Raw genomic sequence first — 72,089 nt, 5'->3', positions numbered from 1 at the left:
GAAAGAGGAGAGTGAAAAATCTGGCTTAAAACTCAACATTCAAAACACAAAGATCATGGCATCTTAGTCATAGTCTTGGATCTTGGATCATAGTCATGATGTCACAGTTAGTCATAACTTAGTTATAGTTATGATCATGGCATCTTAGTCAGAGTCCCACCACTTTATGGCAAATAACAGATGGGGAAACAATGGAAACAGTGAGAGACTTTATTTTCTTGGGGTCCAAAATCACTGGCTGTGGTCTTTTCAGTAGTCACATATGATTGTGAGAGCTGGACCTTAAAGAAGGCAGAGCGCTCTAGAATTGATGCTTTCAAACTGCGCTGTTGGAGAAGACTCTTGAGAGTCCCTTGGAAAGCAAGACCAAACCAGTCAATGTTAAAGGAAATCAACCTTGAATACTCATTAGAAGGACTGATGCTGAAGCTGAAACTCCAGTACTTTGGCCACCTGATGTGAACATCTGACTCATTTGAAAAGACCCTGATGCTGGGAAAGATTGAAGGCAAAAGGAGAAGAGGGTGACAGAGAATGAAGATGGTTGGATGGCATCACTGATGCAATGGACATGAACTTGGGCAAACTCCAGGACACAGTGAGGAACAGGGAGGCCTAGCATGCTGCAGTTTATGGAGTCCCGAAGAGTCAAACACAGCTGGCAACTGAACAACATTAGTGTCAATATTCATGCGAATAGGAGGAAAGACAATATTATTTTTCTTGATATATTTTTCTACTTACAAAAAGTATATGTAAAATACTGTGAGAACACACAAATAGCATATTTCCCCCAAAATAGGGATTTTTTTTTTCGGTCATTCAGTGGTCAGGACTCCCCTCTTCCACTGCACAGGGCATGGGTTCCATCTGTGGTGAGGGAACTAAGATTCTACATCCCACATGGTATGGCAAAAAAATAAAATAAATAGAGTTTAAAATATGTATATGTATATATTTAAATAAACAAATGTATGATTTATAAATACATTACGCAGTATAAATTGTATATTGCAAGCATGTGTCATGTGTGTGGAGTAATTTATAAGTGCATTTATAATTTATATCTGCCTATAAAATCGAATAAAATCAGGACACCTGAACATTCTGCTTTGCAGTCTGCAATCTATTGTGAATATTTCCCCTGTAAGTCAATACTCTTAATCAATCATATTGTCACACCTTGATCATGTAGCTTGCTCCCAGGGCTGGATGTTTAGGTGCATAGACTGGCAGTTAGTTGAGTTTGGGGATTTCCCTCCCCTATCTTTGAGGCAAAGAGTTGGTCTGGGGTGGCTGAATGAAGATGAGGACCCAGAGGAAGGCAAAAATCTCTGTGGCTTGTGCCTTCCTCCTCAAACCTTCTTCTCCCTCGAGTACTCACAGGGGCCCATGCTCTTGTGATTGTGGAAGATTATATCTCTCAAGGCTCCATGGAACATGAGGTTGCATGGGATTGTACCTTGTCTCTAGGCACACAATTCAGCATTTCCACAGTCTGTGCTGTGGGATTAATTAGAACATGGAGACTAATATTTGTATGCTATTCAAGGAAAATTATAAATGCAAGTTTATGCTTGAGGCTGATTGGCAATTAGAGGCTATATGACAATTTTTTAAACAATAAGAGTGAGAGTCCTCATTCTTTCTCTTTTAGAAAAATTCCAGGAAGAAGGAACATCAGGCTTTTTGTACAATTTGCCTGTATCTCTGCTTGGCATCATTCATATGGCCAATATTTTGTGTGTCTTACCCCAGATGCTCTGAAGAATGAATCGCACTTTCTAGCTATGACTTTAAGACTTCTTAGTACACCTGGAGCTCACTTTTGCTCATTGTGTCAGAGGAAAATACATTTTTAAACTGCTTGCCGTTTGGGCAACAACTCAAATTCAGAAAACTAAGCACACTGTGCAGGGTGAGATCTATTTTGTTTAACTAGGTGTCTTGATAGGTGAAGTTGGTAGAGAGGGTAAAGATCCCTGAGGGCACAACTTAAGTGAGAGAGGTGAGGATAAAGAATAGCTAAATCACTCTACATAATAATTTTAAGAGTTGCATACTGGGGTCTGAGGGAAAAAATGAATGGAGATTGTGAGAGGGTGGGGTCAGTACTGCAACCAATCCCAGAGAAAGAGGGACCTGTGGAGGAAATTCATAAGGTACTCAGTTCCCCGGAGGTCACAGGCATAGTGAGTGACTGACCAGAAGACAGGGAGCAGCATCTTAGGCGGGTCCTTCAGAAGCTGATACTGAAACAAGAATCTGAGTGCAAGCAAATAAACTAGATTTACCACTGTGATAATTCTGTAATATATACAAATAGTTATTCTATGTTGTACTCCTAAAACTAATACGCCAATTACAATTCAATTTTTTTTTATAAAAGAAAATCTTTGGGCATAAAGGCACAAGAACTTGCAGCAGAATGCAGTCAGCATGTCTTGGGACGGTGAGTGCCAAGTAGGGCTGGTCACTGATGGTGTCTGCTACAAGCAGCTGAGCCTGGGACTCACCAAAGGAATTCAGTTATTAATTACCCTGATAATACAGTCTCGCTGAAGACTGGTCACATGAAAACAAAAATGGAAAGAGAAGAAAAAAACATTAAGATTTAGGAGATTAGGATTTAAAAGCCCCAGATCATCTAGTTCAAAAACCACTATTTTATAGGAAACCACAACCCAGAGGCTTTCATGACATCTTTTGTCCATATAGCCAGATTATTATGCGTACAATAAGAGACTGGAAGGGAAAATCAAAATAGTTAACCTTCCGTGCACCAGGAAATCCATAAGGGAAGTAATTTCAGTGACCATTTGGGATGATTGCTGATAAATTCATAGAATGAGCCCCACTGGGTTCCCATTCTTCATATTTAATCTGTAGTTTCAGGGCTCTTTTTATGGCCCAGGCACTGCTCTAGGTGACGAGGACACAACAGTGAGCAAAGCAGGCAAAACCCTTGCTCTCAGCAATCTTAGCTTCCACAGGGAGAGATGGACAATAAACAAAGAGTTAAGTGAAATTTGTAGTGTGTTAGACAGTGACAAGAACTAAGGAAGAATTTAATCAGGTGCGCATACTGTTGGATGGGCAGCTTGATGAAACACTGTCAGCAGACATCTGAATAAAGACCGAAAGGAGGTGAGAGTGAGTTATGTGGATACAGGGGTAAGGGCAATCCAAGCAGAGGGAACAGCAAACGCAGACCTTGAGGTGGGATGTGCCCAGCGTAGCATGCTATTCCAGGGGCCAGCATAGTGGGCACATGGTGAATGAAGGGAATGTGAAAAAGAAATGCAGCCAGGTCACACAAGCGTTATCAGGACTCTGGCACTTACTGAGTGAAAAGAGAGTCCCTGCAGAGCTCTGAGAAGAGAGACAGGATCTGAAGGAGCTGGGTCACTGGCAGCTATGTCAATAATAGAGTGAAGACAGGGACAGAGAAGGGACACCAGTTAGGAGAGTGGCTAATCTGGATATGAGACAAGAGGAGCATGTTCCAAAGTAATACCAAGAGACAAGAAGAGATCAGATGAAAAATGCATCATTTTTAAGAGAAAGTGTAAGTAAAGTGTGCATTTGTGCCAGAAGTGATATTTTAGACGTGTGAAAGTCTCTCAGTCATGCCTGACTCTTTGCAACCCCATGGACTGTAGCCTGCCAGGGTCCTCTGTCCACAGAATTCTCCAGGACAGAATACTGGAGTGGGTAGCTGTTCCCTTCTCCAGGGGATCTTCCCAACCCAGAGATGGAACCCATGTCTCTCACATTGCAGGCGGATTCTTTACTGTCTGAGCCACCAGGGAAGCTGGGTATTCTAGATATTCATACCATAATAATGTAATTGGCAAAAAGAGAGCCAGCCATGGACACTGCCTGTGTGTGAGGGAGGAAAGGAACAGGCAGAGCTGACTCCATCTTGAAAAAGAAAGAAACTCGATCTTGCACTTTCAGTGACCTTTGACTATGTGCCTGGTAGCAACGGGCATAACATACCTACGGCCAAATTGGCCTGCTGGACTGATAAATACCAGATTCCATACCAAGATTCCCCATCGCCAAAAAGAATGTAATAATCCCCTATGTAGTCAGTCACCTTTGTAATCTTTATGGCACCCACTGGTGTAGGCTAAAATGTATAACCAGCTGACCCTTCTGATTATGAATCATGGCTGTAACCTGATTGTATCTCCCTTTAACAGTCTCCAGGCTAGGTTTAAGGAATTTGGGGATGTGGGCTTGAGCAATACACTTAAGGTATACAGTTAGTTCAGTTCAGTCGCTCAGTCGTGTCCGACTCTTTGTGACCCCATGAATTGCAGCACGCCAGGCCTCCCTGTCCATCACCATCTCCCGGAGTTCACTCAAACTCACGTCCACTGAGTCGGTGATGCCATCCAGCCATCTCATCCTCTGTCGTCCCCTTCTCCTCCTGCCCCCAATCCCTCCCAGAATCAGAGTCTTTTCCAATGAGTCAAGCCTTCGCATGAGGTGGCCAAAGTACTGGAGTTTCAGCTTTAGCATCAGTCCTTCCAAAGAACAGCCAGGACTGATCTCCATTAGAATGGACGGGTTGATCTCCTTGCAGTCAAAAGGACTCTCAAGAGTCTTCTCCAACACCACAGTTCAAAAGCATCAGTTCTTCGGCACTCAGCTTTCTTCACAGTCCAACTCTCACATCCATACATGACCACAGGAAAAACCATAGCCTTGACTAGACGGACTTTTGTTGGCAAAGTAATGTCTCTGCTTTTCAATATGCTGTCTAGGTTTGGTCATAACTTTTCTTCCAAGGAGTAAGTGTCTTTTAGTTTCATGGCTACAATCACCATCTGCAGTGATTTTGGAGCCCCCCCAAATAGTCTGACACTGTTTCCACTGTTTCCCCATCTATTTCCCATGAAGTGATGGGACCAGATGCCATGATCTTCGTTTTCTGAATGTTGAGCTTTAAGCCAACATTTTCACTCTCCTCTTTCACCTGCATCAAGAGGCTTTTTAGTTCCTCTTCACTTTCTGCCATAAGGGTGGTGTCATCTGCATATCTGAGATTATTGATATTTCTCCTGGCAATCTTGATTCCAGCTTGTGCTTCTTCCAGTCCAGCATTTCTCATGATGTACTCTGCACAGAAGTTAAATAAACAGGGTGACAATAGACAGCCTTGACGTACTCCTTTTCCTATTTGGAACCAGTCTGTTTTTCCATGTCCAGTTCTAACTGTTGCTTCCTGACCTGCATACAGGTTTCTCAAGAGGCAGGTCAGGTGGTCTGGTATTCCCATCTCTTTCAGAATTTTCCACAGTTTATTTTGATCCACCCAAAGGCTTTGGCATAGTCAATAAAGCAGAAGTACATGTTTTTCTGGAACTCTCTTGCTTTTTCAATGATCCAGCAGATGTTGGCAATTTGATCTCTGGTTCCTCTGCCTTTTCTAAAACCAGCTTGAACATCTGGAATTTCACGGTTCAGGTATTGCTGAAGCCTGGCTTGGAGAATTTTGAGCATTACTCTACTAGCATGTGAGATGAGTGCAATTGTGCAGTAGTTTGAGCATTCTCTGGCATTGCCTTTCTTTGGGTTTGAAATGAAAACTGACTTTTTCCATCCTGTGGCCACTGCTGAGTTTTCCAAATTTGCTGGCATATTGAGTGCAGCACTTTCACAGCATCATCTTTCAGGATTTGAAACAGCTCAACTGGTATTCCATTACTTCCACTAGCTTTGTTCATAGTGATGTTTTCTAAGGTTTCCACAAAAGTCGGTTGGGGTCCTTGGCTGAGAGGAAATTCTGCTTTGGGCTCGCTGGTATAATAAACTGCACTCCACTATCTGCATTGTCCTTCTGAGTGAGTTTGTTTCCCGGAACGCGTGGCTACAACATGTGAAGTATGGGTTTGGAGAGACGAGGAGTAGTGTCAATTCTTTCCTACTAGTTCCTTTTCTCACTGTAAAGACCCTAATGGATTTTCACTATTTTCTCCATGAAGGGTCCATTCCTTTAAGGTGCCCAAATTTGGAGTTCAGATTGCAACTTTCCTATTGCACTATTTCAGGCGACCAATTCATTCACGTCACAGGATATTGAATTGCAAGGGGCTTGGTGTTAGCATGATCTTAATGCTTTCACACACCTTCTGAAGCTGGACAGATTTTCTAAAAGGCTCCTGTGTTTCCTTCTGCTTTTATTTGTAGAATGGGGTGACTGGTTATTTAGTACCTGATATTATGTGTTGAAGTAGAAGGTATTCTTTAAGGCAACTGACATGACTTTCCACTTACTCCCTCCCAAGTTAACAGCTAAATATTCTCAAAAAGGTCAGGATGTATTTGGACTGATACGGGAAGAAATATGGCAGCTCCTAGAACTAATTATGACTCAGCTTCATGTCCACACTGAACACTAATGCTATGTCTTTATTATTCAATATATGCAACAGTTGCCCTAAAGACATACCATGGTTGTAAGTGATTGCTTTCTAAACTCACTTTTCCTATTCGGTGCTTTTGAAGGAGGAAACAGACCGAGCTGGACTCTATCTTAGGCCTGTTCATGCTGATCATGCTCGGCCACCTCTCCAATGGACTCTGAACTCTGTGCTTAGTGCCTACGGAAATTACAACAGAAGGATAAGATTCCTCCTCTGGGACTCTTGAAGATCACATCCAGGTTCTTCATCGCCTAAGAGAAAACATACTCTAATCACCCCTGCCTCCAGACAGGTCATAAATTCTTTCTGTATCTATCGGAATGTAACCACAGGCTTATTGATTATTAACTGCTTGAACACATAACACATGAATGATGGGGTTATTGTGATTGTATTTACCCTTCCTTTGTTTAATGTAAGTCTCAAGGAAATTGGGGTGGTGGGTTCAGACACGTACACATGGGGTATAAAAGATTTTCACAAATACTGGTCAGGGTCCTTGGCTAAGAGGAGACTCTGCCTTGGGCCCGCCAGGAGACTCTTGCCTTGGGCCCGCCAGTGTAATAAACTGCACTCCACTATCTGCATTGTCCTTCTGAGTGAGTCTGTTTCCTGGAACGCGTGGCTATAACACTTTTGAACGCGTGGCTATAACACTTCCATTAACTGATATGGCAACTTGATGCAAATTAGGAAAAGATACATCCTTCAGACTGGCTATAGACCCCTTGCAACCAGATGTACCCAGATTGGCTACATCTCCTTGCTGAATGTAGGACAAGGTGCTTCAAGCTGTTCTGCATGTTGGGCCCCATCACCCTGCAGTCCCTGTGATGTTGACTGGAGAAAGAAACACACACAACCTAAAAGTTGAGAATTATGTTTTATTTGGCAGACAAAACTGAGGATTTAAGCCTGGGTCACAGCCTCTTAGCTCTGAAAGACTGCTTCAAAGAGGTAAAGGAGGAGCCTTTATATATCCTATAATAGATATACAGGAGTTTTTGCAACAAAAGCCAGGCAGTCGGAATTTGAAAAGAGTACTGTTAAAGAAAATCAGATATCTCAAGTTAAGGAATTTAGCACTTTTCTATGCATGGGAAGATGCAAGTCTGGGCTCATTGAAATCATCCCTTTGATATGCATCTTGACTATATGGGGCCAGGATACTACTTCTCTCCACCCTGAATTCCCTTGGGGTGCACAGTTGGGGGTGACTGCAGTGGCTGAGAGCTTGGCAGTGGGCAGCCCCTGTCTCCATCCTGAGTTTCCTCCAGAGCTCACTGTCTGGGATGGCTGTAGTGACTTGAGAGTTACAATACCCTTTGTTCACTGATAGGACAGGCAACATTTTTCATTTCACAGTAGTTTGCAATCTGCTCCATACCCAGCAAACCGAGCCCAAATGAGCAGGTATTGGAACTGTGTCCCACAGGATTAACAGAAGCTGGTGACTAATAGAAACCTTTGAGTTTATCTCACAGGAAAGCAGATAAAGGAACAGCTTGTTTTTTAATAAAAAACAAAAACAAAAACAAAAGCCTCTGCTTGTAACCTGTCTTTACCGATTAAGCTGACTTTAGGTTTTCTAGGCAGGGTATGGGTTTGGGGGTGTTTTGTTTTTGTTTTTTTTTTTCCCTTTAACTAAATAACTGCTTACACTCCAAGCTTCACATAGTTTAGGTGATATATCACAAAACTCCTCAGCCACCCATAAAGATAATACCTTTGATGTATGGGTTACTTTAGTAACAAAGGGCGTAAGTTGTTTCCCAGAGCTTGGAGTCAGTTCCTAATCAGCTCAAGCCAGCTAAGACTGGTTGGGCCCATTGACCCTAAAACTGGGCCTGCCCAGGTATCCAATGAATGACCTTTCAATATCAGAGGGCCAAAAACTCCAACCTTAGATCATGTTAAGTGCCTCAATTATTGAATATGCGTCCCATGAAGAAGCATGTAGCCCAGATAAGCCTGTGTAGAGCACAGATTATCTCACCTCTTCTCTACCTTCAACCACCTTTTCCCACCAAGACCACCCTGCTTATCCCATGAATGCTCCAACTCTCTCACTATCAAAGAGGTGAAGCTGAGACTTCTCCAGGCTTGGCTGCCTTACTCTGCTGCAGATCTCAGGATCTAAGTGTTTGCCTTGCTGCGCATCATGAAAAACAATCTGGTTCAGCAACAGTATCAATAAATTAAAGCCAGTCAATTATCCTGAGAACTTATACAATGAACTCCTGGAAAAGACCTGCCACCCTCAGCCCATATCTTCTGCAGATCTTGCATGGGCTAGGTACAAACTGACCATTTAAAAGGACAGAATAGTTGGATGAAATGTCAGGAATTAATGGAATATTTTGGAGATGGAATTATCATGGAAATTATTTTGCTAGTTTATAAGTTGTTGTGTGGATCTCAAACCATGAAACTACCACAGGTGATAGTGACATCCTTCGTGTCACGCTCGGAAATCTCATCTGCATGCCCTCCCATGCCTTGGGTCCAGCAACCCATTATCTTTCCTAAAAGCTATTGTAGCAGGTGATGTCTTTTCACTACCCATCTCTCCCTGGCCCTCACCATTCCTATGCATACAATGGCTTTCCCGAGTAATTGTGACTCCTTGCCTGAGAGCTACCTCTGGCTTCAGGAATGTTCACAGCCCACTAACACAGCTGGTAGGATGTGATGGAAGATTTGTGCTCTCAGAAGCTCTCCTCAGCCAGTGACAAAGCAGGTTGGAGGAACTCCCTCACCTCTTAGTAGTAACAACTCTGATGAATATGCTTTCCATAATCTCCTAAATTTCTGCAGCGGGATTAAACACTAGTAGCCCCCAGCAGCAATCTGCTCATTAATACACACTTTTCTGTCTCACTTCACTATGCCACTAGAGGTTTGTCCTGAGCTCACTTCCAAAAAACTCGTCTCAGGGTCTGCTTCTGGAGAAAACCCAACCTAAAGCAGCAGCTTAATGGATTGGTTTAATTGATTCTTCCTTTAAGTCTTCAAGTCTAGTTCTTCAGACTCCAAGGCAGACAGGAAGTAATTTTCACAAAAGAACTTAACATCCACAAATGACATTCATATCAATCCCACTCAGTGGGCGGAATAAGTAGTAGTTATTTCGGCAAAACTAATTATGTTGACACCCACCTAATGCCAGAAAAAGAGATGCGGTCAAAACAAAGGTAACAGAAACAAATGCCGCAAAGCAATCAGTCCTGGCTAGTGTAAGCAACTTCCAGAGGAGTAAGAGGAGTTCTGGTTTCCAAAGTGGGGAGAGGGAAAGCGAGAACTGTTTCAGATGTCTGCACTCTGAAACATCCTCCACCACCTTCACCCAGTTATGGTCTCACTCCCTCAAATTTCTCTCCATCTCCATAACAACCTCTGTCCTAAACTAAATAGTGAGATCCTTACAGAGAAATGATGACACCCTGACCACCTATTATTGGGTCTCACAGCTAAGACTCATTCCTTATTCCTCTTTCCCTCACCATCTTGCATCCAACTTGTCAGCAAACCCCACTAGTCCTACCTTGAAAATCTATAGCAAGGGTCCCATGCCTCTCACTATCCAGCCCTACCACCCAAGTCCAGGTTGCCATCTGCACTCCCACTTGGATTACTGCATTAGCCTCTTACCTGGCCGTGTCTGCCTCAGGAGTCAGTTTTGGTATTTTTTGTCTTTCTAGGAATTTTTCCATTTTATTTATTTAATTTGCTAGCATAAAGTTATTTATAATTTCCTCTTATAGTCCTTTTTATTTCTATAAAGTTGATAGTTATATTTGCTCTTCATTCCTGATTTTAGTAATCTGGGTCTTCTTTTTCTTGGTCAGTCAAGATAAAAATTTGTTAATTTTGTTAATTTGAGTTTATTTTCTCCATTGTTCTTTTATTCTGTTTCACTCATTTCCTCTCTAATCTTTATTATTTCCTTCCTTTTATCTGTTTTAGCTTTAGTTTGCTCTTCTTTTTCTAGTATCTTAAGGTGGAATCCTTTTTAAATGTATGCATTTACAATTATAAATTTTCCTCTTTGTTGTTGTTCTAGTTGGCAAGTCATATCCAATTCTTTGCAACCCCATGGACTGCAGCATGCCAGGTTTCCCTGTCCCTCACCATTTCCTGAAGTCTGCCTAAGTTCATGTCCATTGAATTGGTGATGCCATCCTGTCCTAGTTCACTCTGCTTACCACAAGATAAGTCAGTGAATTCAAGATGAGGCATTGGGATCAGGAAGGGACTTTATTCGGGAGCCAGCTGACCAAGAAGATGGCAGGCTAGTGCCTCAAAATAACCATTTTGTTGGGGCCTGGATGTCAGATTCTTTCACAGATCAGAGATGGGGGGAGGTAAGGAAACAAAGTAAAAAAGACCATTTAATTCCTGCAAATATCTCCTAGAATGGCAAGCCTCAGGTAGGGGAAAGTGTTAGTTTCACAGCTTTACAGTCATTTCGTGGGTGGTGAGAAATGGAATGCTGCTGCTGCTTAGTTGCTTCAGTCGTGTTCAACCGTATGGACTGTAGCCTGCCAGGCTCCTCTGTTCATGGGCTTCTCCAGGCAAGAGTACTAGAGTGGATTGCCATGCCCTCCTCCAAGGGATATTCCTGACTCAGGGATTGAACCTGGGTCTCCTGCATTGCAGGTGGCTTCTCTACCACTGGGCCACCAGGGAAGCCTATGAAATGCAATCTCTCCTGTCATATCAACAAACAAAGATGTCACATCTCTCTGTGATTCCAGCCTCCCCAAATGTGAATTTCTGGGCCACCTGGTAGAACTAGGGTGCTGGGTGCTGTGGCATTTGCCACAGAAAGAATTACAATCCTTCACAGGTGGTCAGGGTCAAGTTACCTCCCTGAAGCAGGCCAATGTGTGTGTTTATAACAACAAAAAGTGTTAAGGTCACAGAAGCAGACCCAGTGTAAATTTAAATTTAACCCTTTCCAGTTACAATCCAACCATCTCATCCTCTGTCATCCCTTTCTTCTTCTGCCTTCAATCTTTCCCAGCATCAGGGTCATTTCCAAAGAGTCCATTGTTTGCATCAGGTGGCCGAAGTATTGGAGCTTCAGCATCAGTCCTTCCATGAGAATTCAGAGTTGATTTCCTTTAGGATTGACCGGTTTGATCTCCTTGCTGTCCAGGGGACTCTCAAGTCTTTTCCAGCACCACAGTTCAAAAGCATCAACTCTGGCACTCTGCCTTCTTCATGGTCCAGCTCTCACAACCATATGTGACTGCCGAAAAGACCATAGCCTGATTATATGGACCTTTGTTGGCAAAGTGATGCCTTTGCTTTTTAACACACTGTCTAGGCTTGTCATAGCTTTTCTTCCAAGGAGCAAGTGTCTTCTAATTTCATGGCTACCGTCACCATCCACAGTGATTTTAGAGCCCAAGAAGAGGAAATCTGTCACTGCTTCTACCTTTTTCCCTTTTATTTGCCAAGAAGTGATGGGACCAGATACCATGGTCTTAGTTTTTTTAATATTGAGTTTTAAGCTGGCTTCTTCTCTCTCCTCTTTCATCCTCATCTAGAGGCTCTTTAGCTCTAAGTACTGCTTTGCTGCTGCTGCTGCTAAGTCACTTCAGTCATGTCCTACTCTGTGCGACCCCATAGATGGCAGCCCACCAGGCTCCCTCGTCCCTGGGATTCTCCAGGCAAGAACGCTGGAGTGGGTTGCCATTTCCTTCTCCAATGCATGAAAGTGAAAAGTGAAAGTGAAGTCGCTCAGTAGTGTCCAACTAGTTGCGACCCCATGGACTGCAGCCTACCAGGCTCCTCTGTCCATGGGATTTTCCAGGCAAGAGTACTGGAGTGGGCTGCCATTGCCTAGCTTCCCTCAGTACATTTTGATATGCTATGTTTTCATTTTCATTCATCTCAAACTATTTCTTAGTTTCCTTTGTGATTTCATTTCTAAATAATGCACTGGTTATTTAGGAGTGGTTGTTTAATTTCCACATATTTGTGAACTTCCTAAATTTCCACTATATTGTAGTAGTGAAACTGAGCAGGACCTTGTGGGTCTCATGAGCACAAAAGCCTTTCTGTGTCCTCCATTTATTGTTTGCAGGAAATAGGCATCAGCCTCCATGACCTTCCCTGAGTTTCAAAAGGCTGATTCAAACATTTCCTAATTAGGGAAATGAGAGGATGTGAAGAAAGGAGCAGTCAAAAAACAGCAGTGCAGACTTGGGGTAGGGTCCTGGGTCCTGCTCAAGGGATATACATAACAATATCTTTGAGCTGTTTTCCAAATACTAAAATCCCTACTAGAAGGAAGAAGTTTAACTCTATGATGCCCACAAGCACATGGACCCCAGACTGGTTGGAACCAGAAGGTTGATGGTGCTGTCTCCCGATTATTACCAACCAGTCAGAAGAATGTCCACAAGTTGATCATGCCCTCCTCTTTGATAAAACTTCTTACTACCCTCTTCAGGTTGGGACAGACAGTTTGAGGGAATTAATTTATTGTGGCCCCCTTTGCCTGGCAAAGCAATACATCTTTTCTTTTCCACTTCACCCAAAGCTGTCTCTAAGAATCAGTTCAGTACTGGTGTGTAAGAGGATGAATTTCAACTACAGTTGGATAACATACTTTGTATGATTTCAGTTGTTTTACATCTATTGAGGCTTGTTTTATCCCTAGTATATAGTCTGTCCTGGAGCATGTTCCATATGTGCTTGAAAGGAGTGTGTATTCTGCTATTGCTGGGTGGATTACAGATGTCTGTTCAGTCTAGTTGGTTTACAGTGTTGCTCGTCTTCAATTTCTTTCTTGATCTTCTGTCTAGTTATATCTGTTGCAGAGAAGCCAGTTCTTACCCTGCTGCAGAGAAGTCAATTCTGACTCCATATTAGAAACTGTTTTTCTAATGCATTGGTTATTTAGGAGTGGTTGTTTAATTTCCACATATTTGTGAACTTCCTAAATTTCTACTGTATTGAAGTTGTGAAACTGAGCAGGACCTTGTGGGTCTCATGAGCATCATACATAATGGCTTGCCTCAAAGGACCCTGCCCCTCTGCCTGACTGTAAACTAAAGTGACTTTGTTCAGCTCATAGAAAGACGATCTGACCCTGCCTACCTTTAATAGATGAGATTATGGAGAAGGCAATGGCACCCCACTCCAGTACTCCTGCCTGGAAAATCCCATGGGTGGCTGAATCTGGTAGGCTGCAGTCCATGGGGTCGCTAAGAGTCGGACACGGCTGAGCAACTTCACTTTCACTTTTCACTTTCATGCATTGGAGAAGGAAATGGCAACCCACTCCAGTACTCTTGCCTGGAGAATCCCAAGGATGGGGGAGACTGGTTGGCTTCCATCTATGGGATCACATAGAGTTGGACTCAACTGAAGCGACAGCAGCAGCAGCAGGAAGGAAGCCAGAGGTCTGAATAAATTGACATTTCTTTCCCAGGCAAGCCAAGATAATGGATCCGGGAGGAGGCCCTCAGTAGCTTCTAATCTTCTAGGCTGATACCTGTCTTAAGCTGCAGGAGTAAATGTTAATAAGTGCGCTCTATACTCATATACCCATTCTACAATGTAGTTTGAACTGAGCACTCACCTTTCTGCAGAAGTTTTTTAAGACTACCAGCTGCCTGTTTCAGTCAGCATTTAATTTTGCAGTTCTTACCATTCTTTCAAGCCCTTTCATGATACACTCAGAAATTCAAGTTCTGTCTGAATGTGTTTTTTTCCAACTTCCTGTTCTAATGGAAGCCTGGTTGTTCCCTAACAGCAGTGCTTCCTCTGCAGTTCCTCAATTGCTAGTTTTTGTCTCCCACAACCCATTTACCTCTCTGTACACCATTTCTTCTCTATTCTGTCAAAACCCCAACTCTCTTGAAATGTGTCACTAAACTACTGTGTATTGTCCATCTCTGTTTCTGTCATCTGCTGGTTTCCTGTGCACTCACATTTATTCACTTGTTTTTAGTACTCTCAATATTCCCAAGGAATATGAAAAGTCAGTATTTTTTGACCACAGATACCCTGTATGTAGAACTGCTTTGGTGTGGACTAGAAATATATACATCTCTTTTAAGGTATGAGAAAAAGTGTGAAATTAAAATGTTATGTAGCCTTGATTAAAGGGAAATCTGAAAGACAAAGAGTCTTGCATAGATTGGTGAAAGTCTCCCTAGATTTAGAGATATTTTTCATTGATGGTGTGTACTATATTAAATGTTATTAGGAACTCGGAAGAAAATTTAAACCAAAAAGAGCTTTAAATAGTAACTGAGCATTTTCATGACCATGAATCCCATAAGACTATATTTCATTTTCAGCTCTGTGTCCTGAGTGAGAGAATTACTTTTTAAATTTTTTTCCATTCAATTTAAACAAAATAGTATGTTCATATTGTTAGGTTGTTTTTAGAAACTAGACTGTCTGTCTGCACCTCTGATGTTATAAAACTCAAGTCATAAAACTTTTGCTAAAAATGGTTATAATTCCTCCAATAAATATCTGTTGTTATTTCCTTATTATAAAAAAAAAAAAAAAATAGATGAGATTAACACCTCCCTTCCAAAGGCTGGCCATTCCCTTGGAGATGTTTTGTGACACTGAAGACGCTTTCACTTTACTTCCCCATTGCCTCTACCACTCTGTTCTGCCTTTTGACTTTAGTTTCTCATTGCTTCTTTTTCTCTGACTACACAAAGAACCTGGCATCCAGATCCTGACAAGATGGTTACTCTGAAACACTAGTCTGCCATCTTTTGGGTAGCCAGCTTTCCAAATAAAGTTGTATCCCTTGCTTCAACATCTCGTTTCTTGGATTCACTGGCCTGTCATGCATGAGGAGAGTGGGCTTGGACTTGGTCAGTCAGTCAGTTCAGTCACTCAGTCGTATCTCACTCTGAGACCCCATGGATTGCAGCACGCCAGGCTTCCCTGTCCATCACCAACTCTCAAGGCTTGCTCAAACTCATGTCCATCGAGTCAGTGGATGCCATCCAGCCATCTCATCCTCTGTCATCCCCTTCTCCCGCTTTCAATCTTTCCCAGTATCAGGGTCTTTTCCAATGAGTCAGTTCTTCACATAAAGTGGCCAAAGTATTGAAGCTTCAGTTTCAACATCAGTCCTTCCAATGAATATTCAGGACTGATTTCCTTTAGGGTGGACTGGTTGGATCTCCTTGCTGTCCAAGGAACTCTCAAGAATCTTCTCCAACATCACAGTTCAAAAGCATCAATTCTTTGGCATTCAGCTTTCTTTATGGTCCAACCCTCACATCCATACTTGACCACTGGAAAAACCATAACTTTGACTATATGGACCTTTGTTGGCAAAGAAATGTCTCTGCTTTTTAACATGCTATCTAGGTTTCTCATAGATTTTCTTCGAAGGAGCAAGCAACTTGTCATTTCATGGCTGCAGTTACCATCAGTAGCGATTTTAGAGCCCAAGAAAATGAAGTCTCTCACTGTTTCCACTGTTTCCCCATCTATTTGCCATGAAATGATGGGACAAAGGCCATGATCTTCTCTTTGAATGCTGAGTTTTAAGCCAGCTTTTTCATGCTTCTCTTTCACTTTTATCAATAGGCTCATTAGTTCCTCTTCACTTTCTGCCATCAGGGTGGTGTTATCTGCATATTTGAGGTTATAGATATTTCTCCCTGCAATCTTGATTCCAGCTTGTGCTTCATCCAACCTGGCATTTCTCATGATGTACTCTGCACAGAAATGAGCAAGGTGACAATATACAGCCTTGATGTACTACTCCTTTCACAATTTGGAACCAGTCTATTGTTCCATGTCCAGTTCTAACTGTTGCTTCTAGACCTGTATACAGATTTCTCAGGAGGCAGGTAAGGTGGTCTGGTATTTCCATCTCTTTCAGAATTTTCCACAATTTGTGGTGATCCACATAGTCAAAGGCTTTATCATAGTCAATAAAGCAGATGTTTTTCTGGAATTCTCTTGCTTTTTCTATGATCCAATGGATGTCCGCAATTTGATCTCTGGTTCCTCTGCCTTTTCTAAATACAGCTTGAACATCTGGAAGTTCTCGGTTCATATACTATTGAAGCCTAGCTTGGAGAATTTGCAGCATTACTTTGCTAGTGTGTAAGATGAGTGCAGTTGTCCAGTAGCTTGAACATTCTTTGGCATTGCCTTTCTTTGGGACTAGAATGAACACTGACCTCTTCCAGTCCTGTGGCCACTGCTGTTTTCCAAATTTGCTGGCATATTGAGTGCAGCACTTTAACAGCATCATCTTTTAGGATTTGAAATAGCTCAACTGGAATTCCATCACCTCCACTAACTTTGTTCGTAGTGATGCTTCCTAAGGCCCACTTGACTTCACACCCCAGGATGTGTGGCTCTAGGTGAGTGATCACACTATTGTGGTTATCTAGGTCATGAAGATCTTCTTTGTATAGTTCTTATGTATTCCTATATGCAGGTCAGGAAGAAACAGTTAGAAGTGGACATGGAACAACAGACTGGTTCCAAATAGGAAAAGGGGTACATCAAGGCTGTATATTGTCACTCTGCTTATTTAACTTCTATGCAGAGTACATCATGAGAAACACTGGGCTGGAAGAAGTAAAAGCTGGAATCAAGACTGCCAGGAGAAATATCAATAACCCCAGATATGCAGATGACACCACCCTTATGGCAGAAGTGAAGAGGAACTAAAAAGCCTCTTGATGCAAGTGAAAGAGGAAAGTGAAAAAGATGGCATAAAGCTAAACATTCAGAAAACGAAGATCATGGCATCCGGTCCCATCACTTCATGGCAAATAGATGGGGAAACAGTGGAAACAGTGTCAGACTTTATTTTTTTGGGCTCCAAAATCACTGCAGATGGTGACTGCAGCCATGAAATTAAAAGACGCTTACTCCTTGGAAGAAAAGTTATGACCAACCTAGATAGCATATTAAAAAGCAGAGACATGAATCTGCCACGGGTGTACATGAGCTCCCAAACATGAACCCCTCTCCCACCTCCCACCCCACATCATCCCTCTGGATATAGTAAAGTAAAATAAAGTAAAAATTTAAAAAAAAAAAAAAAAAGCAGAGACATTACTTTGCCAACAAAGTAGCCTTGTCTAGTCAAGGCTATGGTTTTCCAGTGGTCATGTATGGATGTGAGAGTTGGACCATAAAGAAAGCTGAGCACCAAAGAATTGATCCTTTTGAACTGTGATGTTGGAGAATCTCTCCTGTTGTACTGCAAGAAGGTCAAACCAGTAAATCCTAAAGGAAATCAGTCCTGAATACTCATTGGAAGGACTGATGATGAAGCTGAAACTCCAATACTCTGGCCACATGATGCAAAGAACTGGCTCATTGGAAGAGACTCTGATGCTGGGAAAGATCGAAGGCAGGAGGTGAAGAGGATGACAGAGAATGAGATGGTTGGATGGCATCACCAACTCAATGGACATGAGTTTGAGCAAGCTCCGGCAGTTGGTGATGGACAGGAAAGTCTGGCATGCTACAGTCCATGAGGTTGCAGAGTCAGACATGACTGAGCGACTGAACTGAACTGATAGAGAGGAGCAGGCTGAGTGGTTGAGTGCTTTGTTCAAGGTCACAGTCAGTGACACCTGAGCCAGGATTCCACCCAAATGTGTCTTACTCCAAAGCCTTGTGCCTCTTGTGACCCACTGCTGCCCTCTGCTTGGCCTGGGACAGCACTGCCCTGCTGGGCTGGGTACCAAGTTTTAACTACAGCACACAGCATGCTGAGCAGGTTCCATCTAATGAAGGGCACACTGGCGGTGGCGAGGGGGGAAGCAGCCACTACAGAGCCCCTCAAATTGCATCAGCCAAAACTGTATGTATTATTTTGATACGAAGAACACTATTAGGATAACTGGTAAAATTTGAATAAGGTATGTGTTCTTATTCATTCAGTCATGTCTGACTCTTTGTGACCCCATGGACTGTAATCTGCCAGACTCTTTTGTTCATGGGATTCTCTAGGCAAGAATACTGAAATGAGTAGCCATTCCCTTCTTCAAGGGATCTTCCCAACCCAGGAATCAAACCCAGTCTCCTGCATTGCAGGAGAATTTTTTTACTGTTTGAGCCACCAGAAAGCCCTTGAATAAGGCTGAAGTGAAGTGAAGTCGCTCAGTCGTGTCCGACTCTTTGCGACCCCATGGACTGTAGCCTACCAGGCTCCTCTGTCCATGGGATTTTCCAGGCAACAGTACTGGAGTGGATTGCTATAAGGTTACATAATAGTAAAGGCACATGTCTGCAACTTTTGATTTTTAAAAGTGCCTGCATGTGTGTGCATGAAGAGAGAAAAGAGACTAATTAAGCAGACATAGTAAAATGTTAATATTTGGCAAATTTGGGGGAAATATATATGGATTTCTTTATACTGTCTTATAACATTTCTGTGTATGAAATTACTTCAAATAAAAAGATAAATAATTGTACCTTCAGGAAGCCACCCACCATAGCACCCTAGGTTCCTAGAACTTTCTCTTATAACTGATATAGTCCATGAAAGTGAAGGTCGCTCAGTCATGTCTTGTGATCCCATGGACTATACAGTCCATGAAATTCTCCAGGCCAGAATACTAGAGTGGGTAGCCTTTCCCTTCTCCAGGGGATCTTCCCAACCCAGGGATCGAACCTAGGTCTCCCGCACTGCAGGTGGATTCTTTACCAGCTGCGCCACAAGGGAAACCCTATAGTCCACAGGAGATTGCAAATTTATTATCCACGGGGCTCCCTCCCTGGTTCCTCTGCAGGATGACAATCATGACCTTGGTAGGTAGGGGAAACTAGAGACAGAAGCCCACACATCAGCCCACAATCATTCTCTGGGGCTTTCCACCCAACTGCCTATCCCCTGAATAACCAAATACAGAAGTCACTCTTGCTTTCCCACCCTCAACCTCCCCTGCAAGAAATCAAAAAGATAATGATATACTTCCTCCTCTACAACTGCAGCCTCCTTCCCCAGGAGGCTGCAGGTCTGCTGTCAGATGGGATTGGAGCCACCTGAAGACAAGTTCCACCCAGGTCCATATCCTGGCCTGAGAGCTGGATTGGAGTTTCTGAGGAAAGAAAATCTCTGTAAAGAGACGGAGGGAGTGGCCCTAGCTGTAAAGAATTGGATCCTCAAGTTAAGAAAAGGTGGCAGGGGGTTGGGGGCTCAGCTGTGGACCTCAACTCTTCGATGATTTCATCCAGTATCCCGGCTCTTACAGAATAATATCCACAGTGACCACGCCCCTGGCCTGGACATCCTCAAGTGGGTATTTCACTACTGCATCCAAAACCAAAATACTGATCTTCCCTCTGGTCCACCTCACACCCCAATTCTGTCTTCCCACCACAGCCTTCTTCAGCTCAGAAAAACAGTAATTCTATTCCTTAAGTTGCCAGGGTCAACAATGTCACAGCCATCCTTGACTCCCCCTCTACTCTCCCCAGCCACACAGAATCCTTCAGCACATTGTGAGGATCTGACAATTTCGCACAGCATCACCGGAGCTCGGCACCATCCTCTCTTGCCCGGACTGCTGCTGCTCCCTCCTCCCGCCCTTGCCCCTCTGAAATCCAGTCTGAGCATGGTAGCCAAGTGACCCTTCGAAAACAAACATCAGATCAAGTCATTCCTTGGCTCTAACTCTCCAACAGCTTTTCATGTTGCTCAGAGTACAAGCCAGTGGCCTTGGCCCCGCGTAATTACGCACACTCATTCCTTGCCACCACTCTCTCCCCACTCACCCTGTTTCATCCACCACTGCTGCTCCTGAGGGCAAACGTGTCTGCATTTGTTCTGCGCCTGCCTGGGATACCCTCCCCCCACCCCCTCAGGCGTGTGTCCATTTGCCCAAACATCACCGTGGTACAGCAAGGCCCTTCCTGAGGGCCCTGTTTACAACTGCGGCCTCTTCTCAGCAGCATTTCCTGGTCCCTTCTCCCAGCTAGTTTCTCCATCTACACGCCTTTTTCACATGCTTACCACCTTCTCCACAATGAGCCCGATGAGAACAGTGATTGTGTCAGCTTTATTTTTTGCTGCTTCCCCAAGATCCAGCCAGGGTCTAGCACAGGGAAGGCACCCCACCAATGTTTGCTGAATGCGTGGAGGGCATCAAGATCTGGCTGTGAGGGCCCTCGGGAGGCAGGGTACCAGATGCAGACAGTTACAAAGGTGCCCTGGGAGGTGGAGGCTGATAGCACTGACTCAGGACTGAGTAGGCAGACCTCACAGGCCTGGGCGAGCCGAACCTTCAGTCAATGGACTGAAGACCAGGGACCTCCTTGGCTCCAGCACCACAGGAGCCCATGAGAGCAAGGTAATAAAGGAAGACTGCTAACGCCGGGGATCTCATCACGGAAACTGGTGGCTTGGAGTCAGCTTTAGTTGGATTTAGGAAAGTAAACGCAGTATCTTTTAACCCTTGAGTGTTGGGAAGCAATTCACTGCAGAAATCCCACCATTTAGGGTCCCTATAGGTGAGAAAGATAGAGGTCCCTATCCAAAAGGGAAGCAACCCTGTCCTACTGGCCCAAGGCATTAAGTCCCAGGACTAAAGACCCAGGGCAGCCCTTACCCTCCCACCAGGGCTAGCGTCACCAGGAAAGTTGTCCTGGGGCGGGGAACACATAGACCTCCCAGGCCAGGTGCTGCTGCTGATGGGACAGTAAGATGAGCAGGAGTCAGGCAGCCAAGGGGAGCCAGGGAGGGAGAGACGAGGAATCAGGCAGGGGAATCATCCTGTGCAAAGGCTAGGAGACAGAGCAACCGGGACAAAGAGGGGACAGCAGGAGCATGGCTGTGAGAGGTGAGACCTGAGCATGGGTTCAGATGGGGTGGGGGCGGACTCAGCAGCAAGCCTCCGCTAAGGTCACAGGAAGGCACCAAACAGATAAATCTCACCCTGCTGTTGTGTAAGGATGGAGCAATGTCTTTCTCACCTATAGGGACCCTAAATGGTGGGATTTCTGCCATGAATTTCTTCCTAACACTCAAGGTTTAAAGGAGCAAAGGCGACTAGGCAGTAGGGAGCCAGCTGGCAGTCAGGATGAATCTGAAGAATACTTAGAAGGCAGAATGGGCAGGCCTTGGTCACTGACAAGATCACTCCCAGAACAGAACTGATGGTGGTCAAGCAATACTGGACTGGGGCAGGTCCTAGGTTTGGCCATGCAAAGTCCACATGAAGAGACCTCACAGGCCCATGAGGTTAGGGGTGTAGACTTGGGAACCACAAGACTGTGATGACTAGAGCCCTGAGAGTGGGCAAGAACACTCAGGAGAGCATTCAGTGGGGGCGGGGAGAGAGTCTCTGGCAGAATCTACCATCTCAGGGCAGGACTGGTGGGAGGAGAGATGCCCAGAAAAGCAACTGAGGAGGAACAGCCAAGGCAGGAGGAGGAAAGGCGGAAAGCTGGAGTGCAAGTGGTGAAGGTCAAGGGCAGAGGATGTCTCTAGAAGCAGGGATTGGTTGGCAGCATTCTGGAAAGTGACACTGGTTCCATACAAACCCCCATATCTCACAGCAAGTCAGCACTCCCCCCATCAGATACCACAAACGATCTAGAATTTAACAGGTGTTTATTTGTGTAATAGGAAGATCCAGATGTATAAATACAAATACTTTCCAAGGTACAGTTTATCATGATCTGACACTGCACTGAAAGAGAATCAGTTCAATACTGATCAGACAGTGCACAGAGAAAGGTCAGCTGTGGCGAAAAACACACAGATTTAGTGAAATGCCAGAGGCAGGGCCAGGACAAAAAAAAAGTGAAAGTGTTCGTCACTTAGTCGGATCCAACTCTACGCGACCCCGTGGACTATAGCCCACAGGTTCCTCTGTCCATGGAATTCTCCAGGCAAGAATACTGGAGTGGGTAACCATTCCCTTCTCCTGGGGATCTTCTTGACCCAGGGATTGAACCCAGGTCTCATAGACTGCAGGTGGATTCTTTACTGTCTGAGACACTGCAGTGGGCTTCACTTGACTACAAGGCACTTCCCAGCAGGGCCAGAGAGATCATTTCTATGTTTGGGGAAACCTCATTAAACAGACCTTCAGGGTGAACAGAACTAAGAAAGTGCCTGACTCACCCAACACCACTAGGCTTCCCAACAATCTTCAATAGAGGGGCCTCTTCTCTCTAACACTTCTGTCTTCCCCTCCTGTTTTGAGAAAGTATTAAACATCAATAAAAATTAAAACTTGGTATCATCATCAACTCCAGAAGAGAATCCACAATCCATGAGCACTGAGTCTCCATGGATGGCCTTCTGAGCTCAGTTGCTGGTCCCCATACCCCCAAGACACATAGGGCTAGCCTCTCTGCTACCCACGCTTTTCTTGCCACCACCCCTGGGGCTTCTCAACAGTGCTCTGGCTGGACTACAAACCACTGTACCCTGCCCCTGCCTTTTTTTCTCTTGGCTCCAAGTCCCTTGATTATACTGGCCCTGATGCCTGCTCAGCTCTTTCCCTTTGTAATCAGCTCCCACATACCCAGCCATTGTGACATAAGGCAGCCACACAGAACTGTGTCTGTGGATTTAAATTTAATAGCACACAAAGGACATCCTTGTAAGATATATGTACATTCTCAACCCCCTTCCTATTCTGGCATTCCCTGGCACAAAGCCAGCAAAACCAGCACATGAACTTAATGGAGGTAAGAAATGGGTACTCCAGCAGCTGAGGACAGGGATTGCGCTATGGGTGATGTCAGCAAACAATTTCACCAGCTGCTAAACCAACTACAGCCTCTGAGCACTACATAAGGGAAGTGCTCAGAAAGTTTCAAAGAGCTCGGCCCTGCCCGATACCTGGGAGACCACAGCAGAAGCTACTTTAGCCCAAGGCTCAGAGGGTCCCTGCCCCCAGTTTGGAGCCATTTTTTTCTCTACAGATAAAAAGCTGCCTGGGTCTACTAGGTTTAATAACGAGTGAGGAAGTGCCAGTGCCAGGCCTTGCAAGCACACATCCAGAAGAGTGGGAGGGCAGGCCCAGAATAAGTCCATCACAGCAGCTGCTTACCATCCCTCCACAACCATGTTCCTGCTTCCTGTCATAATCATTACTTCATCAATTAACTGAAAGGGAGAGACTATCACTTAAACACAATGGGCCCTTGGGACTGGTCTTCATTCCACACTAACAACTCAGGAAACAGCCCAGTCAAGCCAGTGGGTCTAGGTCATTATTATTCTATCGGCTCAAAGAACTTCATGGATCCCTCCTGTCAATGCCATTTCTTCAATGAAGAATGGTCTTCAGTTCAGTTCAGTTGCTCAGTCGTGTCCAACTCTTTGCGACCCCATGAATCGCAGCATGCCAGGCCTACTTCACACATATCCTCCCCCACTCCTGTCTGCGTGCAGAAAACTAAAAAGAAATAGTTTTCGTTCAATATAGTGCATAGTCTCCATTCATGAATCACCCCTGCGATCCTTTGCTAACCTAGAATCCAAGAGAAACAACCTCCATCATTTATCCCCAAGTGGCCACCTGCCATCTACTCTGTTATCACTCTAAAGAAAACAAGAAACACAAAGCCCCTGACTTGTTACATGTAAGGACCTAAGTGAAAACCTTCAGGCCTTCCCTCTGTACTGTCATCTGCTACAGAGGTTCTCTCCCACTCCTCTTGGCCCCCAGCACATCCACTTGCCCAGAGGAGTACTGCAGGTTCCTGAGCTGTGTGCAGAGCCAAGGGGAACACTGAGTCAAGTCACAGGGAGGGCGGCACCACTGGCCAAGAGGAAAGGGCCTCCTTCCCCACGGAAATCAGACCAGGGGCAGCAGGAGGTGAGCAAGAGCTCAGGCAAACCATTCCTACGAGGAAGGGAGAATTCAGGAACATGTCTACATCCTCGTTTCATCAGGCTGGCTTTCTAAATGAAGTGGGAAGCACTCAGCTGCTGTAGGCAGGTGTTAAGGTTGGACTGCTTCTCTCTGAAGGAGAATGTGGTCACTGTCTAGACTTTGAACAGTCAGGCTATGTACAGGGTAGGGGTAGTGTAATGCCTGAGAACCAGTCTCCAGAGTTACACAATAGGATTCAATAAAGTTACCAGCAGGATTCAATAAAACCTATGTGCCAGGCACTGTGCTAAATGCTTACATGCATTATCTCAAAATCCTCACAACAATCCCGAAAGGGAGGTGCTATGATCAGAGCCAAGTGAGTTGGAACTGTACCTAGTAACCTGCCCAAACCCAGGGCTATTTGAGCCCAAAGTCCATCTTCATAACCACTGCACTTAGCCTGTCATGATGCCTCATTTTCCTCTTGTATAAAATGGAGATAATACCTGATTCAAGGTGTTTTCTGGATTAAAAGAGAATGTATCGTTAGCACTGTGCCTGGGACTTTTAAGCACTATTACTGCAATTATTAATAAACACACTGCCAGTAACTTAATGACTCAAGTAAAAAGGAGCTTCAACAGATAGACATTTGGTAAGAGGGGAAGCAGAGGCAGGGTTTTCAAGAGCCAATGGATGTAAAAGCCACTGGCCACAGAATTCTAGACTTCACCTATTCTGGCATTCTATTCTCATAAATTATCTACATGTCCTAAAACACCAACACTTCAGCACCCAAAGTAGACCTTCCAAGCCACCCTCCCAGCTAACATCTCTTTGCCTTGAAAATGTGCTGACACATGTGGACAAGGTGAAAGCCTCACTCTGCCCAGAGGCAGTCACAGGCAAGAAGAGGAGCCTGTAGCCCAGCTGAGCGGCCAGGTGAGTAAGGCCACTGCTGGTCAGCCTGAAACGGTTAAGGGACAGTGCTGGGAGGAACAGAAAGATGGAACCACCTTCAGATAGAAATAGGCAGAAAGCAGCTGGGACTACACTCCTTGCTGAGAATGGGCCCATCTTCTGCAGGGAATGTGGGTAAGCAGGGTCCAGGACCAAGAGGAGGTAGGCCTGAATGAGCCCTTAAATTAGGCTCATTATCCCCACTTGGTCCAAGTTCAGCACCCTGTGTAGGCTGTGCCACAAGGCCCCCATCCAACAAGGGGAAACAAGTCAGGAGGTGGGAGTGGGTAATCTCTTTAATAAGCAAAAGCTGGGTAACTGCATGGAGAGTGATCAAGGGAAAAGGAAGTTTGTTTTGACAAGGCAGAATAGTGTCCAAGAGTCAAACTCTCTCTTCAGAGCTGATGGTTTTTTCCAGACACTCTTTCAGAGGCCCCGCTGCAGAGAAGCAGAGTAGGTTGGCCCATGGTTTGTTGTCTTGTGATGTGTGTACAAGTCACCTAGACATCCTCCTCGTAGCCTTTTCTTCCCACCTTGACTGTGGAAGAATAGGAACCCTGGGCCTAAAGGAAACTATCCCCTCCACACTCCCCTCTTTCCTCAGCACACAATCACAATGCACAAGAAAGGTGGGCACAACTTGAGTAGCTCCCAAAACAAAAGGCAATGGTGCCTAAGGCATCAGTGACCCAGAAAGAAGTTTCAGCTGTGCCACATCTATTAGAATGATGCAAATCGACTTCCCTGGAAATCAACCTTGGGCAGGCTTCTTAGGGAGCAAGGCCACTGCTTTCCAGTTTTCTAACAATGACGTTCTTTGCCCTGAGACAGTCACACAGCCCTGACCCCCGGCAATGTCAGGGATGCTCCTGAGCCTGGTAGGGTCTCTCTGACAGTCTGACGATCTGAACTTACGGATGTATTCGAATCGGTCTCCAGCTAACTCAGCAACTAGTTCACTCAAATCAAAGGGTCTGTTTAGTCTCTATTCAAGTGTATTTTTAGAATCTCCTGATACAATGTAAGTTACAGGATAAAAAGCCCAGTGGGGGAAAAATAAAAGACCATAAATTGTTTCAACGTCTACCTGTGTAAGGTTAAAAATTACATTTTGCCCCTTCTGAAAAAGACATTAGATTTCAAACCTACTGATTTCAAGTTCCCCCCAAGCCTTCAGCTTCCTCATCGGCAAAGGTCTCATGCCTTTCACCAGAGATAACACAGAAAGCTATTGTGAGAATGCATTGAATTCAAATTGGAAAACAAAACAAAAATCTCTAAATAAGGGCTGCACAAAATCAAGTGGGAAACATAAAACCATACAGGGAAGAAACTGAATTCATGACAAGAGAGGGCATACAATTTGTCACATTTTATTTCTCACACACACAAAAAAATGGATCTAGAGCAAGTTATGCCACTCATTAAGATGTGCACAGCTGTGTGTTACAACAGTCTCTGGAAGCTTGTCTGTTCAGTGAAAGATTTTCAATAAACGGGAGAAAGAAAATCAGTGTGCTATATAGACACAAGGTGGTGTCTGTCTCCTGGCTACTTCCTACGAAATTCCCCTATTTCACCAGAAAGCATGTGGGAAACCAGAAGGAAACAAAACCCTAGCTGACCCTCAGGCTCTCTGGATGGCAGCTCTGTTGAGCTTCCAGCTGCCATTTCCTGGAACCCTCATCAGCAGCCATGTCCACAGGTATGTGCCAGGCTCCCTGATCCCAAAGGTGGCTCTCTGCTGCCAGGTCCCAGCTGAGATTTCCTGTCCCCAAGGACCCACCTATCTGCCCACAGGGGGACACCATGAGACAAATGAAGTGCCATTCTATCTTTGGTTTGGGGAACCAAGTTCATTCTTCATTCAGAAAACTAGATTCATTGCTCCACTCTAAGATTTATTGCTGAGGACAAGCATTTTAAGGAAAAGTATTTAGAAAAGGCGTGTAAGCACTTAATTTTTGCGTGCCCAGGACATGACTCAACACCTGCAAGCAGCCTCTGCAAGTACGTATACTTGCTCAGCCAGAATCATGGAATATGAGAACTAGAAGACAGCTCAGAAAACGAGAACCCACAGTGATGTGTCCTGCCCAGTGCCACATGGCCAGCACTGAACACACATTCTGTTTTTAAGGGGGCCTTAGACTTAGAAAAGCCATTTACTGAAACAGAAATAAAAGTTCAGAAGAAAGAAGCTACTGCACGTAGACGGTCACACAGTGACTGTGAACACAGACATCAAAAGGGGTCTGGCCTGTGCTGGACACCTCAGTGATTTGGGCTGGCTGCGAGCGTCCACAGATACAGTAAGGTTGAGATAAACACAAAGAAAGAAAAGCAGCACCAGCCCAAGGTGCTGAAACAAGCTGTTATACCCCCGTTTGGCAATGAGAACCACCATGGCACAGAATAATGAAACACATTTGGGCACCAATCTCTCTCCCCTCTACCCCCTTGCTTATTATCCTGACAAAGAATGTATATTCCAAAAGTCAACCTCACTCTTCTAATTAAAAGAAAAAAATAAATAAATCACAATTTAAAAAGAAAAAGGTCCCGCTGTAAAATACAAACTACATTTAAACTGGTCATATTATACAAGTGTGCATTTAATCTTCAGAAGCTTCAAACCTCTGGGTTGGGTTATGCAGAGTTGTAAGCAGGACTTTGTGGTTTCAGTGAAGAAGTCATGGTAATTGAAATCACTGTAAGAAATAAGTGATTTTTAAAGCACACACACAGATATACACTTGCCTTAAGAGTAATATATATATATATATATATATTAATATATACAACACAGCAGCTACATGGGTGGTCAGCCAGGTCAAGGGCATGGGTGTGTGAACAAGAAGCCCTCTGCTCCCTGCCTAATGAGGAAGCCCCCAGAAAGGATTCAGCAGCAACAAGTCTATAGCACAAATGTGAATAGCATCATCCCTGAAAAGACCCAGTTAGCCAACTGCCCTATAGGAGCCACTTGAGCCTAAACCCTGTGGGAAAAGACCTAGTTACAGCATCCTACTGCATACACTTGAAATAGAACAGTGTGGCTTTTTTCCAGACTATTATAATTTTTCATGCCTTTTGAAAAAAATTAAAACTGAAACCTTCTTCAGTCTGTGATGAAGTGAGGTGAATCCATATCAAAAAGCAAAGCTCACAGTCCACAGGATTTCATGAACAGAATGCCTATCTGATTAATAAGCCTTCATCCTTCTTCCCTCAGAAGGCAACCCTCCTGTAGCTCCAAGGCAGGGATTATTGAGAAGCCCAGGAAAAGCACTCCAGTAGTAAAGACATCCAAGCTGTGTAACTCTTCCCTGCTGGGGGTCAGCTACAAAGACAGTCGGTGGTGGGGGGCCTAAACTAGACAAACACAGATGAATGAGTGTCCACTCTGATCAGGCCCAGAAATGGAAGCTCCAGCTTAGGAGCTAGAAGCACCAAGCAGGCACTCCAGAGCTGGGCAACACTGTCTTCCAGAATGTTAAAAGCTTTGGTTTTAAAAACAAAAATTGACTTCTTTCCAACTCAAAGCTATAGGTTACTCACAACCCAAATCATAAGCATATGGACTGTATACACTGTAGATTTTTTTTTTCAATCCACAAATAGAAACACTGGTTTAAAAAAAAAAAAAAGTGAGTTGAAGCTTGTCTTTGTCCAGCTAGGCTTGCCTGGGAGCCCTGCCCCTCACTCAGCCCTGTTTCGGCTCTCCTGGCCCTGGGTGGCCCCTACTTGTCCTCTGTGGCAGCTGTCAGCATCCCCTTGTCGGTCAGGTGAGACTTGAGCGTGTTGAAGATATGGAGTTGCTGATCTGGCCTCAAGGTCAGGAACTGCTGAACCAGCTTACTTGGGTTTGGGCCCCTGCAAGAGGATGAACAAACAACACTGAGCAAAGCAGGAGCCAAGCACTTCAAGGGCCTGATTATTTTAGTGGCTGTTCCCTTCCTGGATCCTCTACTAATGGAGGGTAGGAGGGGACCTCAGAGAATCCATAACTAATAGCAACTGAAAACTTCATTCATATTTGGGATTTTTTCACTCAAACTGAGAAGTAGATGAAATTCTAAAATCCGCCAACTTGGTTCAGACAGAAAGGTACTATACCTGATAAAACTAGCAATATACACATTGACAAAGGTGGCCATCAGATACTGGCAGTCAAAGCGATCCATGATGCCTCCATGGCCAGGAATGGTATTGGCAAAGTCCTGTTAGAGGAAGGAAAGGATTGGTGAGCCTGGCTTCATCCAAGTCAAAGCCTTGTCTATGGTCACACCTCAGTGTCCACCTACTGTACTCTACAGCTGAGGGCAACAGAAAGTGAAAAGTATTGATTCAGGTGCTGAAGCTATAGTATACAATCCTATTAAATTATAAAACATCTCTTTTGAAGAAAGATTAACATAAAAAATTATCATAAAACTGAAATCCAACCACAGAATTTTCTTAGAAACAAGGTATCTTCCTTTATCCTACTTAAATTCCATGCATGGGTGAAGAGTACATATTAACAGTCAGGGTTCACAGTCTGGTATTCTGAAGGGGGTGGTAGTTGATGAGGTGAGACAGGAGGAGGAAGGCAGAGACGGTGAAAAGGGGCCTGGCTGGGAGACAATGAGAGGAACAAAAAGGGTTTTCCTACTTTGATCTTAAAGGCTCGTTTGAATCCACTAGCGAAGAACCCTCCGAAGGGGCCGATGAGCGAGGCAAAAGTAGAGAGGGCAATGCTGTGAATCTGGAAGGGGTACATCCGCACTGTTTTCTGAAAAGAACAAATGAAATCAGTTCAGATGCCTGCAAGCCCAGGCTTATTACTTGTTACCATTAAAAAAAAAAAAAAAGACAAAAAACCACATCTTTATGAAACTATATCTCCCCCCAAAATTAGAAAAAAAGACTGGTTTAGGAGTTCTCTTTCTGCTAAATCTCTAATATACTGCTTAACAGAGGACATTAACATATTATGCGTTCAGTCTACAGCAATATGTTTTGTTTGAAGTATATGAAGAAAATCCAGTCCTACAAGGATACATCATTGAAAAAAGAAGATTATTTTAGCACTGTCTTTTCAGATAATTACAGGGATTCTTTTCTGATACTACACCAAAACTTGACAACTGATAGGTTTCTAAAAAGTTGGTGCAAATCTGAAATCCTATCAATAATTTTTTTGTACTCTCACATTAAAATCCATTGGTCTATACTGCACTTTGAATAGATCATTTTATCCATGTATGACTGTAACACCATGCACTGGCCATTTCAAAAATACTGGTTTAATAAGTTACATAAATCTGCCACATGTAAACACATTTTGCCATACAATGTCAAAATGTCATATGTTAAAATCACCACAGATTCCATCAGAAAAGTAAGTATTTAAGAAGTTATCAGGAGGTGGGAGGGGGGTTCATGTTTGGGAATGCATGTAAGAATTAAAGATTGTAAAATTTAAAAAATAAAAACTAAAAAAAAAAAATAAATAAAATAAAATTTTAGCTTAAAGGGGAAAAAAAAAAAAAAAAAGAAGTTATCAAACTTCCATGGCAGGTATATACTTTCCAAAATTCTAATTTTTACTTGAAAACCAAATTTTATCATTGGTAACAATTATTGTCAGTTGTTTTCTGGAAGTGACAAATCTCACTTCATTTCTTTTTTAAGAAAAATGCCTGCCAAAAACCTATATGAAAACCTATAGTTTCTCATTTCTTTTCAATTAAAATTTATGTCCCCATAAAAAAGCCGCCAGTACAGCTCAGAATTCAAACAGGGGCACACAAACTCTTCCTTTAGGTTAAGCACTGTCCTGCAGCAGTCAGCAGAAACATTTTATGTATACTTTCCATTTTGGCACCAGAGTATTAGGAGGTGTATAGTCAAGGATCAAGATTTAATAAAATTAATAATTTTACTATTTCATCAAAGACACTGTTAAGATAAGCTGGATAGGTCTTCTTGTGAGTGTGTGGCACAGTGAATCCGATGACAGTCCAGTTTGGTGCCACTGCCTCCACTCATGCTAAGGTGTCAGCAGGCTTACCCACCACTGCTTTTGCACCACCATGGCAAATGATGACAAAATGAAAAAGCAAATGATGTCATTATGTTATGAAGAACACAACTGTGATCTCATAGATACCCTCAAAGCATCTCAGGGTGCCCCAGGACCCAAAAGCACACTTTCAGAACTCTGGTCTTAATAGTTTGAGGTAGGAAGAAACATCTCCTGTCCTCTCCCTGAATTGACTTAAGCAATTCTCTTTCATCTTGGGGTTTACAGCTTTGGGGAGGGAAGAAGCTAGGTTTTTTGAGGGAAGGCAGTGGTGGAGAGGGGGCTCTCTCTCTTTGTAGTCACTAACCAGCCAAGGATCATTTGTCCCATGTGAGTGGCACATACCCAGCCAATGATCGATTGGATCACCCCAGGAATATTGTACTCCTGCAGCCGAAACAGGCCCGAGGGCTCACAGTCCACAGTGAAGCTGTTGGTATCATTGTTGTACTCCACAGGGCAGACAAAACATCTGTACCCAGACATCACATAGGACAGCTGAGGATGAGAACAGACAGACAAAGGAGACAAGTTCCAGCCATCTTGCCTGGGCAGTAGCCACCTGGTTAGGCCATGCTCCTCACAGTACCTAGCACCCTAATTGCAAGCTATGCACTAAATCAGAGGTTCATGTTTCACCATAGGTGTTATTTTACCTGAACTCTGGAAAAAAATGAAAAAGAGACTTACAGCTTACTGAGGCCTCACATGCACTTGCTCAAACAACCAGGTCCTGAATAAATCCAGGAAAGACCTAAAGGAATCTGGGCAAGAACTATAAGAAGTTTTGTCCTATTTGAAGAACCTATGGTTCATTTTTCTCAGGATCTCTTAATTCGAAATGACAAGTGGTAAGGGGAGCAGTATAGTGAGAGGGCGACAACCAGGAGGAAAGAAGTAGACACCCTCTAGAAAGGGGTGGTAAGTCACTCCCCTCCAGGCAAGGCACACGCCGGAGAAAATCTGGGTTAGAATGGCATGTCCCACCTCACCTCTCACTCTCAGGGAAAGTGACAAAAGCCTGACTGTGAACACCATCTCCTGAGTGCCACCAGGCCTCGCCAGCGTGAGAGGAGTACAAGCTGTGCATGGCCTCCGCTCCTCTACCACCAAGACGTGGCCTGAAGCCTGGCAGACAAAGGGCAGACGCTGCTGCCCTGCCATGTTCATGCCCTGCTACAGGGCAAGGCTGCCATTCAGCAGGACACAGTCCTTGGCCTTGGGAGATGGGCTCTGAAGGTGGGTGGGAGGCCTCTACCCAACCCTCACCCAGCTGGGAGCCACTACCTACCAGAAGGCCAAAGACCACAGTAGCAAAGAAGCCCCCAATGAAGCCTTCCCAGGTCTTCTTCGGGGACAGCTGTGGACAGAGAGCAAGTTCTTAACAAAATGCATTTCGATAACCCTGGCTTTGGGAACAATGACTGTTTAAAGTCTTTCTACTATTAAAAAACCTCATTCAATTAACCACTTCACTGTCTAAAATACCCCATACTTGGTTTCCTTGTATAGCCTGAGAGCCCTCAGTGTCCTTTCTGTTTCAATTGGTCAAATAATTTAATTATGAAACAGTAAACTAATTAAATGACAACATTCTAATTCAGATCAAAGCCCCAAAAGTGTACCTACACAGTCTAAAATATTTTCTCTATCAGCTCTTTATTTTTTTCCACAGAAGTAATTGTTAAGTCTTCCTTTGGCTTTTCTCTTGAATCTAATTTATTACTAGCCTTTCTCCAGGATGACATGAAGATGTACACGCCATGCAGATCTCTTCTGTCTCCCAAGCTGATCTACTTGAAAGCACTACCCTCACCTCACGGTAATGGTCCATGTTAGGGTGATCCGTTTACCTTGATAAGTGGGGTCCGACCAAAGAAGAAGCCAAACATATAGGCCATGATGTCATTACAGATCACACAAGAAATGGGGACAATGAACCTGGGAAATTAAACCAAAGTAAGAATCAACTCTACCAAAATGATACCTCCAAAGTCCACAAAACAATGCTACTCATAAATTTCAGCACCAAAATAACCACATAGTACTTATTACCCATTAAGGAATAAGTTTAAAAGAAAAAAAAAAACAAAAACGCCACCAAGTATCTATATAAAATGTCATGTTCTTTTTTCATTACAAAGTAATATAAAATTAAGTATAAAGAAAAGAAAAAATTAAAAGTTATCCTTCTTTCTCCTATTCCTATCTCCATTCTCCAAAATAACTACTTTTAATCATTTCTGACTCTTCTTCTTCTAGTAGTTACTTCCATTATTCTGTTACATTTATTATCTATTTCATAATTGACTTTTCTTTTTTTTTTTTTTTTACTGTTTATTACTAGCTCTAATAAGCCAAACTTTTCCCCAGGACTACACAGACAGCAAGACCATGATTTAGCCAGATTTATCCTCTGCCTCCTTCTGCTAGTGGTCTGATCATCCCTACCACAAAAAAAGGGGGGGACAGTTTCCACACTTGTACCGTCTCTCTCTTCTCACTCTCTATTCTCTGACAGTCACTTTAAAAAAATTTTTTAATTTCCTCTATAGTTGAACATAATATACATAAATCCTAGCCCCTCATCTCGGAGAAGGCAATGGCACCCCACTCCAGTACTCTTGCCTGGAAAATCCCATGGACGGAGGAGCCTGGAAGGCTGCAGTCCATTGGGTCACTGAGGGTCGGACATGACTGAGCGACTTCACTTTCACGCATTGGAGAAGGAAATGGCAACTCACTCCAGTGTTCTTGCCCGGAGAATTCCAGGGACAGGGGAGCCTGGTGGGCTGCCATCTATGGGGTCACACAGAGTCGGACACAACTGAAGTGACTTAGCAGCAGCCCCTCAACTACAGGCTTTATTTTTCTGACTCACTGTTTGTTAAGGGAGAGATTTAAAGCACCTATATCCACCCAACCACCCATATTATTTACTTTGTTGAGGCTTCCAGCACATATTCTCTGCTCTACAACTGTAATCAAGTCTTGAAGGTTCCATCTAAAAGCCAATAATTAGAGATTTTAATATGATTCACTCTAGAACAAAGTGGTATGTCTAGCCCTAAAGATGAGAACTTAGCATGAGCCTCTCTTTGGAATTACTTAACAGCACTCTGAAAGAGAGGAAGAGTATGCCTTCCCATTGTTTAAAACGTAATAATGCCCTCACAGTATGCCATTATCATTGTTTTAAACACAATAATGTCCTAAGGCTCTAAAGAACCTCTTGATGAGGGTGAAGGAGGAGAGTGAAAAAACCAGCTTAAAACTCAATACTAACATTTAGATGAGCTAGTCTTTACATGTTCTAAGCTCTTTATATATTTTTACTAATTTATTCCTCAGGCAGTAGGTATTACAGTATCTTCATTCTGAGAACGGGAAACAAACGCATGGTCCGGAATCTTAACCACAGTACTTTAGTATCTCTGTTGCTGTTGTTCAGTGGCTAAGTCATGACCAACTCTTTGCGACTGCAACATGCTAAGCTTCCCTGTCCTTCACTATCTCCTGGAGTTTGCTCAAACTCATGTCCATTGAGTTGGTGATACCATCCAACCATTTCATTCTCTGTCACCCCCTTCTCCTCCTGTCCTCAATCTATCCCAGCATCAGGGTCTTTTCTAATGAGTTGGCTCTTTGCATCAAGTGGCTTCAGCATCAAGCTTCAGCTTCAGCATCATCCTTCCAATGAATACTCAGAGTTAATTTCCTTTAAGAAATCTGGTTTGATCTCCTTGCTGTCCAAGGGACCCTCAAGAGTCTTCTCTAGAACCACAGTTCAAAAGTTACTGAATGTGGTCCAACTCCCACATCCATACATGACTACTGGAAAAACTGTATCTTTGACTAGACAGACCTTTGTTGGCAAAGTGATATCTCTGCTTTTTAATATGCTGTCTAGGTTTGTCATAGCTTTTCTTCCAAGAAACAAGTGTCTTTTAATTTCATGGCTGCAGTCACAGTCTACAGTGATTTTGGAGCCCCAAAAATAAAGTCTGTCATTGTTTCCATTTTTTTTCTCCATCTATTTGCCATGAAGTGATGAGACTGGATGCCATGATCTTAGTTTTTTGAATACTGAGTTTTAAGCCAGCTTTTTCACCGTCCTCTTTTACCCTCATCAAGAGGCTCTACACACTAGGATATGTCTTCACATTTTCACTAAAAGCATAGTTTCTTCAGTCAACCTATGGATTTCTATCAATGGTGATAGATTTCTTGCTGAAATCATTGCATTTGCAGAATAAAATCTACTAAGTATATTATTCTTTTGACACATTGCCAGATTCTATTTGCTATAGTTTATTTAGAATGGTATAGCTATAATCATGAAAAAAAAATCAGTTTATCATTCTTATTTCTCCCTGTGTTTTTATCAGCTTTAATACTAAGGGTTAGATAAGACTCGCCAAAACTAGAGAAAGCCTGTGTGCAGTCATTAAGGAAATAAATAAATACTCAGCTGCTATCACTGGTCACTTTTTCCAGGTGTGGATTCTTATGGAATTTTCAAAGCTCTTTTATAATTATTGATCTGTTCAAGTTTTCTTCTTTGTGACTTTTACTCGGTGTCCTCTTGCCAGGAAATGATTTTTTTCTTCTAGATTTTCATATTTGTTGCCGTACAGTTGCACTGTCCTGGACTCTTTAAATATCCCTATACCTGTTGGTTTAGAACAGTGGTTCTCAAAGTGTAGGTCCTGACCAGCAGTATCAGCATCACCTGGGAATGTACTAGAAATGGAGTTCTCAGGCTTCACCCCATGGCTACTGAGGCAGAAAATCAAAAGTAGGGCCTAGCAATCTGTGTTGTAACTAGGCCTGCAGGGGCTGCTGATATGCTCAGGTGAGAACTGCCAACTTAGCAACTGGGGTTTCTCAGTCCTCTTATACATAAGAACACCCACAAAATAATAGGAAAAATGCCCCTCACTAACATCACTCACCAGATCATTCCTTCAAATAGGTTGTGGATAACAAGATGTGACTGTGTTACAACAATCAGTAATGTTACATGGGTCCAGCCAAACTGCAAAAGAAGATAAAGGATAAACTTTACCTGTCAGTGTACCTTGAAAGGAACTTCAAATAATAGCTAATACCAAACAGAAAATTGTTGAGAAACAGGTAGGAAAGATATCTGCTTCTGTATCTGTCTTATTGGAAATGAAAAGCTACAGAACAGGCCTTGAGAAGAACTATGTTTCCCAGCTACAGTTCCCAACAAAAGGAGGGTGCATGTGGCCCACCAGTTAGTCCTTTTATGCTCCAAAAGCCTGGGTACCTCTTGTTTTCTTAGTAAGTATTTACTGAGAGATTAGGACACTCAGAGAGGGGGTGTTTTTAAGTTGAGGGAGCAATATAGCAGGTAGGATATCTATGGTCAATGTCTAAAGCTTCACCTAGAGCCTTACCTAGAGGCCATACTCAGATCCAGATGGGAGAGACTGCTTAGGGTATATAACAGTGATTAGGTCTCGGTGGATAAGAAGCCACCAAACTTCACAGAGGATGCCTCTTTCACCCTCCAGGTTTCAGATGCACAAGAAGAGACTACATTCCAAAGTTCTAAGTTATCACAGAAAGGATGAGAGGCCTGTGGAGTTTCTACAAAATTTCACTTATAGCAAGAGTTTTGACACTGACCCATTTTGACACTACCCTTACCATGTAGAACTGCAATCGATAATGCTTCTTGACCAGACTCAGCACAAACATGCAGAATCCTAGTTTGAGAAGGAAGGAAGAGAAAGGGCAAAATGAATCACATTCTGCATTTATCTTTGTCCTAGTCATTTCCTTTAGCTGTGTCATATGGTCCTTTGCTAATTTCCTGGCAACAGCTAACCAGGGCACAAATCCACTTCCCAAGGGAATAAAATCAGTTATTCAGATGGGCAGTCAGAAGGGAAAAATGACTACTTCAAGACAATCAAAGGAAGACAGTATTTTAAAATTTTACAGATTACACTCAACTTAGGATACCATTCACCAGATAGAAATGTTTTGATTCTAGAACAGGGGCTGATAATGGTCAGGCCGGCTGCTAGTATTTTGTTGTTGTTGTTAAACTCCCTGGCACCAAAGCAGGGCAACAGTGCCCCAGCTGGTAGCTCAGTTAGTAGCGTGGCAACTCATCATCGAGGCTAGCTGCCTGTTTTTATAAACAAACTTTTATGAGAACACAGCCATAACTATTGGTTTACATGTTATCCAGGGTTTCTTTTTGTGCTACAATAGCAGAACTAAGCAGCTGCAGTAGAGACTCCACAGCCCCCAAAACCTGTAATATTATTATCTGGACCTTAAGAAACCAATCTCTATCCTAAAGAATAGGTCTGGCAGAATGGGGATCCACATGGTATAAGGCCAAGGTCATCCTTGCATCTCTCTCCTACTGACCCACATGACTAAAACCTCTAGGAAGAAAATGGATTTTACCCACAAGTGTGCTGGGTCCCTCAAAAGTAGCCCTCCCCAGAAGAGAGCATATCACTGTTCTAGACCTCTGGCCTCTCTTTGTGGGGCTGCTTCCAGGCTCTGAGGCATGCTTTCTGACTATCCTCAACACATCAGACCTCTCAGCAGTAGACTTCATATTCAGTAGCCAGGTGTCATTCAGAGAGCCAAGTATCACTATCAAGTTGATGAAAAAATAGGTCAGATTGAAATTTAGGTCAGAGTCAGAACAAATTTCCCATATGCCTCAAACTGGTTTTCAGGGTAACCATGAAGAACATTAGCATTATGTGAACTCATGTACAGTCTCAACTGAGTTTAGACTGATGGAGCAGTATACCGTTTGTCAAATTTCAATATAGCTTATCAAGTCCTCATGGTAACTCTGCCATTTTAACTCTAGGTTACAGGAGGGCTCAAAGAGTAAGCTCCTGGCTCTTCTGAAGTCACAGGTCTTTTAAAACCCAACTCAATAAGATTTCTAATGCACTATAGTGTCCCTTTTCTAAAATTAATTTTTATTGGAATATAGTTGATTTACAACATTGTGTCAGTTGCAGGTGTCTGGGTGAATCAGTTATATATATATATACATATGTCCACCTTTTAGATCCTTTTCCCATATAGGTCATTACAGAGTTCCCTGTGCTATACAGTAAGTTCTTATTAGTTATCTATTTTATATACAATAGTGTGTATATGTCAATGAAAAGTCCTTTTTTAAATACAAGTTTCTGGATGATTTTGTTCTGTCACACTGCAGAATCTCTGCCAATAAGAGAGTCAGGACACAACAATGCTATGGGGTCCTTCAACAGAGGCTGAAACACACAGACAGGTGGCACAAACCACAGCCCCCACAACCACACAAGCCCCTCAGCCTCATTTCTCTTAGTAAAGAGCTACTACAGCTCATGTAAGGCAGAATCTTTAGTTCTGCTTTCCTGTGTGGTCAAAGTTAAGTCATCAAAACTTTACATGAACCAAGAAATGCCCCAACTCCAACTCAGCAGATATGCAAAAACAAGACATACGCAACAACTGGCAAGCCGCTTAACACATACCTGTTAGATAGAGAGTAAAGGAAATGAATCGGTGGTATTTACTGAGAATCCGCAGAGGCTCCTCTCTCTGGACCAGAGTGAAGAAATAATCCGTCACTGTTTCGCCATAGAAGAAATAATTTACACACAGCAGAAAGTACCTGTTAAAGAAGATAGATCACTGCCAAAGGGAGCACATATGGCCGCTCCCTTACAGCAAGGCTGTTAGGACCAGAGCAGCAGTCCACTCAACTCCTAAGAACCCCCCAGGCAGCTCACAGCAGGACAAGCAGACCACAGATCCCTGTCCTCTGGTGACCCTGTAGGTGAGATATTTATCTAGAAATTTGTGGCTTTCATTCCCTCTCCATTTATCACAAACTTGGGACCCAGTTTCTGCCCCTTCTATTGCACTGCCAGGTCTAACAACACTCAATCTGTAAGACAACCCCCAGAAAGGTACCTCATCCTGCCTCCTTGACCTTACTTCCACTCTTCCTGATAGGAACTCTGCATGCCTATTAAAACGAAATTTCTCTGGCTTTCTGTCTGTCTGTTTGGTTCCTCTCTTCTCTCTGCCTGGAACATCCTCCTCACTTACCCACTTTATCACTCATTGCTCAAATACCATTGTCTTCATAAAACCCTGCATGATCGAATGTGGTATCTGCCTCCCCTGCCTTTATTTCTATAGTGTGAAATACTTGTTCTTTTCACTAAGCAATTAATTATGCTTCATCTCAGACTGTCTTCCTCTCTGATGCCTGGCTCTGACACACAAATCTTTCACTAGCATTAATTCTTCACTTGTTTATAACCTCTCTCCTCAACTAGGCTTCACTAGTGTTTCCGAGTATGAGAATGAGCAACCCAACTCTAAACACTCAATAAATGTCCAGACATCAAAGAAAGGGGAGAGCTTCTCTTATCTCTTCCATTTAAAAAAAAAAAAAAAACCTGTGGAAGTTCAAGAACTCCCAAACAAGCTTTGTTTTCTGTTACTTGAAAAACACTTCCTTTGAACAGTGACCACAGTCAGGGGTCAAACATCCTGAATATGTTAATAAAATTCATAACATTGCTTGCCAGCTATAGGAGACCCACAAGAGAAACCTAGGGGGCAGGCAGGGGGCAGGCACTGGCCCTGTGGTGACTGCAAGGCAGCTTATGCTTCTGGGAGACAAGGAAGCATCTCTGAGAAGGATGTGTCCAGCCCAAATATGAGCATGTCAGCTCCCTTGGCCATTACCAAGTTGCTGGGGCCCAAAACACTATTCTCTGGCCTGGTAAGTTATGAAATCAATGCCCAAGACCCAGCACAGCATAGTGAGAGGAGTCTGTATCTGCCCTAAGTCTTCTTAGTACTACACAATGCTCTGTTCACACAGCACCACCTCGGAAGAGTGTGGTCTATACAGCAAAAGGGTTTCAGATCAGGAAGGTGTCTTGGACATCATCTGCCCTACAGGTTTTGTTCTGGCTTCAAGACAGACAAGCCCAGAATTCTTTGGCAGTCCAATGGTTAGGACTTGCTCTCACTGGCCAGGCCCAGGTTCAATTCCTAGGCAGGGAACTAAGATCCTACATGCCACATAACAAAGCCAAAAAAAAAAAAAAAAAAAAAAAACCTAAGGACATCCAAGCCCTTTCTTAGGAGGAGAAAGCAGAGCTCCTCTGAGGAGCCCAGATCCCCTGCATTCAGTCTCACTCCTGTCCACTGGCACCCAAGGAACCTCAAAGGAACTAGGACTCCAAAACCACAGGTTGAAAAGCACTGACTAGGTCTCTACTATCTATTTTAAGGATGAGGAAGCCAAGTTCCAGAAACAATATAACACCAGCGTGGATAACTCCCAGATGACTGTTGTTGGATGCTGGGATACCAGAGCATGAAAAATGTACTAATCTACAAAATGGGGGCCGTTATGCAGTCTAAGGAATCCAAATATTGATGCAAATATGGTCACAGATGCAGCTGGTCTGGATTCTTCCAAGAAAGAACCACTCCTTCCAAGCCAGCCATTCAGTCTGAACTAGGCAATACTTTGGTCTCAAAGGTGCTGTAAAGGTCCATGGCCATCAACCCCTCCCTCCAACCACGACTGTAACTACCTACCACAAAACGTTTGTCCAAACCTGTTAAAGGCTTCTGTGGGGCTAGAGAGCTTACCAGCTGAGGGTTCTGAACCAGGGCAGGTCATAGGAGTGGTACACATTGTAGCCAATAGTAATAATCTCATGGAAACACTTGATCTGAACACACATCACCTGCAGGACACAAAAGAATTAAAACACTTGCTGTCTCCTCAGTTCTTACGATCTGCGGAAACAGAAACCAACAGGTCACAGATCTTCAAGAAAAACCACTATATTTAAGAACAATGTCAGCCCTCCAGTGATTCTGCTCCCCTCCTTTCTCTCACATCACTCACCAGGGTTGGGAGGCCCTTTATGTCACACAGAGCAGATCCAACTTCTTACGATAAATATATGCTTCTGAAACTCTTATTAACTTTTTATTGTAGAATCTCCCACCTCAATCTCTCCCACTTTTGACTCTGAATAAAAATACGTACTTGAGAAGTCCCAAACTGCTCTGCTCAGTCGTCAGTTGTATAGTCATTTGATGCTGTCTATGACAATGGGAAGACTCAGAGCAAAGTACTGTGGACTGGAATTTTATATCAAAAGTCCTGAGCTTATGAGGGAGGCCCCAGGAAAACAAGAAACAAAATCAGGAGTCATACAGAATCATAGCCAGGTTCCCAGTTTGACCAAAGAGCTGAGGTACTAAAATCAAATTTTAAAGTGATCTTTAATTACCTACAACTGGCCCGTGCCAATGGCCCTCCAGTTGGCTGCTGGAAGGTGAGAAATCATAGTTATTCTAAGGCGGATGTGGTCCGAGCAGCCAGGACCTCAAGTGATTCCCAAAACCAACCCAACACCTGGCACTTAAAATGACTAGACATGCAGGGAAAACTGAAGGTAAAACTAAAATAGCAAGCAAATGGCACTTACAATCATCATCAAAACCATTGGTCCCAAGTAAATGATAATGAAGAAAAATGCAATCATCGCCAAAGTCAGGATGCCTCTCACCCACCAGTTCTTCCATCTAAGTTAGAGAGGAAGGGAAGGAGAAAACATGTTAGGAGCCCAAAAGAACTGAAGCACAAACTCAAGGGGGATGGTTCTTTCTGGGATAAGAGCACTCTGAGGTCAATGCTTTCCAGGAGTATGTCTCTCACCTTGACAGAGGCAGTAGCTATATGCTGGAAGAAGCAGGTCACCTCACCTCATCAGAGCCATCACCTCATCTACACTAAACTCAGCAAGTGCTCAAGGCTTGCATAAAAATACACCCAACTTGTTTTTTAATGAAGGAATCAGGCAAAAATCCCAAGGGAAAGGTAATGTCTGCCCGCCCCTCTCTTATGTATCTATTTAGATGGCTGCTATGGGCGTCTCTGAGAAAAAACTATTAACATTTTTCCTGCAGCAGAATCCTACACTTCTCTGCTCCTGCATCACTACGGTAGTAACAGTGTCAAACACAGTGGTAATAACAGCTACCACAGCTGGCACATATGCACCTGGCACTTCTACAAGGACTCATATGTATTAACTGATTCAACCCTCCATACAACTAGCTTTTACAGATGAGGAAGTGGATGTACAGATGATACCCTGTGACGTGCTTAAGCTGGGAACTGAATCCTGGGAACCAATGTGGCTCCAGAACCCGTGATCTTAATCACTGCACAAAACAGCCTTTCAAAAGGACAAACGTGTTGGAGGCATGCCCAGGCACACTTCTATATAATGTTTTGGGGTCTCATAGTTTGTCTGCCCACACAGCTGGTATCAGAAGGCCCAGAATCTCAAGGGACCAAAATTTTAACCCTGAATTCACCAAAGTTGAGATGTTTCTTAATTCCTACAGGAGAATTGAAGGACTGTCCAAAACAGACGTGTAGGGGAGAAGGAAAACTGAACTCTGGACTAGAAATTTAGGCTCCTCAATGGAAAGCAGCCTGCCCATTAGTCACAAACCCCAAGGACCATTTATCTCCATGTGCTATCAGTGACCACTCCCATGTCCAGGTACTCCTGCTCTTTGGACAGTACCTCCCAGCCAGCCTAGGGTACCCTTCAAGGGCCAGATCCACTCAGGCTGTGCTTGTAGTCACTGGTAAGCACTCAATGACACTCAATGGAGCCTTAAGCAGAGGCAGGGGAGACTATAACCAATGAAAGTGGGCAGGTCTGGGCCTCACACTTTAACAGATGTAGGCTCCTGCTACAACTGTGGGCCCTCTAAGCGCTTCAGGTCTTCCATGACACTTGGAGACCCAGAGCCCTCAGCAAGCACTTGCATGATTAAGCCAAGCTACCTTGAAGACAAGTTGGAAAGGGCCCTGTTGAGAACCTCTGGGGTATCATCTGCAGAGGGTGGTAGGGTGGCAGCTTCCACTCGGCTTTCACTGTCTGATGCAGTCTCTCCATCTGCCTTTGCTTCTGACTCTGACTCCTGCACAGAAGGAAAACAGAAGAGGGAAAGATCAAAAGCACTGAGTAGGATACTGGGTGTCGACATCCAAAAGGACCCATCTACCTTTGAAAAGACCTCTCCACCAACACTAAGTCACACAGGGAATAGCCCCTGCTCTGCCACAATACCACAATAACCTGTGGACTCTTGGAGCCACAGGACAACTAGTGGCTCTGGACAGGCTCTCGGGGGAAGCTGGGTGTGCAGGCTACTGCCCCCTGCAACAGAGCTCCTAAAAACCCATGGTATTACTTCCAGGCTTCACAAGACCACCATGTGAGGAGGCCAGCCCCAGTCAGGTGCGGAAGCCCTAAGGGACCACTAACTCTAGTCAACACTTCACCAGGACTGGTGTGTGCCACTGCCCTCTCCCTGCCACCAGGCCTGGGTGTCAGCAAACACTTCAATGTAACTCACTGAGTTGCCACCAGGTCACAGTCACATAAGGAAATGCCTGCAGGAACTCAGCCTGCTCCCCAGCCTGCATGAAGGGACCAGAGCATGTCAGCAACAGGTCCTCCATCCAAAGTACCGAGCTTTTATTTCTTAGGGGAATTTAGAATAGATCCTGTGAGAAGAGGTGCAGGAGAAATCAAATCACTTGGAATCAAAGTCACGATACTACACTGCATTTGAGTAGCCCCTCAGAATTTTGAGAGTATTTCCCGTACCTGTGAACATTTGAGCAGTCATGGAAGGAAAGAAAGGCAAACAGCAAGATCACTATTTATAAATGAAGAAACAGGGGCTCTGAGAAATTCAATAGTTGGCCCCAAATCTCCTATAACAGGTCTCTGACTTAAATGTGTTCATTCCACTACATTTCCTTTTATTTAAGCATGTCAGAATCCATTTAATTCTTCAGTTAAGTGATTCAGAACAAAGTAAACTGGTAATGGCAATGGGATGTTTCACCAAATCAAAGATTTCATTACATACACAAACAGACAAAAAGCTGTATCTTTTTTTCAAACTGAACAATTTGAATTTCCTTAGCGACTAAGCAGCAGCAGCAGCAGCAGCAATGGCTAATAAATGTATGAAACTGAGCACCATTTCACACATTTCTTGGCCATTTTGATGTCTTCTTTTGTGAAGTGCCTGTCAAGTCACTGGTCAGTTTTCTACTGGGCTTCCTTGCTTTTTTTATGTGTAGGAGCTTTTTTAATATGTTCCAAATTTAAGTACTTTGTATCACTAACATGTTCCCCCAGTCTCCTCTAAACCCTAACAACCCACCTCAGTCCTTCTCTCACCTACATTCTCTCACCTACAATCAGACCATTTCCCTCTCCCTCAGCACTGGCCACAGTGGGGAGTTGGTGGGAGATTTTGTAATTGTCTGCTGCCCCAACTGACCATAAGGCCCCTAAAGACAAGATAGTCTCATGCCTGACACACAGATGTGGACAAATACACGGAAGATGGTGGAGAAAGAGAGGAATTTTTTCCAGCTATGGTAAAGCAGCCCTGCTCTCATAGAGACAGCTGTTTCTAAATTAACTTACAACTGAGATAACACCACAAAACAGAAGGCTTAACTACTACAGGATTGCTGATTCAGAAACAGGGGGCTTTGGTAAAGAACTTAGGGAGTCACTCTCCTGTACAGCAGAAATTAGCGTAACACTGTAAATCAACTATACTTCAATTTAAAAAAAAAAAAAAAACCTTATGGAGGTGTCCTCATCAGTAGCACCTGAGGGAAAGAGCCACAGCTGCCGCTGATGCGGTCAATGCTCCTTCCTCCACCAGGCTGAGCCAGTGGACAAGTCACCCAAGTGCTGTACTCCACTTCCTTACCTAATAAAAGGACAGCAGAAAGGACCCTCCTTATCTGTGTAAGGGTTCTCCAGAAAGACATAACCAGACACACACCCAGAGCTGTGTCCTATTCCACTGCCCCACAAGGTTCTGAAATGCAGCAATGCCCGTAAGTGTAACTGGGATTCTCTCTCTCCAGTCACACTTAGTGAAGACGGAGGCATTCAGAACAGATTTCCATGCTGTAGGCTAACATTACCATCCTTTTTCCATCAGCAACCATCACGGATATGAGGTAACGATGCTGTGGGATTATCTAGATCTGACCCCTACACCAAGGGATTGCAAAATGCAAGCACCAGGGCCCCACCAAGGCCTCCCACAGATGTTCTCCAGGAGTATGCAGAAGTCACAGGGACTGAGATGACAACAGCAGGCGGGAGGGTATGTATGTAGGCGCATATGCTTGCGAGCGCATGCCCATGAGTGTGTGCACGCACACACACACACAGAAGCTCTAGCACCAGCTATTTTTAACTTGTCCATCTTGTTGTCAAGGAAACTCACAAAGGCTGCTCGTTCCCCAAGCTAGGAAGGGCAGGAAAAACCGGGGCAGAGCCCCTGCAGGGGAAGGGCAGGGAGCTCTGGCTTGGTACTAAGTCTCTGGACCTTGCAGACCCTTTTACAAATGTCAGCCCAAAATACTCTGTATCTGACTCCTCTCCTTCCTTACTAGGAAGAGTCACAGCGAAGAGAGGTATCCTGAAGCAGAAAGCAGTAAAAGGACACAGAGAAGTGTCACAAAGACACAGTGACTGTTGTTACTGTCAAGACATCAGGAGGCCTGGGATGAACAACTAAGAAATTAAGTAAACTAAAGAAATAAGCCTGAAGGAGATTAACTTTCCAGTTGTCACCTGCCTTTAAACAAGTAGGGGCTTCCCTGGTGGCTCAGATGGTAAAGTGTCTATCTACAATGCAGGAGACCCAGGGTCAATCCCTGAGTTGGGAAAATCCCCTGGAGAAGGAAATGGCAACCCACTCCAGTACCCTTGCCTGGAAAATCCCATGGACAGAGGAGTCTGGTAGGCTACAGTCCATGGGGTTGCAAAGAGTCGGACACGACTGAGCAACTTCATTTTTAAAAGCTAGTAAGTAACGCCAGGGTCCTGGGCGTCAGCCCAGGCCACTGAATAAGCATCCTCAGAGTCCTTAACTGGAGGTCTCCTTGGAGAAGGAGACAAACACCTACACAGACACCCTCTCCCATAAGCTGAAACAGAGTCGAAAAAGGCAGAAGGGCAAATCCCTGTGCCAGAGGAAAGGGCACAACCTGGGAAGATATGGATCAGGGTGAGGTAAGTCAGCCAACTCTCGGGGCTCCAGGTGCGGCTGCCAAGAGGGCAGACGAAGGGAGAGAAACCCTGGAGAACCTGGAAACCCTGAGCTGTTCTGGCTACTCCCTGTGTGGGGCAGGGCCTTCCACTTGGGCTTCTTAGGCCTCAGTGAGGTGAATGCTGGCAGCAGCTTCTGTCGTGGACCCAGGAGGAGTCAAAAACCTGGAGCCCAAGCTTTTGCCCAAGAGAAAGTGGCACATGTGAGGACTAAGAATCGGAGATGTCAAGTGTTTCACTGGTTTGCTCCTCCAGGGGATGGAAAGACGTTCTGCAGGAGGCAGAGGCAGCCAGTTAATTCCCAGCTCTGGTATTCATTACCCTCAACACAGGCCTCCCGTCCCTGGTCTTCCCCCTGGGGAAAGCGCCCCCTACATCACATGGTTGCTGGAATGATCAAATGCAACACCAGTGAAAGTCTATTAAAACTATAAAGGGACTGAAGAGCAATAGGGATCTGCTGAATTTCATCCTACCCCCATTCTCCAGTAGGCTAACCATGGCACACAGGACAGGGGCCCAAGAACCTTAAACACCCATCCCAGGCAACCTGGGCATCCTTCCCAGGGAGGGTGGAGTGGAGAAAGAACAGTGCTTATCAGGTCTTGCTGGGGCCCGTGTGCTAATCAATTCTGTGAACTCAGCATCTGCCTGCCTTGCTTCCTCTTTCCTGTCTTCCATTCCAACAGGTGGCCCCAACTCAAAAATGATCCACCTCTCAAAGCTCCCATAAAGGTGGAAGTCTGAAACACAGGCAGCAGTACCTACCAACACTTCCTGACATGGGATGTGTACAGCACAGTTCACTGAGGTGTGGAAGGAAACATTAGAACTTACTTCTATTTACCTCGTTCATCTTTTCTTTCCTGTGCCTGCTTTATGATGAACCTATCAAAACATGAATATAACTGAGGCTGTGCCAGCTGGGGAACATGGTAAAAACATCACATACATGTCAGACACAGTGCTGGGTCAGTGACCCTGGGATCCTTGATTCCCACCACACTAAGCACTGCCTGGAACACAGTACGAACCCAAAGATTTATTGGACTAATAAGCTAATTAATTCTTCTTGACCTACCATGGCCCACGGTGTCTGGACTGCATTGAGCATATGACAAAATCAGCTCAGATTTCCAGCCCGTGTGCCAGGTCTGACAGGCACCTGCCTCGGCAGCAACCCTTGTAACAAGAGCCAGACTAATGCCCACTCTCATCCCCTCTCTGCTAGCTGAGGGTCTAAGGATCCAGCTCAGGAGCTCTGGGACCCAGCACACAGTAGGAGGAAAGGCTGCCTTGCTGCTGCAAGATCAGCTCAGCTCCCAGGCATCCCCTCCTCCTCCCTTTCTTTCCAACCAAGGACCCAGATCAGAGGTTGAATAGAGCAGACCCTATCTCTCAGCTTCTATCTCAATCACCGCCCATCCTCCCACAGTCTTGCAGCCATTTCCCAAGTGGGCTGTGGCGCTGGTGTAAACAGGAAACAAGAGCATTGCTTTAAAAGGAGAAGAAAAAAAGTTACCTCCGAGGCCTCCTTCCTTCTGGTTCACTTAGACTCTAAGGTAGAAACACTTAGGTGATATGATAGACACATGGAGAGCCTTGGGTACCAAGGGTTCAGATAAGACCTGTCAACATTTTTAGAGGAACTCATGAATAAAAAGCTTCCCCTACCAGCCTTCCAGGTCCCCTCTACCTCCCACAACTGCCCAGACACCAATGAACCAGGGCTCAGATAGAACAGAAGTCTTTCTTCAAAAGAGGCATGAGATGGCATGAGGGAGGGCCAGGGAGCAGTAATAAGGGGAGGAGGGAGGTCCCTGTGCCCAAGGTCAGGCTTCCTGGCCTAAGAAGGGACCTGGCTTGGCCCAGTATAGCATCTGTAGGACTCATTTTCACTGCTATAATCTAGATAGGAAACCCAAGAGAGAACCCTAGCAGTTTAGAGCATACTAAGCTGCATTAAAATTTGTAAGTTTCATTTACTGAGTGTCTTCACACCTTACATAAACTATTTTTCCCACTGCTTTAGATGGAAATAATAAATCTTGTGTTGGAGGAAAATCATCAGGCTGAGCTTAATCTTTCTATTAAGTATCATGCCAGCCATCTTTTTTGTTTTTTCGGATATGCTGGGTCTCCACTGTAGTGCACAGGGGCTTCTCAGGTTGCAGCACACCAGCTTAGTTGCTCCACAGCCTGTGGGATCTCAGCTCCCCAACCAGTGGCTGAACCTGCATCCGTTGCACTGAACTATTGGACCTCCAGGGACGTCCCACCTGCCATCTTCCTAACCAAGCCATGTGGCCAGATATCAGGGCAATCAACTCCCCCACTTACACACACACCTCCAGGAAAGAAATTACCAGAGACAGGTTTATCCCTAATGAGTGTAGGAGACCTCTGTGTCCTTGCCACTGAAAAAAAGCCAAGTAAGCTTTCATCTGAGTTCCTATTGCAGGGGGAAAAAATGTGTGTGTGTGTGTGTGTGTGCGCGCGCGCACATGGTGTTTGGAACAGCAAAGAAAATATTTCTAGCTTTTTCTAATGCTCATCTCATCTGACAAATTCAGTTGTCTGAACAAAGGAACAAAGGGGAGGAGCCTGGCTCTGAAAGTTTAGAATCATCCCCAAAATGTCCACACCCTGCCTTCAAAAGCCTCATATCAATAATGTGATCCACAGGAAATGCATTCAATTACTCCAGATGGACTGACCCCTTAAAGTACCTCCATGGGTAACTGCTATCCACACCAAAGAGCTCCAGAGAAAGGACGTGGAAAGATGCACGCGCAGAAGGTGCGGCTTTTAAAACCTAACTCTGCCTCTGAGCCATTTTACCTCCAGACAATACTATTTCCAAGGAGCCACAGGGCTCTTTGTAGAGAACCTACCACTGCCAGTCTTGGGCCCAGAGAGGGTTCCCATGGGAAGACAACTGTTCCCAGGAGAGCCACCGGGAGCAGCCCACATGCTGCCGTCCCTCATCCTGCCCCTCCTCAGCACCTTGCTCCATTTCCCCTCCCTCCCCTCTGTCCTCCAGCCTCCCCTCACCCCAGGCCCTCATATTACACCGCTTAAGCAGGCTCATCCAAAGAAAGCACTTTTTTCTCCACAGGTGAACCTTTGGGAAGAGTTTTGAACGCTCCATCCCTTTCCCTTGACTGCGCTTTCCCTTGGCTGACCTCAAGCCACACCAAGCCACCTTCATTCCTGGGCATTCCCAGTCCTCTGCTGCCAGCACAGCCTTGCAGCAATTTTTGATGTGCAACCTTTGATGTTATTATCAAGAAATATTCTTCCCTTGGCTTCCAAGTAGCACATCCTCCTGGTTTCCCACCTGCCTATCTAGCCAGGCCTTCTTTAGCCAGTTTCTCCTCAGCAGCTTCCTCTTCTGCAGCTTGCCCTTTAATTGAGGGGCTCCGAGAGGTTCCGTGCTGGGGGCTCCTTCTGTTCTACTACACACTCTCCCTGAGTCTCATTCATTCAGTCTCCCACTCACTCTGATGCCTCTAACAGCCTCTTCTTGAGCTTCAGACTCACATATCCAATCATACTTGATGCCCCCCCTTGGATGTCCCACAGATACCTAAAATCCTCTAGGCGCTCAAAACCAAATTCATTCCCTTTCCCCTGAATAGTGAAAAGGTGGCCAATCACCCTTCGTGCTTCATCCCTGTGGAGGATCTGGAAGGCTTTGAGCAAATACTGAGAATGTACTTGCTCCACTCATGACGAAGGTTGGAAGCTGGGACGAGCATAACAAAGGGTTATGAGCATTCACCGAGTGCCCAAGGCTGGGAACGGATAATGAAGGGTTATACGCCCAGCCTTGAGGCGTTCGAAGGCTTCCTTCTGACCACCTGTTTCTGAGAGCAAGGACTGTTGTTTCATGATAAGACTCCCTTTAGAGTTTCGCCAAAGCTCTGTTATGGCTTGGGTGGCGGGAACTGTATTTTATGCTTGAATGCTTTAATGTTTATCTGGAATGGCTAAATGCAAGTCAGCCTTATGCTCTATTCCCTGAAAATTATAAAACTACACAACTGGATGATAAACCTTGTCAGTCCACTAGAGGCTGTCCCTGAGTGTCCTTTTCAGAGTGCGGTTCTCCGAGCCTTACACTCCCTCAGCTCCTATCACCTAGTCTGTGACCACTACCTCTGAAACAGACTCTTAAGAGTCCCTTGGACTGCAAGGAGATCCAACCAGTCCATCCTAAAGGAAATCAGTCCTGAATATTCACTGGAAGGACTGATGCTGAAGCTAAAACTCCAATACTCTGGCCACGTGATGCAAAGAACTGATTCACTTGAAAATACCTTAATGCTGGGCAAGATTGAAGGCAGGAGAAGGGGACGACAGAGGATGAGATGGCTGGATGGCATCACTGACTCAATGGACATGAATTTGAGTAACCTCTGGGAGTTAGTAATGGACAGGGAGGCCTGGCGTGCTGCAGTCCATGGGGTCGCAAAGAGTCAGACACAACTGAACAACTGAACTGAACTGAACCTGTTTCCACTGCCTCTGGAACTCCTAAGCCAACACTGTCCCCTCCAGGTAACTGCAATAGCCCAACTGGCCACCTTATCTCCAGCCCTGAGTCTATTCCTACCTCCACTCTAGACTTCACATTGCACCAGAAAGGTCCTTCTGGAAAGAAAACCTGACCGCATCACTCCTTGTCCAGTACTCCTCCTGGAGCTCCGTAGGCAAAACAGAGGTGATTCTTCTTCCTCTTGCCATCTAAAGGCTAGATCTCAACATCTCAAATGATCTACAAGCCCCTTTGGGATCAGAGTCTCGTCTACCCTTCCAGCCTACTGTCTCTCAGCCTTTCTGACCTACAGTCAGTTCCTAGAACAGGCTGTACTTTCTTACCTTAGGCATGGTGGGTACAGAGAAGACACTAAGTCTCATCACATGTGCCTAAGTAGCCACAGTCAATCATTCAGAGAGGATCCTGGGTTTACTAGATTTGCAGAGCTGGGCAACATGTAGCAATTCAACATCTTTCACACTCTTAAAAGCACCATATGAGGCATTATAGGGTTACAGTCCATGGTCCCACTGTTGAGCTCCTCTTCTTTCTTAGAACAGAAGCCCTTATTTTTATCTGGGCTTAGAACCAAGAGTACATTTTCCAGTTCTGGTCAATGAGATATTAGCAGAAGTGTTGTGAGCAATTATACCTTTTTTCCTCCATGCCGATTCAATTGTGGAAAGGCTAGTTGGAGCTCCAGCAACCATCTTGGCCTATGAGGTGAAAACCATCTATTACCAATGTCTAAGCAACAAGATAAAAGGTGGAGACCATCAGGAAAAACTACCTACAGAGGACAACTATGTAGCAAGAACAAGGTTGTACAGATCCTGGACTGCTTATTACATGAGAAGTAAGGGCAATTCTATCTTGGTAAACTACTGTTTACCAAAAAAACACAGGTATGTCTGAGAAAGAGGTCAGAAAAGTAAGAAGCAGCCTGCCTGAATACAAGGCTTTCTAATCCAGATGGACACTGTTGGTTTAGGTCCCAACCTCCTCAAAACTGCTACTCCCATACATTCAACCAAGAGTTTGGACGCCACAGAACAAACAGGTATTATCCTTTCTTCACCTTCCCCATTAAAGCCTCCCTCTGGAGTAAACACATCTGTCTACTAAAACAACAAGCATACAACTCTAATTTAGTGCCAGCCATCATCAGAAGACATTATTTAATTCAGGACAGAGACTCCCAGAGCTCGAAAAATCACCTGTTTCTTGGGAGGCTCTGCCCACAGTTCTGTTCTAATGATACTACTTGTTTTCCCCTGTCCTCCAGAGTCAGACACCAAAAATCAGAAGCCCTGCTGGAATCCAACAGGTCCTCTTATCATCAGTTACCTAGTCAAGCATCTCTATTAGTATTAAAAAAAAAAAAAAAAAAGAGTCCATCCTTACTGGGGGAGAAAGTAATTTTAAGTTTCTTCATTATTAGAACAAGGCTCATGCAAAGAAGAAAGTTTATCAAATATTACCAAGAGCTAATAAGATGGGAAAAAAGTTAATAAAAAATAATAAGAGTTAAGTAAGAAATAAAAAGAGTTAAAAAGAGGAGAAATATATTTGCAATCTCAAAACTGGGCTCAAATGTACTCCCTAGACCTTAGGAGGGCTTCCCTTGTGGCTTGATGGTAAAAAATCCGCCCACAACGCAGGGTTCGATCCCTGGGTTGGGAAGATCCCCTGGAGAAGGGAAAGGCTACCCACTCCAGTATTCTGGCCTGGAGAATTCCATGGACTCTATAGTCCATGGGGTCGCAAAGAGTCGGACCTTAGGAAGAAAATGGAACCAGGATAAGCTACTGGATTCCTCATCTGATGAACCACTAAATCATAAATCATAGTACTTGCCTCAGTGTCACACATCTCCAGCAGTTCCTACTACAAAGATTACTAGACAAAGTAAGTGGTTAAGAATCTGCTTTTGTAATGCAGGGATCACGGATTCCATCCCTGGTCAGGGAACTGAGTTCCCACATGTCTTGGGGCAACTAAGCCCGTGCGCCACAACCAGGGAGTCTGTGCACAACAATGAAAGATTCTACATGACACAATTAAGACCCAACAGACAAACAGATAAATATTTTTTTTAAAAAAGGAAAAGTGTGTTTTTCACACCCCTTGTGGCTCAGCTGGTAAAGAATGTGCCTATAATGTGGGAGACCTGGGTTCAATCCCTGGGTTGGGATGATCCCCTGGAGAAGGGAAAGGCTACCCACTCCAGTATTCTGGCCTGGAGAATTCCATGGACTCTATTGTCCATGGGGTCGCAAAGAGTCAAACACAACTGAGCGACTTTCACTTTCTGTACAATGGGTACAAAGAAACTGACTAAACTATTCTTTTTTGTGTTTGAAAAGTTCCGTTAATACAAAGGTTTAAAAAAAAAAAAAAAGAGTGCCTGGTCAGCTGAACTGCAAGTGACTTTCAGATACCCCAAACCCCAGCAGAGAAAAACCACTGTGGCCTCAGTGTGATGCCCCAGGCTCTGAGCACAAAAATGAATTTAAAATTTCTTAACATGAAGTAAACAAAACAGCCTCGAAGACACAAAACCAAATGAACATTCCAGTCTTCATCTTATGGTACCTCTTGGCAATATTAGGTCCAGTTGAACACATCCTTCCTGAAACACTGTTCTCTTGGCTTGCATAATATATACTTTCCAGGTTCTCATTCTACCTGATTGACTGCTCTTAGTTCCTGTGTTATCTTCCCTCCACCCGTCCTCTAAATGTTGGATTGGCTTTAGGCTCAATTCTGGACCCACGACACTCACTCCCTTAAGTATTACCATCCAGCACCTTGGCTTTAATTACCAATTCCATGCCAATGACTCTGATGATTATATCACCAACCCCAACCTCTCCTCCAGCTCCAGACCCAACTGCTATATTTCCAACTACTTACTGACATTCCACCAGAAAGTTCTTGCACACATCTCAAACATATCTAAACAGAACTACTGACATTGCCCACAAAACTCTCGATCCTCAAGTGCCGAGCCAGCCAGTTGATGGCCCCACAGTCTGTATCCAGCATAAGCCAGAAACCTGGGTGCTTTGTGTGCTCAGGTGCTTCAGTCATGTCCAGCTCTCTGCAACCCTATGGACCATAGCCTACCAGGCTCCTCTGCCCAGGAGATTTTCCAGGCAAGAATACTGGAGTGGGTTGTCATCCCTCCTCCAGGGGATCTTCCTGACCCAGGCATCGAACTTGCATCTCTTATATCTCCTGCATTGGCAGGCAGGTTCTTACCACTAGCACCACCCAGGAAACCCAGGAGTCACGCTTAATTTGCTTAATGCCTCTCTCATCTTTCCCCAGTTACAGGACATGCAGCTGACTGCCTTCTAAAATCCAGTCCCCTCCCCTTGCATGTTGTGTAGTAGCCTGTGCAAAGTAATTATTTTAATCCCATACCCTTTGCCACAATAACAAGTTCATGAACAGGCATTTTAACCCCAGTATAACTCAATGTGTGTGTGTGGCGGGGGCGGGGCATAACTGTTCTGGAGTAAGCACTTGGCCTAAGATGGTACAATCAAACTAGAAATTCTAGAATCAAATTGTATGACTGTGGGACAAGACACTTGAGCTCTATTTCCCCCCACAAGCCTGAGGAGAAAGGGAATAGGTAGAGAGGCAGAGAGCCCCAGATGCTAAGGCACTGGCCTGCATCTTCATGGGAGTCTTCGGATGATGCCAACACCTGAAAGGCGCAGCAGCGTGAGGACAGAAGATGGTTTTAAAGCCAATGAACTGCATGAATTCATTCATTCATACAAAATGAATTTGCAGTAAATTTACTTTGATTTGCAGTAAATCAAACTGCAAACGATTCATAGTCAAAAAACAACTCAAGTTTTGTCGGTTCTATGCCCAAAAATATATCTTAAATCTATCCTTTTATCCTCACAGTCACTAGGCTCATAGCGGCTTCCCAGGTGGCGCAGTGGTAAAGAAGCTGCCTGCCAAAGCAGGAGATGTGGGTTCGATTCCCGGCTTGGGAAGATCCCCTGGAGGATGAAACGGTAACCAGCTCCAATATTCTTGCCTGGGAAGTCCCACGGACAGAGGAGCCTGGCGAGCTACAGTCCACAGGGCCACAAAGAGCTGGACACAGCTGAGCACACACGCATGCACGCTCGCGGCGCATCCCAGCCCCCGTCATCTCTCACCTGCAGCGGCCTCCTGATTGCTCCTTCCACCACCCACTCTCCTCACAAATAACCAGTGGTATTCCTAATATGTATCAGTGCATTCAACTCCCCATTAAAACCCTTTAATGACCTCTCACTGCCTTAGCGTAACTTCCCAGCCTACCTCTCATATCTCCTTCCTATACCAGTGATTTCCAAGGAGGACAAACTCACAGCCTTTCTGCTGTCCCTCCATACACTGAACTAATTCCTGACTCAGAGGCTTCACATTAACTCTGGAATGTTCTCATTGCTCAATCAGCCCACCTTACTCAATCTTCATTTAATCTCCCCAAAGAAGGCTTCCCTGACCACCCTACTTAAAAAATGGCCCACCTCCATCTCCATCTCCATCATTCTCTATCTCTTTAGAATGCTTTCTTTTAATATATATATATATATATATATATATATATATATATATATTTTTTTTTTTTTGGTCACATGGCATGCAGGATCCTAGTTTCTGGACCAGGGATCAAACCTGTAGCCCCTGCAGTGGAAGCACAGAGTTTTAACCACTGGACTGCCAAGAAGACCCAGAACGCTTTCTTTTAACGCCTGAAATTTATTATCAACATCAACTTTGCAGGCACTAGGGATATGTACCACTTCAACCCTTAATAAAACATTTTTCCTGAAGTAATATATATTCCTTAAAGATAACTGGAATACACACCTTTAGAATGCCCAGATTATCAAAATGCTGTGATATATTTCACACTAGTCTTTGTCTATAAATACATGTATTGTGAGGGGATAATAGCTGTCATCACACTGAACACCCAATTTCTGTTTTGCTTCCTAGTCACCTCTGTCATTAATGACTTAAGTAAAACCACTGATGGTAGACTGATAAAACATGCAAGTGACACAAAGCTCAGAAAGACAGATAAACACTTAAAAGTATCAGTGTGGGACTTCCCTGGTAGTCCAGTGGTTAAGAATCCACTTGCCAATGCAAGGCACACAAGTATCAACTGATCCCTGGTCCGGAAAGATCCCATGTGCCATGAGGCAGCTAGAGCCCAGGCCCCACAACTCCTGAGCCCGAGTGCTCCTGAGCCCGAGTGCTCCTGAGCCCATGCTTCGCAACAAGAGACACTGCTGCAACAAGCCCAGGCACCACAACCAGAGAGTAGCTCCTGCCTGCCGCAACTACAGAAAACTGCACGTGGCACCGAAGTGCCCAGGAACTGCAATGAAGACTCAGTGCAAACAAAAGTAAATTAACTATTAAAAATAAAACAGTCAATGTGCTCGAAAGATGAGCTAAGGATACAAATGCAAAATTAGCAGTTAACACAAGAGTTTAACCACTAGTCTCTCTTCTGTGGACCTACCTTCCATAACACTAGTTATACCCTCTCTCCCTAGCTACAGCTCTACATGTCAGCCTGCCAACAAGATACCTCCATGTCCAACCAGCATTTCAAAATTCAGCATGTCCAAAATGAATCAACTCCTTTACCACCCACACCAGCTCTTCTGTTTTCCAACAAGATCCTAATCTACCGGAGATGTGCTCCACAGGGAACACTGATGTCATTACCATCTCCAAAAACCCCTCATCAGTACTCAAACTGTACGATACTAACATTCCAGGGTCTCTCCTTATTCCATTCTCACCCCTGGTATACTTGCTAATGTCTGCATGTCAACACTTATCTACTATACTGGCCTCCAAATTGATTTCTCCACTAATTTCTCCCTTTTCAAACACATTCCCCAGATTAATCTTCTGGGAAAGATTAATCTTCATAAAGCACTCCCAGATTAATCTTCATGAAGCACAGCTCTGATTATACCCCTCTTTCACTCATTTTCACCTAGTCTATTAATGACAAATAGCCTCCCACTTCACATCCTCCAACATTTGTCCTCTACACCCTGCACAAACCTCATGCTCCAACCAAGCAGAGCTACTCAGTGACCCTGATGACCTCACCCCTTGCTCTCTTCTCCTACTTTGCTCCCAGCCATTTTTCCTTCCTGCTCATTCATCAAGTCCCAACTTAGGAGCACTAAGACTCCTTAAGGAATGTCGTCTCTGATTTCCATCTACAGTAAACAGGAAAAAAAAAAAAAAACATGCCTCCTCAAAATAAACTGACTTCCTAGAAATCTGTGAATATTACATGGCAAAAGAGTAAATATTACCTTATATGGCAAAAGACGTGTTAAGGATCTTGAAAGGAGGTGTTTATCCTGATTATCCAGTTAGGCCCTAAGTGGAATCACACGTACCTATAAGAGAAAGGCAGGGACTTCCCCGGTGGTCCAGTGGCTAAGACTCAAGTTGCCAATGCAGGGGGCCTGGGTTCAGCTCCTTAGATTCCACATCCCGCAAATAAGACCCAGCACAGCCAAATAAATAAAATAAACATTTTTTTAAAAAATAAGAGAGAAACAGAGGGAGATATGATGCAGAAACAAAGAGAAGACAACGTAAAGACAGGCTAGAGAGAGAAATGTGGCCACAAGCTGGGAAGGGGCCTAGAATGCATTCTCCCCAGGAGAAATGTGGCCCCAGGCCAAGAGGTGCCAGGAGTCCCCCAGACGCTGGGAAGGGGCCTAGAATGGACCCCCCCTGGAGAAATGTGGCCACAGGCCAAGAGGTGCCAGGAGTCCCCCAGACGCTGGGAAGGGGCCTAGAATGGACCCCCCCCCCCAACTGGAGAAATGTGGCCACAGGGCAAGGGGTGCCAGGAGTCCCCCGGACGCTGGGAAGGGGCCTAGAATGGATTCTCCCCTGGAGAAATGTGGCCCCAGGCCAAGAGGTGCCAGGAGTCCCCCGGACGCTGGGAAGGGGCCTAGAATGGATTCTCCCCTGGAGCCTCTGAAAGGAATGGTCCTCTGAATGGTATGGTCCTGCCAATACCTTGATTTCAGCCTTCCAGTCTCAAAAAACTGTGCGAGAATAACTTCCTATCGTTTTAAGCCTCTGGGTTTATGGCAATTTTTTAGAAGAGTTCCAGGAAACTAACACCCCACACTTCTCACCGGTTTTCTCTTCCAATAAAGTTCCCACAGCACATTATGCATCCCTCCTCCTACTCTTCACTGCACTTTGTAGTTATGTTAAGAGGCACTTTCCATAATCTAATTTAGATTTCAAGCTCATCAAAAGTAAGGACTGCCCTATTCATCTTTCTTTACCTTGAGTGCTCCTTGCCTAGAATCTGGTAAAAGCTCAATGAGTGTTTTTAAAATCACTAAATTTTAATCAAATTCATCAACCTTTATCTATAAAGCCGAGAATAATGGCTACCACCATTGGGGTAGGAAAGATAACTCTAGAACTATAGTTACACAATTGTAACTAATGACAAAAAAGGACTACATTTTCAGCCCTTCCCAAAGATTAAAATTATTTGGTGAGGGACACCGATAAAACTCAAGTGATAATGAGCCGTATTCTGGAGAGCAACTAATGTGTTGCCAAGGAATAAAGAATAAGTTGGCAAAGTGAAACCTTTTAAACTCAAAATGGTTCAATGCTGTCCCAAAGAATGTATAAGTCTGTGTACATTTCCACTCATTTCCCTTGAATAACAGGAAATATTCCAGGCAGAATCAGAACACATCTATCCTTTAAGCCAACCAGACTGCATACAGGAAGGTCACTTTGAATGCTCAAACTCTGAAATGCTACTTTATATTAAGAAACACCTGTTTTATTCTTCTTTGTAAAATCACTACCACCTGAAATTATTATACATTTGTCTGTCTCCTCCACTAAAACATGAACTCCATGTGGAAGGGACTTTGTTTATTTACTGCTACATCCTCTTGGTCTACAATACTGCCTGGTAGAAGGTCCTCTATAAATGTCTCTGTTCAGAGGTACGAAGGGAAGAAAAAAGACAGTTTAAGGAATGACTAAGAAATTATCCACTTCTATAGGTTAAAATGACAGGCATAAATATCACACTGCAATAGCCAACCACTTTGCACGAAATATCCCCATCTCATCGTTTTACATAGACTTGCAGACTCTATGTGGAAGGAATGTGAAATTCTTGAGACTGACATAAGGATGACAAACAAGAGAAAAGAGGTCTGTAGCAGAACCGAGAAGACAGAAGTTGAACTCTCCAAGCTAGTTTCTGCTCTAAGCACAGACAGACAGGTGCATCAACCAAAACAGAAATTACTCACCACCTTAACAACACAGGCAATAGTGTTGCCCACTCAGTCTTCACACTTAACAGTCTGGCTGTTACCTCTACCCAACTCCATCTCAGCTGAGGATTGAGGCTGATGAACAGAATAAACTAACATTTCTGTTACCTGGTATTAAGGAAAAACCTGCTAGTCCACAGTGAAATTTCTAGATAACAAAATATACCCGTTTCATCAATTTAAACAAATAGCTTTCTTTTAAAGCCATTATCTACCCAAAAATGATTACACACCTGACAACACAGATGCTTAACCTGGTAATTACTCTACATTTCCCTTATTAAAAAAAAAAAAAAAAACTAAATTATACTTCAAAGATCTTTTGGGGTTTCAATCATGATCAAGCAACATCTAACCTAGCAGAAAGAAATGAGTTTCCAGGAGTTGCACAAAATGAAAGACTTTGATACGTAGAAAGGAGTGGGAACAAGGAAATTATACTAGCAAAAGAGTAGACTGGGAGATTGCCCTGGCAGTCCAAAAGTTAGGACTCTGCACTTCTACTGTAGGAGGCACAGGTTCAATCCCTGTTCCAGAACTAAGACCCTGCATGCTACATGCCAAAAAAAAAAAGTAGATTGGTTATTGAAATACTACTTTCCTTCAGGGAACGGCAGGAGTCAATCAGGCAGATTACCCTAAATAGTGCTGATTAAGTAACTCCTGAGAGAGTGCTCTAAGATTCAGTTTCTGGAAGAGTAAGTCTTGGTTTGGTGATGTGGAGCTTAGAATAAGTGACTCCATTTGGGATCTGTTGTCTTGTTTTTAACACCTTGAATCTCCACTGCTCTTCCACCTGTGCAGACCTCAGGAGCTAATGAATGAAGAGAGGCTATCTACCCCAAAATACAGACCCTGTGCTTTTATGCTCAGGTTAATGTGGTCCACTGGAGAAGGGAATGGCAAACCACTTCAGTATTCTTGCCTTGAGAACCCCCATGAACAGTAAGAACAGGCAAAAATATAGGACACTGAAAGATGAACTCCCCAGGTCGGTAGGTGCCCAATATGCTACCGGAGAACAGTGAAGAAATAACTCCAGACAGAATGAAGAGAGGGAGCTAAAGCAAAATCAATACCCAGTTGTGGATGTGACTGGTGATCGAAGTAAAGTCCAATGCTGTAAAGAGCAATATTGCATAGGAACCTGGAATGTCAGGTCCATGAATCAAGGCAAATTGGAAGTGGTCAAACAGGAGATGGCAAGAGTGAATGTCGACGTTTTAGGAAACAGCAAACTATAATGGATTGGAATGGGTGAATTTAACTCAGATGACCATCATATCTACTACTGTGGGCAAGAATCCCTTAGAAGAAATGGAGTAGCAAGGATGCAGTATTTGGATGCAATCTCAAAAGCGACACAGTCTCCAAGGCAAACCATTCAATATCACAGTAACCCAAGTCTATGCCCTGATCAGTAACACTGGAGAAGCTGAAGATGAACAGTTCTATGAAGACCTACAAGATCTTTTAGAACTAACATCCAAAAAAGATGTCCTTTCATTACAGGGCACTGGAATGCACAAGTAAGTCAAGAAACACCTGGAGTAACAGGCAAATTTGGCCTTGGAATATGGAATGAAGCAGGGCAAAGGCAAAAGAGAACGCACTAGTCATAGCAAACACCCTCTTCCAACAACACAAGAGATGACTCTACACATGGACATCACCAGATGGTCAACACTGAAATGAGATTGATTATATCCTTTGTAACCAAGATGGAGAAGCTCTATACAGTCAGCAAAAACAAGACCAGGAGCAGACCATGGCTCATATCATGAACTCCTTACTACCAAATTCAGACTCGAATTGAAGAAAACAGGGAAAACCACTAGACCACTGAGCTATGACCTAAATCAAATCCCTTACGATTACACAGTGGAAGTAAGAAATAGATTCAAGGGACTAGATCTGATAGATAGACTGCCTGATGAACTACGGACAGAGGTTCATGACACTGTAGAGGAGACAGGGGTTAAGACCATCCCCAAGAAAAAGAAATGCAAAAAAGCAAAAATGGCTGTCTGAGGAGGCCTGACAAAATAGCTGAGAAAAGAAGAGAAGCAAAAAGCAAAGGAGAAAAGAAAAGATATACCCATTTGAATGCAGAGTGCCAAAGAATAGCAAGAAGAGATAAGAAAGCCTTCCTCAGGACTGGAAAAGGTCAGTTTTCATTCCAATCCCAAAAGGCAATGCCAAAGAATGCTCAAACTACCACATAATTGCACTCATCTCACACACTAGCAAATTAATGCTCAAAATTCTCCAAGCCAGTCTTCAACAGTTCGTGAACCATGAACTTCCAGATGTTCAAGCTGCTTTTAGAAAAGGCAGGGGAACCAGAGATCAAATTGCCAACATCCGCTGGATCATAGAAAAAGCAAGAGAGTTCCAGAAAACATCTATTTCTGCTTTATTGACTATGCCAAAGCCTTTAACTGTGTGGATCACCACAAACTGTGGAAAATTCTTAGAGATAGGAATACCAGACCACCTGACCTGCCTCTTGAGAAATCTGTACGGTCAGGAAGCAACAGTTAAAACTTGATATGGAACAACAGACTGGTTCCAAATAGGAAAAGGAGTACGTCAAGGCTGTATATTGTCACCCTGCTTGTTTAACTTCTATGCAGAGTACATCATGAGAAATGCTAGGCTGGATGAAGCACAAGCTGGAATCAAGATTGTTGGGAGAAACATCAATAACCTCAGATATGTAGATGACACCACCCTTATGGCAGAAAGTGAAGAACTAAAGAGCCTCTTGATGAAAGTGAAAGAGGAGAGTGAAAATGTTGGCTTAAAGCTCAACACTCAGAATACTAGGATCACAGCATCTGGTCCCATCACTTCATGGCAAATAAATGAGGAAACAATGGAAATACTGTCAGACATTATTTTGGGGGACTCCAAAATCACTGCAGATGGTAACTGCAGCAATGAAATTAAAAGATGCTTACTCCTTGGAAGAAAAGTTATGACCACCCCAGAAATCATATTAAAAAGCAGAGACATTACTTTGCCAACAAAGGTCCATCTAGTCAAGGCTATGGTTTTCCCAGTAGTCATGTATGGATGTGAGAGTTGGACTATAAAGAAAGCTGAGCACTGAAGAATTAATGCTTTTGAACTGTGGTGATGGAGAAGACTCTTGAGAGTCCTTTGGACTGCAAGGAGATCCAACCAGTCCATCCTAAAGGCAATCAGTCCTGAATATTCATTGGAAGGACTGATGCTGAAGCTGAAACTCCAATACTTTGGCCACCTGATGTGAAGAAACGACTCATTTGAAAAGACCCTGATGCTGGGAAAGATTGAGAGCAGGAAGAGAAGGGGATGACAGAGGATGAGATGGTCGGATGGCATTACTGACTCAATGGACATGAGTTTGGGTAGGCTCCAGGAGTTGGTGTTGGACAGGGAGGCCTGGCATGCTGCGGTTCACAGGGTCGCAAAGAGTCAGACACAACTGAGCGACTGAACTGGACTGATTCAGCACAGGAACTATATGACATATCTTATAATAACCTATAATGGAAAAGAGTAAAAGTAGATTATATAAATTATATATATATAAATATATAAAACTGAATCACTCCTGTACATCTAAAATGGACACAATATTATAAATGAACTATGTGCATGATAAGTCGCTTCAGTTGTGTCTGACTCTGTGCGACCCTATGGACTGCAAGAGACTGCCAAGTTCCTGTCCATAGAATTCTCCAGGCAAGAACACTGGAGTAGGTTGCCACACCCTCCTTCAGGGGATCTTCCCAACTCAACTACATTTGAATTCAAAAATAAAAAGGCAAGCTACCAGACCATGCGTGGTAGCATTACAGCCACGTGTAGCAATATGCACAGGAGGAAAAGGCATTTGAACGATGGTTGCTTTCCTGAACGATGAGATTACAGGTGGATTTCATACTCATTTGCATACATTCCTGTGATTTCTATAATACGTACATGCCTGATGAAGTATTGAGATGTTGTTGTTCAGTCACTTAGTCATGTTTAACTCTTTGTGACCCCATGGACTGCAGCATGCCTGGCTTCCCTGTCCTTCACCATCTCCTGGAGTTTGCTCAAACTCATGTCCATTGAGTCAGTGATGCCATCCAACCATCTCATTCTCTGTCATCCCCTTCGCCTCCTGCTTTCAATCTTTCCCAGCAGCAGAGTCTTTTCCAATGAGTTAGCACTTTGCAACAGGTGGCCAAAGTGTTAGAGCTTCATCTTCAGCATCAGTCCTTCCAATAAACATTCAATGTTGATTTCCTTTAGGACTGACTGGTTTGTCCAAGGGACTCTCAAGAGTCTTCTCCAACACCACAGTTTGACAGCATCAATTCTTCAGCACTCAGCCTTTTTTACTGTCCAGCTCTCACATCCGTACATTACTGGAAAAATCATAGCTTTGACTATTCGAATGTTTGTGGGCAAAGTATGCCTGCATGCATGCTAAGTCGCTTCAGTCGTGTCCAACTCTTTGCAACCCCATGGACTGTAGCCCTCCAGGCTCCTCTGTCCACGGGATTCTCCAGGAAAGAATACTGGAGTGGGTTGGTATTTCCTTCTCCATGTTGGCAAAGTAATGTCCCTGCTTTTTAATATGCTGTCTAGCTTTGTCACTGATTTTCTTCCACGGAACGTCTTTTAATTTCATGGCTGCAGTCACCATCCATAGTGATTTTGGAGCCCAAGGAAATAAAGTCTGTCACTGTTTCCACTGTTTCCCAATCTACTTGTCATGAAGTGATGGGACCAGATGCCATGATCTTAGTTTTTTGGAAATTGAGTTTTAAGCCAGCTTTCTCACTCTTCTCTTTCACTTTCATCAAGAGGCTCTTTAATTTCTCTTCGCTTTCTGCCATAAGGGTGGTGCCATCTATACATATGCGGTTACTAATATTTCTCCCAGCCATCTTGATTCCAACCTGTGGTTCATCCAGCCTGACATTTCGTATGATATACTCTGCATAGAAGTTAAATAAGCAGGGTGATAATATAGAGCCTTGACATACTCCTTTCCCAATTCTGAACCAGTCAGTTGTTCCATGTTCAGTTCTAACTGTTGCTTCTTGACCTGCATACAGGTTTCACAGGACACAGGCAAGGGTCTGGTATTCCCATCTCTTTAAGAATTCTTCAGTTTGTTGTGATCTACATAGTCAAAGGCTTTAGCATAGTCAATGAAGCAGAAGTAGAGGTTTTTCTGGAATTCTCTAGCTTTTGCTACGATTCAACCCATGCTGGCAATTTAATCTGTTTCCTCTGCATCTTCTAAATCCAGCTAGTACATCCAGAAGTTCTTGGTTCACATACTGTTGAAGCCTAGTTTGAGAAAGAAAAGTGAAAGGCAAAGGAGAAAAGGAAAGACAAACCGTTATGAACGCAGTTCCAGAGACTAGCAAGCAGCATATTGAGATAACAGAAGATCTTAAGTGGATTTTGAGAAAACAGGACTTCAATAGGCAGAGATGGAAAGAGGGGTGACAGAAAACAAGCATATTTCCTATGGTTGGAAATATCAAGAGGCAAGATGCATGTCACAGAGGCCCCAAGCAGAAAGGGGGTTGGTTAAGAGACAGGGTCATAAAGGACGAAATTTAAGAGATCTGAAAAGAGGGTCAGAATTTTTTTTCTTCCCTTCTGTAACTCACAGAGTAGTTTCCGAGCTGTTCAAAGGTCAGGAGGACTAGAAGAGGCTGAGAGTAAATCCTGAAGGAAGGTAACTCAATTAGAAGGATTTACAACTAGTTCAGGCATCCTGAACTATCTTAAATATGCAAAAGCAATAGATAAGGAATCCAGGTGTCATCTGATGTGAACATCTGGCCTGGACTAGATGAGGGAGCAGAGACTAGTGGATTCCCAGCTGGAGCAGAGCAGACAGGAGCAGGAAGGTCCATGTCTAAAAGGAGAAAATTAGATTTCAGACAAAGCAAGTTTGTGCTGCCTGAGGTATACATATACCTAGGGATTTCCTGCAGATCACTAAACTCACAGGACTGGCAGGACAGAGACTGTGGGTAAAGGCTTTGAGAGCCGTCCACTGAGGGATTCAGGTCAGCGACACACATCCTCTCAATGTCAGAGACCCACGAGCAAAAAATGCTGCCAGTAAATCTCAAATCACAAGGGCTCTTTCCAAAATGCAGCCAAGTCTTCACAGAGAAGTCCCAGGCTGGTCCTGGGGTGACTCTAATACAAAAGAGCTGCTGCCAAAGAGCAAAAAATTCTCAGGACAGTTCGGGTCTTTCCATGCCAGCAGCAGGTGCTCATGAGCACTACTTCCTGGCAGGCGTAGGCTGCTGCCGGGGAGGAGAATCAGGGGGCCAGGAGGGAGATGTTCACAGTGCTACACCACCACCTTTCAGTTCTGATACATGCACACACTGTCTAGTCAAAATAACATAAAGTTTAACCTTCCTTAAAAGGTCACTCTAAATAATAAAAGGTCACTCAACTGAGTGGGCCCTATGCCATCCCCACTGCTGAAGCAAACTTAAGCAGAAGAACAAAGACCAGGCAGTGGCAGGGTGAACTGCCTAATGCGGGCCATGTCTGCCCTGGCTGGCGCCGCACCACCACCCCAACCAGGCAGCTACTGCACAGCAAGGCTTGGAAGGCAGGAACTCAACCCAACCCCAGGAACAAATCAGTATTCCTCAAAGGAGAGGCTGGCAAAATTAACAGTCAAGAGTCTCTTTTCCAAACCAGACACAGTCTGCTGAGTGAAAAGCTGTGTTTTATTACCCCCCCCCCCACCCCCAGCCTCCAGCACCAGGCAGGAAGGCTGGGGAGACTGGCACTGCACAGGGAGCACGTTAAAAAACTTTGTGTGCAAGAGAGTTACTTGGCAAGCCCTCTGCAACACTAACAAGTTCAATACACTCCATCTATGTGGATCTTAGAAAAGATAGCAGAGTGCACAAATCACAAATAATGATGAACTACTTTTTTCAAACAGTTTAAAGGGTGATTATGTGCACTGTGAAATTAGGAGAGTCATTTCAAAAGCTTCCCAGATACATTCAAAATTACGATTTCTTGAAATCAGTAGAGAAAGAATGGATTATTTGGAGCCAAAAGTGATATAAAATCCTGGATGTTTTCCCCATGAGCACAGACACCAGCCCTCTCTCAGAGCTAGTGAGACTGTATACAGCAGACCTTGGGTTCAGTGAACATTCTAAAAGAAGATGTATAAATACTGAATGACATTGTTTCAGGACAAATAGTTCTAATACTAAGAGCCATCAACCAGAAAGCATTTATTCTGAGTAGCTTCCCATGAAGCTCAGAGTGACGAGCTGACAACTTGCTAGGAGTTCTCTTCAAGGATACCTGAGTGGCTGCTCCTAGGGGTGAACTTAAAATATATAAATCACCACTTTTCCAATAACCAGGAAAATAGGACCTAATCAACTTTTCCTACAAAAAAAAAAAAAAAAAAGTTTTCTCAGAGTTTCAACGTTCACTCAGGAACACACACACACGTTTATATACATATATATATTTGGCATTTTGAAGATTTTGCTATTTTTGTGAAAAATAGGAGATATTGGGGCTTTTTTTAAATCAAAGTCAACCAACTCAGAAACTTTTAAAGTCTGTAAATTAAGTCTGTCTCCTAAAAGGCAACATTATGCAACATAATGAGAAGAAAGGAATCAGAAAACCTTCATACTATTAACAACTCTGCATCTAACCAGCTGTGTGACATTGAGCAAGTAACAAGCTCTCTGGGCTACTCTGCTATAAAATAGCCCTAAAATCCCTTCTAGTTCTAACATCTGATAAGAGCAATTTAATATTTTTTAAAATGTTAAAGACTAATGAAATATCACATAAATTTACACAAAACATTTTAAACAAAATGTTTTTTTGAAAAAAAAAAAACTAATTTTAAGTAGCCATAACTTGGAAAATAACTGAGTTTTTAAAATAAGATTATACTGTTTGATCAGCAACTAAAAATACTGGGTCATATGACAAACTAATCTTTCATCTTCTCTTTCTATTTAAGTCTGGGAGCCGTAGTTAAGGTTTACTGATTATTCAAAACCTAAACTATTTCTCAAGGTAAAAAAAAAAAAGATTGAAAGAATAAAGCATTTCTCCTGCATCTGAAGTAGTCAGAGCTCTGAAAATAAGATTTTATTATTTCAGTAGCACTTTTAAAGTCTAACAGAAAACTATGTTTAATTATTTACCACTATTCTAAAATATGCTATGAAAATATGCTTTCAGTCATGTCTGACTCTTTGCAACCCCATGGACTATACAGTCCATGAAATTCTCCAGGCCAGAATACTGGAATGGGTAGCCTTTCCCTTCTCCAAGAGATATTCCCAACCCAGGGATCGAACCCAGGTCTCCCAAATTGCAGGCAGAGTCTTTACCAGCTGAGCCATGAGGGAGGTCTGAAAAAGCTATTAGGGAAAGACAATTGCATGTAGCAATATTCCTTCTACAGCTGAAGTTTGACTGTGATTCTGAGCGCTGAAAAATTCAGTAAGAAAATGAACTGAAAAGGTGGGTCATAGAAGGCCAAGCTCTGTCTATAAAATTTTCTTTAAAAGGTGATAAATAGGAAAAGACTACTCTGAACACTTATAACTTGAAGATTTAATCATCTTCCAAGAGTAGAAGGTGAATATTAGCTTTTTCCTGTAAAACTATATTTCACCCAGAAACAATAGCTTAACACAGTACAATGTGACAATTTCTGCTCTACATATGTAACATACATACTCACTTAATCCATATGAATATCCTCTGAAGCACATGCTACTTTTTTATCACCCCTCATTTTAGAGATGGACAAGCTGAGGCTTTTATGCAAGTTAAGTGATTTCCTCAAAGTTACACAGCTGGTATGGAGTAGGAAAATGGCAACCCACTTCAGTATTCTTGCCTGGAAAATTCCATGGACAGAGGAGCCTCACAGGCTACAGTCCACGGGGTAGCAAAGAGTTGGACACGTCCAAGCGACATGGACTGACATCACACACACACACACACACACACACACACACAGCTGGTAAGCGGCACTGTCCAGGCTAATGATAGCTCTAGTTGTTATGCCCCTGCTCTTAAAACCACCATCTTCAGTTAAAATCTAAACTCCCCTTTCTAAATGATGCCTTTATTTGATCTTTATACTGGTTTCATTGATCTAGAAAGCAAGCCTTGAATGAGTAAAGCTCTAGTTTAAACAGCACTCTAGCACTTAAGGACGATAGAAAAGGACTCCACATCCTTCCTTCTAACCTCCAAAACAAAGTCTCCTGAAATGCCAACCCAATCATAAATTTTAAGATGCCAATGTTTTGGCCCAAGTTCCATTCTCTTCTTTCCTAAGCTCCAATGGAAAAACATGGAATGATGGGAGGAAGATCATTTCCAAACCTTAAACTCCAAGTTTCTTGGTTTGGCAACAATACTGTGCTTTGGGACTTTAAAATTATAAGCACGGTTCCCAGAGGAAAAATTTCCTTTATTAGCAACTGGCTTGACAATTCCATTCTAGGATGCTAAATATAATACATTCTGACTTTTATAATAATAAACACATTCCCCAGATTATTTTGAAATGACTGTTTATTTAAATTTTGTCATACCAGTTAGGCAACTATAGCATTTTTTCCTAAATCTTTCAAATTTGTTTCAGTTCTTTTAATGAATTGACCTGACACTGTTTTCTGAATTCTACTATGAAATAAGAAAGCTGGAATTTTGCCATTTGTTTCCCTTAAAAGATGCCCTTGTTTTACTATTTATTTTCTTAAATTTTAACCCAAGAATATCAGCAAAGTCAGAAACATGGAAGTAAGTTTTACTAACTATGAAATAAAATAAACCTAATTTTAATACTTTATATACATTCATGTGATGGCTCAGATGGCGGTGAATCCACCTGCAAGGCGGGAGACCTCAGTTTGATCCCTGGGTTTGAAGATCCCCTGGAGGAGGGCATGGCAACCCACTCCAGTATTCTTGCCTGCAGAATCCCCATGGATAGTAGAGTCTGGCAGGCTACAGTCCATGGGGTTGCGAAGAGTCAGACATGACTGAGTGACTAAGCATAGCATACATTCATCAAAGACAAATAAAGTATCTCACAGTTTTTAAAAGGAATCTTTATTATTAAAAATCCCATGCATGGTAATCCAGAAATATTGGCAATGGTGCAACTGCCTTGTTCTGAGCTAATGGACTAAGTGTTTGTGGAGCAACAAGCATTCAGTGAACCTCAAATGGATCCAAGTAGTTGGATGGGGAGGGTAGAAATTTTATTTTACCTCATAACCTCATGGTTTTGGGGGTATGTGGGTTTGCCTGTTTTTACCATTAAGTCTAATTCTTACAAGTAGCTTTTTAAACATACAGACCACTAGGTATCACGCTTTCTTTTTTGACTGCTCTTTTCACACCTAAAACCACAAAGTCCCATTAACATCAAGACTGATCTCTCATCCTATACAGGGCTATACAGCCTCAAAATATCTGGTAACTTCCCAACAGGCAAATGCATGGTGGCAACAGAGCTCTTCCAGGCCAAACTAAGGTATTTAATGGGAAGATTAGAAACTTCAAAGTACCTGGTCTCTGTAAGCGACTCTTCAACTTGCAACCAAATTTTTCTCCAAAACATATTCTAGAAATCAAATTCCATTATCTTTCACCCTTCTAGTATAACTGCTGTTGACACCTTGACACCAAATCTTGGCTTTCTTCCTTCCTGATATCTCCCTAACGTTCCTTTCCTCCGGTTTTCTAAAATGGAAAGCTACATAAATGGGTATTGAGGGCCTGGTGTAGGGGGAATAGGGATTGGTGGGAGCAGCTGTTCCTCAGTTCCAGCCGAACATTAATCAGCTGGGAATATGATGGCAGATCTTCCAATGATCCAAAATAGGCAATAAATTCAAGTGGCTGGGAGAAATATTCTGGTTTTTTAAAGCAACACAGGGACCAAAGAAAGCAACTGCAGGTCACCAGCTGGCAACCCGCGAGTCAGACACTCTCTTTCATTCTGGTCCAGGCTCCCTCAGTCCAGTTTACACATCACTGTCATCAATCCACCAAATAACACTGCTCCTGACCACGACAAACTCCAGGCTTGAAATACTACCACCAAGTTTGTGCTGTCATTTAGCGTCCACAGTAACGAGGCCACTCCTCACCTTCCCTACATAGACCTTTCACTTCAACCAAAGAAGTCTACTCACCTCATCCGTCACCCCCGCAAGATGGCCTCTGTTCTACCCTTCTCTACCCCAACAAAGCCCACATCTGAAGCAGGAAACAAGCCCATCTTTGGGGAATATACCTTTCAACACCTAATGACTGCATGACTTCTCTGCTTAAAGCCAACAGATTTAACTTTCGAGAAGGGGTTTAAATCTCCTAACAGGCAAATCTCATGGCCTTGTCTTGATACACCTTCACCCCTCAACAAATAACGGGAGATCGGAGAGGCTAAATCACGCTCTGAGGAATCACGTCGGGGTCTCGACGTCTTCACACCAGGGAACGCCTGGGGAGTGGACTAGAATGGAACCCGTCCCCCCCCTCCCCCCGGCCCCAATCAGCCCTGCGAGACAGGCAGACGTGCGCAACCTCCCGCGCTTTCCTTCCTGAGCCGCGGAGATACCAACCCCAACCGGACCCCAGAGCTGTGTCCCCGGGACCTCGACCTGCTGAACCCTGCCGCGAGCTCCGCGGGACCCCGCACCCAAGGACCCTCCGCCCTACTGAGGCCCGATGCTTCCGGCGGCCGAGCCAGAGTCAAAAGGCGAGAAGACCCCTCTCTGCGCGCCCCCCACGGACTTATGGGGGACGCCGCTTCCGCAGCCGCGCCCACCCGGTGCCGCCGCTACCTTGTCCTCGGGCGGAGCTTCCGGCTCGCGGGCCACCCTCTGCCTCAGCTCCGTCATGCTGGAAACACCAGCGCTTAGTCGCCGCTGCCGCGTAGCGCAGACGCCGGGGCCGGCGCGCGGACTCTGCTCGGCCAGCCCCGAGTCGCCAAAGCAGCGCGCAGCTACGCAGCGCCTCGCTAGCCCCACCGCAGCCCAGCCGCCAGCCCTGGAACTCGGCCCCGCCCGGCTCAGCCGCCGCCCTTTCACCCGGGCGGAGCTTGACCAGCCTTCTCCAGCCTCTGCCTGCTTGTTCCTTTTCTGGTAAAGGCCCGGAGGGAGGGCGCAGGCGCACCACCGCCATCACGGCCCGGGAGATCCACCAATGGCGCGAACCCGTTAGGGAGGCGGGGCGAAGGCGGGGCAAGTGAAACGTAGTGGAGAGGCGTGCGTTATTAGATAGTAGCATGAGGGGGCGGGAAAAGGCGTGTTTCGGAAGGAGACTAGCCAATGGGAACTCGAGCACTGGCGCCCAGGGTCTTAGAGGTTAACAACTTGCTGGGGATAATGGCAACCCACTCCAGTATTCTTGCCTGCAAAATCCCATGGACTTAGGAGCCTGGTAGGCTACAGTCCATGGGGTCGCTAAGAGTCGGACACGACTGAACGACTTCACTTTCTTTCACTTTCCCCAGTCTCCTGCCTGCCTAGTCAGTACTTTCCCTCACACGGATAAGTATCCGCTTATTAGGCCATGAGCAGAAAGGCCTGGGGAGCCT

At 44.0% G+C, this 72,089-nt stretch overlaps 1 protein-coding gene and 1 non-coding gene across 2 annotated transcripts; both read right to left on the bottom strand.

Annotated features, from left to right (window-relative positions):
* Positions 1-22,006: 22,006 nt before the first annotated feature.
* On the bottom strand, positions 22,007-71,558 carry CDS2 (CDP-diacylglycerol synthase 2). The gene is made up of 13 exons (XM_015099719.4): positions 71,335-71,558; positions 43,186-43,322; positions 41,810-41,906; positions 40,959-41,056; positions 38,810-38,949; positions 36,954-37,012; positions 36,233-36,315; positions 33,131-33,218; positions 32,569-32,637; positions 31,623-31,775; positions 29,865-29,984; positions 29,327-29,430; positions 22,007-29,083 (listed from the first exon to the last, which is right to left on the bottom strand). The coding sequence occupies exons 1-13, from the start codon at positions 71,389-71,391 to the stop codon at positions 28,951-28,953; spliced, it is 1,338 nt and encodes a 445-aa protein (XP_014955205.2). The 5' UTR covers positions 71,392-71,558; the 3' UTR covers positions 22,007-28,950.
* LOC114117652 (small nucleolar RNA U6-53/MBII-28) lies at positions 37,329-37,432 on the bottom strand. The gene has a single exon (XR_003591317.1). It is a non-coding gene; the product is annotated as a small nucleolar RNA U6-53/MBII-28 (small nucleolar RNA).
* Positions 71,559-72,089: the final 531 nt, after the last annotated feature.

The sequence above is a fragment of the Ovis aries genome, chromosome 13, assembly GCF_016772045.2.
Source record: "Ovis aries strain OAR_USU_Benz2616 breed Rambouillet chromosome 13, ARS-UI_Ramb_v3.0, whole genome shotgun sequence".
NCBI lineage: Eukaryota > Metazoa > Chordata > Mammalia > Artiodactyla > Bovidae > Ovis > Ovis aries.
The sequence above is the reverse complement of the archived record's forward strand: the minus strand, read 5'-3'. Positions and strand labels throughout refer to the sequence as shown.

Excerpts from the sequence above, each read along its gene's own strand:
- CDS2 (XM_015099719.4), bottom strand. The coding sequence starts at position 71,391 with ATGACGGAGCTGAGGCAGAGGGTGGCCCGCGAGCCGGAAGCTCCGCCC. Across the intron at positions 38,950-40,958 it reads TGGTTCAGAACCCTCAGCTG|GTACTTTCTGCTGTGTGTAA; the intron begins GTAAGCTCTCTA and ends CTTCTTTAACAG. Across the intron at positions 29,431-29,864 it reads AACGAGCCTTTAAGATCAAA|GACTTTGCCAATACCATTCC; the intron begins GTAGGAAAACCC and ends TTCCTCTAACAG.